We start from the raw sequence: 55,326 nt of genomic DNA, 5'->3' as shown, positions 1-55,326 counted from the left end.
AATAATGTCTCACCAACCCAGAACAACCAACAGTAAAACTTTATATGCAATCAATGTGATCAGTTATTAATCTCAGTGTTACTGAGCTCTGCTAAAGCCTGAGTAGACTGATAAATCAATGTGATGATCAGTTATTAATCTCAGTGTCACTGAGCTCTGCTAAAGCCTGAGTAGACTGATAAATCAATGTGATCAGTTATTAATCTCAGTGTTACTGAGCTCTGCTAAAGCCTGAGTAGACTGATAAATCAATGTGATCAGTTATTAATCTCAGTGTTACTGAGCTCTGCTAAAGCCTGAGTAGACTGATAAATCAATGTGGTGATCGGTTATTAATCTCAGTGTTACTGAGCTCTGCTAAAGCCTGAGTAGACTGATAAATCAATGTGGTGATCGGTTATTAATCTCAGTGTTACTGAGCTCTGCTAAAGCCTGAGTAGACTGATAAATCAATGTGGTGATTGGTTATTAATCTCAGTATTACTGAGCTCTGCTAAAGCCTGAGTAGACTGATAAATCAATGTGGTGATCAGTTATCAATCTCAGTGTTACTGAGCTCTGCTAAAGCCTGAGTAGACTGATCAATCAATGTGATGATCAGTTATTAATCTCAGTGTTACTGAGCTCTGCTAAAGCCTGAGTAGACTGATAAATCAATGTGGTGATCGGTTATTAATCTCAGTATTACTGAGCTCTGCTAAAGCCTGAGTAGACTGATAAATCAATGTGGTGATCGGTTATTAATCTCAGTGTTACTGAGCTCTGCTAAAGCCTGAGTAGACTGATAAATCAATGTGGTGATCAGTTATCAATCTCAGTGTTACTGAGCTCTGCTAAAGCCTGAGTAGACTGATAAATCAATGTACTGATCAGTTATTAATCTCAGTGTTACTGAGCTCTGCTAAAGCCTGAGTAGACTGATAAATCAATGTGGTGATCAGTTATTAATCTCAGTGTTACTGAGCTCTGCTAAAGCCTGAGTAGACTGATAAATCAATGTACTGATCAGTTATTAATCTCAGTGTTACTGAGCTCTGCTAAAGCCTGAGTAGACTGATAAATCAATGTGATGATCAGTTATTAATCTCAGTGTTACTGAGCTCTGCTAAAGCCTGAGTAGACTGATAAATCAATGTACTGATCAGTTATTAATCTCAGTGTTACTGAGCTCTGCTAAAGCCTGAGTAGACTGATAAATCAATGTACTGATCAGTTATTAATCTCAGTGTTACTGAGCTCTGCTAAAGCCTGAGTAGCCTGATAAATCAATGTACTGATCAGTTATTAATCTCAGTGTTACTGAGCTCTGCTAAAGCCTGAGTAGACTGATAAATCAATGTACTGATCAGTTATTAATCTCAGTGTTACTGAGCTCTGCTAAAGCCTGAGTAGACTGATAAATCAATGTACTGATCAGTTATTAATCTCAGTGTTACTGAGCTCTGCTAAAGCCTGAGTAGACTGATAAATCAATGTGGTGATCAGTTATTAATCTCAGTGTTACTGAGCTCTGCTAAAGCCTGAGTAGACTGATAAATCAATATGATGAGCCTCTTACTAATCACAGACCTAATAGCTGCCACCCCACCACGTTCTGCATCCTTGAAAATATGGTTCTTAATGGGTTCTTTATAAAGACAATGCTTCTATATAGAACCATGAACATTCATTTGCAGGTCTAAATGGCTCTTTGCATGGTGAAATGGTTCTTCAGGTTGTTGTGTTGTGCATGGTTCTGTATAGAACCTTTTTGAAATGGTTCCATATACCACCAAACAGGTTCTTCTATCATTGTAAGCTTTGTCATGCCAGTAGGAGGACCCTTTTTTGATTCTATATAGAACCTTTAATAAAACGGTTCCATATAGCATTAAAAATGGTTTGACACCGTCACAGTAGAACACTTTTTGGTGCTAAACAGAAACATTTTCAACAAAGGTGCTATGTAGAACCATGTACAACTTGTTATACATCAATCTGAAGGATATTTCATCATGCAGAGAACCATTTAAGCATGAAATGTTTTATATAGAATGCACTGTTCTGAAAAGAACCATTCCATTTACTAAAGAACCCATGAAGACCCATCTTTTTTAATAGTCGAGATCAGTGGATCATTCACATCTTACACTTTAAAGGAAAAAAATCAAATCATACAGTGTCGGAAAAACACGTAAGCAAATCTATTTGGGAAGTCCTTAAAGGGCAACTTCAGTGAAATCTCTAAATTAACTGCATAATTAACTGGTTAAGATGTAAACTGAGTCATTCAGAGCAGTTTGGTGTGAAACGTTCTGTTCTAGAGAAACTTATAGCATCAGAACTCTTCTCAATGGTGGCGATAGGAACCAGACGTCCCCCTCTAAAAGCTCCTCACAGAAAGTTCCTACATGAAATGGATATGAATTCACTGCCTAATGACTGAGGCACTGTTGTACAGTAGTTTGAGAAGATTTTTTCCATCATCAACATCACATATAAACTCATATAGACTCATGTGGGTTCTCTGGTGGTTCTGGATAGTAAATAAAATGTCTATATTTGTGTTGTAGTCATGGTGACGCCTGGTTCCTATCACCACCACTGTAAAGACATCTGAACCATTTCACACCAAACCGCTCTGAATCTCTCTGTTTACATTGCAAATACTGAGTTAAGGAGAAATTTTGGAAAACAGGCGGAGTTCCCCCTTATTAGTTCAACAGTTAGCCCAGTGCTAAAACTAAATAAGGAAACTTCAGACACCAAGCATGTCTTATATATTTGGGCAAGTTATCCCTTTAAAGCTGTATGTACGTGTGTGTGTGTGTGTGTGTGATCCTTCCATTGTACCAGACAAAAGAGTGACACCCAGATGAGGTCAGTGATGTGTGTCAGTGTGTGCTGCTGTGTGTTCTGACCCACATTTACTGAAATTAAAAAATCCTAATTGCACATATGAGCTGCTCTTCTCTCATTAACCCTAATCTCTAATTAGGCCTCTTCCCTCCCTAAAGCTCACACACCACACCATAGAAACACTGTGACCTTTACTGTCCCGTCAGATATCTGACTCTGATCTGCAGGAATCATCGCAGTTTACCTGCGTTCTCACATTAAATACAGGCAGGAATGACGCTTCCCACGTTTACCTGCATCTTCATCACTTTAGAGAGAAATAAACGAGCTCACATGATGAAACAGGTCCAGCACTGTCCTCTAGTGGACATTCCTGAACATGGTCAGGCCTTTGGATGACTGCTGCTATGGATATTAAAGAGCCCATATTGTGGGAAACTTGAGTTTTTGGATGACGTGATATGTATGTATGACGTCATATGTAAACACTGTTTAGTTTCTAATGTTACATCTAATGTTTACTGTCCAGTCCATGAAGGGAAAACAGCCCACTCTCTATTTCTGTGATGTCACACTTACACAGTTATTCAGCAGGAGAGAAACCCAAAAACAGGGAGAATACAGCGCAGCGCTGGCTCAGCAGGCCAGACATGGTGCTGGACGCTGAACTGACCTTAACCAAAATGCTTTACTTTTAGGCTGCAGTCTGAGCAGCCGGTGGAGGTATTTAACACTAGAGGTGAAGTACACAAACTTCAGCTAAAGTTAAAATAAAGGTAAAATATTGCTCCAGTAAAAGCAGAAGGTCACAGCACACAATCACAGGACATCTAGATAATCGCTCAGTACGTTCTTATGGTTGAGACGCAATGCCGCGCACCGAACCCGACTTTGGACCAGTCTTAAATAGCGCCCAAGTAGGTCAACCTGCACAGGTGCGTCTGATCAGTAATCAGGAGACTGTGAGCGCTGGTAGTGACGCGGGCGGCTGGTCCCGAGTCATGTGATCTCCCGATGCCGGCTGGGATATGGAGTCCGAGATAGAGTCCGAGTCCGCCTGAGGTGTGACAAAGTTCCTCCTTTTAGACCTCCACTTGAGTAAAAGTACTAAAGTATTTACCTTCAAATGTACTTAAGTATCAAAAGTAAAAGTACTAAAAGAGTAATTCTGGCTCTGATGTCCTGTTATCATTTTTATAACCAGACTGGCTTCATGAACTCATTTCAGGTGAAAGTCCTCCAGCGTCTCTCTTAGTAAACCAGTCTTTTAATAGAACGTCATTAATTAGTGACGCTGACGTCTATTAAAATGATCATAAGCACAAAACACTGAAGGTAAACAGTTTCCATCAGGGAGAACCGAGTGGCTCTGAAATCACTTTTACACACAAGCAAAGTTTCAGTTTAAGATTTATTTACAACTTAGTTCCAAGTTTAAGTTTAATAAAAACTGGCTATAAACTCAGGATCACAAATGAGCTTCCTACTAATGGAGGAAAAAGTCAGATATTAGACTCTGAAATGTAGTGGAATGAAAGTAAAAAGTCACCCAGAATGGAAAAACTTCAGTACAGATACACAAAAAAACTACTTAAGTACAGAAACTAATTACATTTACTTTGTTACTGTCCAACACTAGCATTTAACAGTGCTGAAGGTTAATAGTCGACTCATTTTGCGTCGTTATTTCAGCACGCAGGAGTGTAGCGATGTAAAGTAAAGCCAGGCTCATTTATAAACAGGGCCGGCTCGAGCCTTTCAAGGACCCTGAGCTTGACTGTTTGCAGCTGATGTGCTGTAAAATTATGAGCTAACTAATAGCAAAAGACTACCACAAGCTGTTTAAATTATTTACATTGATAAGTGGTAAATGTATGTATTACTGATGAGTGGATGCCCAGGCAGTATTCCTCACTCATCCAGCTACCTTTAAACATGATCCAACCCTGGTAGCAGTGGAGACGGCGGTACGTTTCCCTCACTCAAGCATCTTAGGCAACTATAAAAAGACTGTGATAAAACAGAACTTGTTTTAGGGAGCCCCCTGGTGGCCATGTGGCCCTAAACAGCTGCTTATGCTGCTTATTAGGTAGAGCTGGCACTGTTTATAAAAATGTTAGAACTCCCAATTTTGCTGAATGAGCAGATAGAACTCATCTCATCTAGAGTTCTGCCCACTCAATCAATTGAAACAGCTACAGACATGTGCATGCTTTAAGGGTTCTTCACAGAAACATGAACACTTTGCTTGATCGAAGGGTTCTTTGCTCACTTTCACAATGCAGAGAACTCCTTTAATCATGTGAAAGGTTCTCTGAGTGTTCATGGCTCTATTTAGTTTCCAAAGAACCACCGAAGAACCATATTTTTAAGTGTATACTGCAAAAGCTTTCAAACGTATTTTTTATTAATGTTCTCATTTACTGGTTTCACTGTGAATATGACAAAGATTTTTTACATGCAGAAGAAAAGCTTTAGAAGTTCAGTAGTGATGGGAGTCGACTCTAAAAGAGTGTATTCTTCGACTCCGACGTATGTGGGAGTCACGATTTCACACCATCACGGCTCAAAAGCCACGAAGCGTCTAGACCTCTGCACTTCACCTCATGCATCTACATACGCTACAGAAATCCATCCTCTTCATAAACACTCCTCATATTTAAGCTGCTGTAAACAGCGTGAAGACTCTGGTCTGGTTTGTCTGGTTTGTTTTGCCCTGAGTTTGTTGCAGGTGAATTTGGGAGGCGGCGCATGGACCTGACTGGCTAGTGAGACACACTGGCATGCGATTGTTTGGCTTCATATAAAAGGCTTTCCTATGCGGACAGCTAGAGCCCTTTATTTTCTTTATCTATGTTGTGTTAAGTGCCGTCAGGCATCCAGTGAGTTGCCTTGCATCAGTAGTGCTGTATTTTGGTCTGCAAAGCAGTTTTAAAAAGCTTAATGTGAAAATAAAAAGAAGTTTTTGTTACAACTTCCACTCACCCTCTCCCTCGCTGCAAAAAGTGGTGTCTTAGTGACTGTAAACATCTTAAATGTAGTCTGTATATCTAATATTTCTCATTATGAGACTGTTGTAAGAATATTGTGAGATTATTGAACTTATTTCTAGACATTTTTACTAGTTTTTAAGCAGTTTTATCTTATAAAAGTGTCTGATTTCATTGGCAGATCATGTGACTTGTTTTAATCATTATTTCTTGAAATGAGCAAAATTATCTTCATTATTTCTCCAAACAAGTGAACTAATCTGCCAATGGAATCAGACACTTTCACCAGATAAAATCACTTAAAACTAGTAAAAATGTACAGAAACAGGTGGAATAATCTTATAATGTTCTTACAGCAGCCTCATAATAAGAGTTGATAAGATGTTAAGATATTGTTAAGATATTATTTTTAGCAGTTCTCAGTTGTTTAGTATGAATTGGCTGAAAACTCGTTCATAATAAGAGGATTATAAATCTTTTTTATAAAATATAAAATATTTTTTCTGACATTGTCAACTTTTCTGGGAGTAAAAATCTTATTTTTAGACATAGTTAACTATAAATAATGTTATTGTTCCTGGTTAATATTCATAAAGCTATGATTACATGAGTGAGGGTTTTTTTGGTACATTGTCGCTCTCCACTGCTTCCTCTGTAAGCTTCTGTGTGAAGAATCAGAATCAGAATCAGAATCAGGCTTTATACTACGCATACAAGGAATTTGGTTTGGGTTACAGGAGCTCACAGAGCACAGTATCAGACAGACGTTCACATGTAGAGAATAAAATAAGATAAACATAAAATAACAAAATAAAATAAAATAAAACATGCATTCCTACCATCACTCACTCAGACACACACACACACATACATACACACACAGTCATACCTGTAAACCTTACAATGTGCAAAGTATGAGTCTAAAGTTGGCCTCAAAAGGTAATTGTTTTCGTCCAATCGTTAGTCACCTATTACTTTTCATGAGTGTGTGTTTAATGATTTAGCCTGGCATCCACCAGGTGCAAATAGAAGTGGATTAAGTTCATATAAATGCACAGTTAAGTTAGTGTGTCACCCAGCCAATAAATTTTTCCACTAGTTTTTCAACATTTTTGCATAATTCAGTGTGTGAGATGTAAACAGAGTGATTTCTGAGAGGTTTGTATAGACATTTCATTTTCTATCCAGAACCACCAGTGAACCTACTTGTGTCTTCTGAGCTTATATGGAATGATGATGACGTTGAAAATCTGAAAAAATACCTTTTCTTTGGGGTCTATTTTGCCTCGCAACAGCCTGCATGATGTTTCAGACCAAAACCTTAATTCATACAGAGTTATGATATTCATAACTATTTCATGTAGGAACTTTCTGTGAGGAGCTTTTAGAGGGGGACGTCTGGTTCCTATCACCACCACTGTGAACTGTTTCGACTCGGTAAATTTATCTAGAACAGAGCGTTTCACACCAAACCGCTCTTAACGGCTCTGTTTACACCTTAACCAGTTAATTATGCAGAAATTTAGAAAAAGTTGGTGGAGTTCCACTTCAACTCAAAGTAATCATATTATGTTGATCTGTAGCGGCTCTAAAAAGTGAGCAAACCACATTAAGAATGCTTTAACTTTCCACGTATCTGTGGCTCTGGCACTGCTTTGGTTAAATTGGTTAAATTAAGTGGAGTCAGAATCAACTTTAGAAAACCGGGAATCGGGGAATCGTTCACCTGAGATGGGCAATATGACAATATTTATTAATATTGTGATAAATTTCATAACTTATTACTGTACAACTGTACATTCAAAATAGTGTAATACTAGTGTACATTGTGTATGTGTGCATATATTTATTTTTCTCTCCTATATATATATATAGATGTATATATATACATCGGATATACATACATATATGTATGTATGTATGTATGTATGTATATTGTATTTAAATTGAGGGGGCTACACACCTAAGATTTTCACTCACCTTCCACCTGTGTAAATGTGATGTGACAATAAATGTGATTTGATTTGATCTGAATAAGTTCACAGTGAGCCACAGTAAGCTTTTCTGAGCATATTGTGAATATTGTCAGCACCTAAACACATTTCCTAATGCATATTTGGTCATAAAATTGGTATAATCAGTCCTGTTTAATTGGACTTAGTGCAACACAGTGCGAAATGTTGAATATTGTAGCTTTGGCACAGAAGAAGAGACCCGGAGTCTGCCATTTTCTGTAGAAAAATGCTCTTAATTGAAACAGAGAGAATTATATACAGGGGGTCAATGACGGGAAACCCATCAATGGACAAACACAGCACTAAATAAAGGCTGTGGAGAAGCAAATTAGCCCAAACCTTAAGTCCAGTGCTTGTGCCATTATTTAAATCATTGTATTCACAGTTTTTGATGTATTTTTTAAACATGAGACTATTTTGTCTATTTTGGCTTTCCACTTTATCAGTGTCAAAAAATACACGCATTATGATGTACTGTGTACTGTAAAAACTACAACCCCAATTCCGATGAAGTTGGGATGTTGTGTAAAACATAAATAAAAACAGAATATGATGATTTGCAAATCCTTTTCAACCCTTATTCAGTTGAATACACTACAAAGACAAGATATTTAATGTTCAAACGGATAAGCTTTATTGTTTTTCACTAATTTTGAATTTGATGCCTGCAACACGTTCCAAAGAAGTTGGGACAGGGGCAACAAATGACTGGGAAAGTTGACGAATGCTCAAAAAACACCTGTTGGAACATTCCACAGGTGAACAGGTTAATTGGAAACAGGTGAGTGTCATGATTGGGTATAAAGGGAGCATCCCTGAAAAGTTCAGTCGTTCACAAGCAAGGATGGGGCGAGGTTCACCACTTTGTAAACGATTGCGTGAGCAAATAGTCCAACAGTTTAAGAACAATGTTTCTCAACGTGCAATTGCAAGGAATTTAGGGATTTCATCATCTACAGTCCATAATATCATCAAAAGATTCAGAGAATCTGGAGAAATCTCTGCAAGTAAGCGGCAAGGCAGAAAACCAACACTGAATGCCCGTGACCTTCGATCCCTCAGGCAGCACTGCGTTAAAAACCGACATCATTCTGTAACGGATATTCCCACATGGGTTCAGGACCACTTCAGAAAACCACTGTCAGTGAACACAGTTCGTCGCTCCATCTACAAGTGCAAGTTAAAACTCTGCCATGCAAAGCGAAAGCCATATATCAACAACACCCAGAAACACCGCCGGCTTCTCTGGGCCCGAGCTCATCTGAGATGGATTGACGCAAAGTGGTAAAGTGTCCTGTGGTCTGACGAGTCCACATTTCAAATTGTTTTTGGAAATCATGGACGTAGTGTCCTCCAGGCCAAAGAGGAAAAGGACTGTCCGGATTGTTATCAGCACAAAGTTCAAAAGCCAGCATCAGCTCTGATGGTATGGGGGTGTGTTAGTGCCCATGGCATGGGTAACTTGCACATCTGTGAAGGCCCCATTAATGCTGAAAGGTACATACAGGTTTTGGAGCAACATATGCTGCCATCCAAGCAACGTCTTTTTCAGGGACATCCTGCTTATTTCAGCAAGACAATGCCAAGCCACATTCTGCACGTGTTACAACAGCGTGGCTTCATAGTAAAAGAGTGCGGGTACTAGACTGACCTGCCTGCAGTCCAGACCTGTCTCCCATTGAAAATGTGTGGCACATTATGAAGCGCAAAATACGACAACGGAGACCCCGGACTGTTGAGCAACTGAAGTTGTACATCAAGCAAGAATGGGAAAGAATTCCACCTACAAAGCTTCAACAATTAGTGTCCTCAGTTCCCAAACGCTTACTGAGTGCTGTTAAAAGGAAAGGTGATGTAACACAGTGGTAAACATGCCCCTGTCCCAACTTCTTTGGAACGTGTTGCAGGCATCAAATTCAAAATGAGTGAATATTTGCTATAAAACAATAAAGTTTATCCGTTTGAACATTAAATATTTTGTCTTTGTAGTGTATTCAATTGAATATAGGTTGAAACGGATTTGCAAATCATCGTATTCTGTTTTTATTTATGTTTTACACAACGTCCCAACTTCAGTGGAATTGGGGTTGTACTTTGTGTGTGTTGTAATGTTACATTTTCTTCGCCCACCTCTGTGTTCACCATTAAAGTACCAACAAACAACGTTAAGCTTCAACGTTTCAAATGATGATCCTGAAATTAATCTCTTTGTTAAGCAATCATTACTGCCCAGCAAACTGCAAGCTAAGGAGACACTGATACGTAACTATGACAACTGCATCAATGTACACTCACCTAGGACTTAAATAGGAACCCCTTCTTGTTTCTACGCTTATTGTCCATTTTATCAGCTCCACTTACTGTATAGCTGCACTTTGTAGTTCTACAGTTACAGACTGTAGTCCATCTGTTTCTCTGATACTTTGTTACCCTGTTCTTCAGTGGTCAGGACCCCCATTGACCCCCACAGAGCAGGTACTATTTGGGTGGTGGTGGGCCATTCTGCAGTGACACTGACATAGTGGTGGTGGTGTCTTAGTGTGTGTTGTGCTGGTGTGAGTGGATCAGACAGAACAGTGCTGCAACGTATGCAGAGAAACAGATGGACTACAGTCTGCAGTGGTGGACGAAGTACACAAACCCTGTACTTGAGCTAAAGTAGAGAGGTAAAATATTACTCCAGTAAAAGTAGAAGTTAAGAAGTAAGAAGTAAGTTTTATTTACAACTTAGTTACAAGTTTAAGTTTAATAAAAACTGGCTTTAAACTGAGAGAAGACATAATAAAGACCTCTCAGTACTTGTTATCTAAAGGGTTTTCTGCTGATAGAGAATGGACTCTTCAGGAATGTGAAACAGCTTTGGGTTATGGTATTAAGCATGATTCAGTTAAGGAATGTCTTCTTGTAATAAAGCAGTACTGGAAGTATAAACTTAGATACATGGAGGATAAGCTAGAGGAACCTGAGGCAAAGATCCTAGAGCTAACCAGCGAATGTACAAAGTATAAAATAGTTGCCATGAATGCCCAGAGAACATATAAAATATCTAAGCAATCACTGACCAAGGCTGAACAGCAACAGGCCAATCGTAAATCTAAATCAAAGCGTCAGTGCCAATCTCGACCTGTAGGCCCCTCTCTGGGTCAGTCATGCTACACAAAGGATGAAGATCCTCCACTGTTGGTTGGGCTGTATCCAGAATTGGATGCAATCCACTCTGATGGATCAGAAACCTCCTCCTCTGATGAGGCTTGTGAACCTACTAACGATCAGGCAGTTGATGAGATGAGTAGATGAGACCAATCACTATTAGATCATCTGAGGTCCTTCATAAAGGAGGTGAAGTTAAGGAAAACAGTCATGTTCCTTTAGATGCAGCCACCTTGGACAAGCTGCCCAATGAATTTAAACCTCCTAGGGAAATGGGGTTTGACTTAATTGATCTCATGCAAAAGAAAAGGACCCTCTGTTGCCATAGCAAGCCAAGTACTCAACATAACAGATAGTAGGCAGCTTGCTAATAAGGTATCGGATGTGTTGGGTGACAAAGGCTGGGGCATTGACATTGAAAGGGACTGGAAAGCTTTCACTGACTGGATCAGCTGTAAATGTCGCAAACTACTGATTAGGGGCAAATCACTTGAGTATTGATAAATACAATAGTGATAACATTGATTCATTCTACAACTGAAGGTCCTCATTTTAGACCACTTGTTGAGCCAAACTGGCATAAAACTAAATGGGGGAACCTTAATGATGACTGTGATTTGGATTGCTGCAACATTTCTGCATCTATGCATTCACTCACAGAGAGTAGCCGTGGGTTCAATCCCCTCTGCTGACAGTTCATGACTGAAGTGCCCTTGAGCAAGGCACCTAACCCCCAATTGCTCCCTGGGTGCTGTGGATAGGGCTGCCCACTGCTCCAGGCAAGTGTGTTCACTAGTGTGCATGTATGTGGGTGTTTCACTGCACAGACAGGTTCAATGCAGAGGTCGAATTCCACAGTTGGCAAATGGTTCTAAATTCTAAAAGCTCCAGGCAGAACTTCACTTCCAACAGGAAGAATAAGTTATCTGAATGTCGCTACTGCCATAAGTTTGGTCATCAGGCCAGGCACTGTTGTGAAAAGCAGGCACAAAATAGGTGCAAGGGTGAACGCGACCCCAGCAAGAAATCCCTTTCAGGGAATTTCACAGGGAGGCCCAGCAGGAAATCATTTTCAGGGAATTTCAAAGGAGCAGTTATCTTTGATAATCAGAACCATGAAGGGCAGTCACAGAGCAGTTGTCTTTGGTAATGAAGGCAATAGGATTCATAGTTTTTCATCTGCTCCTGTTTTTAACTAATTATTCTGAGGCTCAAGCTTATCTGAGTGTTGAACTATCTTTCTGTTGTTATTTAAAACAGATGTAAAAGCTATTTTTGATTTGTTTGTAAGCAATGGACATTAGGGCAAAATAGTTGAATTGTTGTGCTGGTGTACAGCAATTAGGGAAATTGACTACTAAGTGGTTCAATTTTGCCTGATAGAAGCCTTCAGATTAATGCAGTTTTGTTGCCCACAACAACTTTGGGCCTTGTTTTTTTAGGTCTATGTAACTACAGTAGTTAATCGATTCTTATGCTACCATTTTAAAAACCACTATGCGATCTGCTGGTAACTCAGCTAAGGTCCAGACTGGGAACTGTACATGGCCGAGTTCAGATGCAAAAGGTGCTCCAGATGGTGTTTGGAACAAAGGGGGAAAACTTGCATTTCTTTGCCTCGTGACACAAACACATCCTTTGGGCCACGCAGGTGCATAAAAATGTAAATTAGTTTTTCATGGTGGAATTCTAATTTTGGGAAATAAGTAATAACAGTTTTTCCGAACAGTGCTGAAGGTATCTGTATGAAACTTTCAGGCCAGTGTGTCATGGTGAGGAAACATGGCAAGCAGTCTTTAGAATCTAGAGGAGAAGTTCCATATTAAGGTTCTGCCAATAGCTGACACAGGCATTAAGTGACACGTTTCCCATTGTAAGGCTGTGTCTGCACCCCAGAACTGAATACAGGGACAGCTGGAGAGGGGGTGGGTGAAGCACAGAGCCTCAGGGAAGAACCATGGTTTTTAGGCCATTGGGGGCCACCCCTGTAGGTGAAGATTTCAACACACTGTGTGGAACCACACCAGCCCCTTCTGAGGAACACATAGTGTAGATAGCAGAGAAAATAATTGTGAGTAGTGGTTGTTGTAATGCAGTGGGTAGTAGTTAGTATAGTGTAGTGTAGTGGGTAGTGGTTGGTAGTGGGTAGTGGTTGGTATAGTGTAGTGTAGTGGGTAGTGGTTGGTGTAGTGGGTAGTGGTTGGTATAGTGTAGTGTAGTGGGTAGTGGTTGGTGTAGTGGGTAGTGGTTGGTATAGTGTAGTGGGTGGTGGTTGGTACAGTGTAGCGGGTGGTGGTTGGTGTAGTGTAGTGGGTAGTGGTTGGTACTGTGTAGTGGGTAGTGGTTGGTATAGTGTAGTGGATGGTAGTTGGTATGGTGTAGTGGGTAGTGGTTGGTATAGTGTAGTGGGTAGTGGTTGGTATAGTGTAGTGGGTAGTGGTTGGTGTAGTGTAGCGGGTAGTGGTTGGTATAGTGTAGGGGGTAGTGGTTGGTATAGTGTAGCGGGTAGTGGTTGGTGTAGTGTAGTGGGTAGTGGTTGCTATAGTGTAGTGGGTAGTGGTTGGTATAGTGTAGTGGGTAGTGGTTGGTGTAGTGTAGCGGGTAGTGGTTGGTATAGTGTAGTGGGTGGTAGTTGGTATGGTGTAGTGGGTAGTGGTTGGTATAGTGTAGTGGGTGGTAGTTGGTATGGTGTAGTGGGTAGTGGTTGGTAGTGGGTAGTGGTTGGTATAGTGTAGCGGGTAGTGGTTGGTACAGTGTAGCGGGTAGTGGTTGGTACAGCGTAGTGGGTGGTGGTAGGTATAGTGTAGTGGTTGGTATAGTGTAGTGGTTGGTATAGTGTAGTGGGTAGTGGTTGGTGTAGTGGGTAGTGGTTGGTATAGTGTAGTGGGTGGTGGTTGGTACAGTGTAGCGAGTGGGGGTTGGTGTAGTGTAGTGGGTAGTGGTTGGTACTGTGTAGTGGGTAGTGGTTGGTATAGTGTAGTGGGTAGTGGTTGGTATAGTGTAGTGGGTAGTGGTTGGTGTAGTGTAGCGGGTAGTGGTTGGTATAGTGTGGTGGGTGGTAGTTGGTATGGTGTAGTGGGTAGTGGTTGGTATAGTGTAGTGGGTAGTGGTTGGTATAGTGTAGTGGGTAGTGGTTGGTGTAGTGTAGCGGGTAGTGGTTGGTATAGTGTAGTGGGTGGTAGTTGGTATGGTGTAGTGGGTAGTGGTTGGTATAGTGTAGCGGGTAGTGGTTGGTACAGTGTAGTGGGTAGTGGTTGGTATAATGTAGCAGTGGTTGGTATAGTGTAGTGGTTGGTATAGTGTAGCGGGTGGTGGTTGGTATAGTGTAGTGGTTGGTATAGTGTAGCGGGTAGTGGTTGGTATAGTGTAGTGGGTAGTGGTTGGTGTAGTGAAGCGGGTGGTGGTTGGTATAGTGTAGCGGGTGGTGGTTGGTATAGTGTAGCGGGTAGTGGTTGGTATAGTGTAGCGGGTAGTGGTTGGTATAGTGTAGTGGGTAGTGGTTGGTGTAGTGTAATGGGTGGTGGTTGGTGTAGTGTAGCGGGTGGTGGTTGGTGTAGTGTAGCGGGTGGTGGTTGGTATAGTGTAGCGGGTAGTGGTTGGTATAGTGTAGCGGGTAGTGGTTGGTATAGTGTAGCGGGTAGTGGTTGGTGTAGCGTAGTGGGTAGTGGTTGGTGTTGTGTAGCAGGTGGTGGTTGGTATAGTGTAGCGGGTAGTGGTTGGTATAGTGTAGTGGGTGGTAGTTGGTATGGTGTAGTGGGTAGTGGTTGGTAGTGGGTAGTGGTTGGTAGTGGGTAGTGGTTGGTATAGTGTAGCGGGTGGTGGTTGGTATAGTGTAGCGGGTGGTGGTTGGTATAATTGTAAGTCTCTACAAGCGTCTGCCAAACGTAAATAAATATCTTCCCAACATTGATGAACAGTTTACTGTACAAATATTTCTTTTTGTGTTACAGATCTATTGGAGCCCGTGTTCCTGCCCAGCATGGCACAAATGTCTTGATGCTGTACACCTAAGCTACGAAGAACTGAGTGCCTGCTGTTGTAAGTGGACTTCCAGAATGATCTGCCCAAGCAACCGCTGCTGTGGAATTCAGCTTGCAATGGCACATCACCATGTTGAAGGAACACACACCACCACATCAGTGTCACTACAGCGCTGAGAATGACCCACCACCCTCTGTGAGGGTCCATGGGGGTCCTGGCCACTGAAGAACAGGGTTAAAGGGGGTTAACAAAGTATCAGAGAAACAGATGGACTGCAGTCTGTAACTGTTATGGCTGACCGGTGTTTCTCCAAATCGTCCACCGCCGAAACCGAATCGCCCATCCCTGAAAATGGAATGCCGTGCGCGTGCGCGTGCGCGTCCACGTGCGCGCTCCCGCTCGCGTTAGTGCTCGTGCAGTTCCGGTTGCGTGGCGGAGGCGGTCTGTGTGACGCAGCAGCTGCTGGAGGCTCCGGGGTTGTCGGGCTGTTTTTATTGTTCCTTTAACGCATCGAAGAGAGAGAAAAACACAGACGAAGAGAGAGGAGAGAGAAGAGAGAGGAGAAAAGAGAAAGCAGAGAAACAGGCAGGGTTTTCCGAAGAAAGCTCTGCGTGTTCCCCGGAGCTGCGGCTGCTGATTAGTAGTTATAAAGCCGTGTACAGAGCCGCCGCTGCTGCCGCCGCTGCGCTTTAACGGAGGGCGATGGCGTACGCGTACCTGTTTAAGTACATCATCATCGGGGACACGGGTAAGACGCGGCCCGCTGAACCTCCACAGCCGGGCTGGAGGGCTTTAACCTTGCCTTGTTTCATCCTCTTATTTCCGCAGCGCTGAGGTTACTCTTATTCGAATTCCACGTTCCACCTTAAAAGCTGCAGTAGTTCCACTCCGGCACGGGAGGCTCTAGAATGCAACTGCTGCGGCGTTTAAGGTGGAACGGAAAATTCGGATGAGAAGCCGATACGCTAACGTTATAAGATAAAAAAATATTGGCTTAAATAGCGAGTTTTGACCCCAAAACATACGTTTGAGCGAACCCTGTGGTTGTCAAAGTGCCCTTTTATTAAAAAAACGATTAATCAACACTTTCATTTGCTTTGTATGCAGACTGGGTGGGGGAAGCTAACGATGGCTAACGCTAGCGTCTCCGCTAACCTAGTACCCCAATTCAGAGAAAACACCTACCTGTTAAAACGTTCAGACGCTTTAAAAACAACTTGAGTGCACGTTAAAGCCTGTAAATGTGTTTTTATATATTTAAACAGCGCACAGCCGGTTGTGAGTTCGCTTGTTAAGCTAAGCTAATGTTAGCGTCCTTTAATCGCGTAGGCCGGGAGCGTTAGCTTAGCATAGCTGAGCTGTCAGCAGATGTTGGTGAAAATGGCGTTCAGCGAGCTTTGGCTGTCGAGATGATGTCAGGAACGTCTTCCTGAGGTTGGTTTGGTGGTCGTAGGTGCCGTGAAGGCGCGGGACGGGCTCGGTTGGGCTGGGAAATGCCGACCTAGCAGGTTTGTTTTGTCCCAGATGCAAAGGATCCGAAGGGGGAATGCCAGGCAGGGCCCTGCCACCCTGGACTGGCGCTGGACTGCATGGCACCCACACTCCTGTACGAAGAGGGTTCTCCAGTGGTTCTTTTGTAAAGGCAATGGTTCTGTTTAGAACCATGACTTGTGTGTGTATATAGAACCATTTTGCCTGCCTAAATGCTTCTTTGCATGGTGAAATTTGAAGATGGTTCTGCGTAGAACCCTTTTGTGCCTAAACGTTTATTTGCATGGTAAAGCTGTCCTTCAGTTTGAAGAATTTGTTGTATGTGGTTCTGGTTCCGTACAGAACCTTCCTGAATCTTGTTCTGTGTAGCTCCCGAAAAGAGGATGCATGTAGAAATGGTTCTTTAGATTGATAGAGAATGTTTTGACACCTTATATAAAAAAAAGGTTCTTTGCAACACCAAGAAGGTTCTGCTGTTATTTATGATGTTAAGCTTGTAATAATAATGGAGTGCATTTCTGTGCTGTATAGGACCATTTTCATGTTCTCCGTCGATCCGTAGAACCATTCTTGCATACAACCCGTTTTTATAAAATGGATTCTTCAGTCTCCAGAACCATTCCACTGTGTAAAGAACCACTTGAGCATGCAAACTTCTGAGTGTTCATAGTTCTATATAGAACCACTAAAGAACCTTTAAAGAGCTGTCTTTAAGAGTGTAGTATAGCGATGTGTTGTTTTAAACTGTTTAAATGTATTTTTAATGTTAATTTAATACAGACTCATCTTAGTATTACTGCTTATGTGTTACTGATCAACCGTGAAGCGCTCTTGGGGCAGTGGGTTGGGGATCTGGCCCTGTGACCCGGAAGGTTGCCGGTTCGATCCCCAGGGCCGACAGTCCATGACTGAGGTGTCCTTGAGCAAGACACCTAACCCCCAACTGCTCCCCGGGCGCCGTGGATAGGGCTGCCCACCACTCCGGGCAGGTGTGCTCACTGCCCCCTAGTGTGTGTGTTCACTGGTGTGTATGTGGCATTTCACTTCACGGATGGGTTAAATGCGGAGGTGGAATTTCCCCGGTTGTGGGATCAAAAAAGTATCACTTACTTACTTAGAACATTTTGACACGATTCATCAGAATCCAGTTCACTTGTTGAGAACCAGCCAAAAAAAAACAGTTATAGTTAAAGATACTCAGCAACTTGGATTTGGAGGAAATTCCGGATTTGGGGAAATTCCACCTCTGCATTTAACCCATCCGTGAAGTGAAACACCACATACACACTAGTGAGCACACACACACTAGGGGGCAGTGACTAGGGGACACTTGCCCGGAGTGGTGGGCCGCCCTATCCACAGCGCCCGGGGAGCATTTGGGGGTTAGGTGTCTTGTTCAAGGACTCTTCAGTCATGAGCTGTCAACGCTGGTGATCGAACCGGCAGCCTTCTGGTCACAGGGCCGGTTCCCTAACCTCCAGCCCACAACTGCCCCTAACATGCTGTTAAAGCAGTAGGAATCAGGCCACAGAGGTGGGCAATATCACAATGCTTCAAGAAGTTTTCACGACACGTCACAATGTTTTTTTTTTTTTAATTGCATAATTTGGTAAAGTAGAAGTGTCACATTTTAAAAATACTAAAAAATACAAACGCAAAATAATATTTTAAATAACGCACTATCATAAACTATTTATGATTTCCAACATTTATGCAACACTGATGTGGCACAAATGCAGTATCACAAATCCTGAAGAGTTTTTTGACACATATGTCAACATATTTTTTAATAAATTGGATAAATAAATTAGATAAGTTGGAAAAATTGTAGTACTACGTTAAAAATGCTATCAAAACTATTAATACAATGTTTTATTTTCAATATTTCTCTCACTGAGCTGCACAAAATCCAGTCAAACGGCACTAATGATGCCCTCTTTTCAATCCAACACGCAGTTTGGGAGTGTTTTTAAGTACTGATCATTTCCATGATGCGCTCAGAAAAGCATATTGTGTTGTTATTCACCACAATAATGATAAATACTGTCGTCCTGTCCAGCCCTGAGGGGTCATGATGTGTGCAGCACACAGCTGTTTTGTAGGTGTTCTGAACAGTAAGGACGTATGAGTAATGATGCTGAAATGGCTATTAATCAATTCAAATCAGTTTCTTTGGGTTTCATCTGAACATCCTCCGTTTACTTTACCAAAGTAACCGGAGGACATTAGTTTATACCCAGAAATGCACTCTAGGCTGAAACTGTCTGGTTTATTATTAAAGGCATCAGGATTTGGATTTGTAATCATTTCTGTGAGTACACTTCAGACCCCGGGTTCCTATCACTGTCATTGTGCACAGTTTTAAGTTTCTCAGTGCATTTTTCATCAAAACAAAGTTGGTGGGGGTAAACGTCTCAGCCATGTTTTTGGCCTCTGTTAGCTTGAATATCTCAATGTTAGTGATGCAGTGCCAGCTCCTGTACCCGAGTCAACGCGTCAGATGATTTCTACACCGATTAAAGGCTTGTTTATCTACACTGATGCAGTAGCCATAGCGAAGTATCAGTGTCTCCTTAACTTAGTTTCCTGCACAGCGATGAGGCCGTGTTTGCTCATCATCTTAACCTTCGTTTCAGCATCTTCATTCGAAACTCTGAAGCTTATAATTCTTGGATTCTGATCACTGTGAATGAGGTTTGGTGACTAAGCAGGAAAGTGTTGAACTGGTTATATCCAAACAGTTATAACGGTCATTCTTACCGACTCGTCCGTGTTGAAACTCGACCCTCTCTGTGTGGCATTTTTCTGCTATCAGCAAATAGTCCAAGAGCATCAAATTAACCATAATGGGCTACTTGACACCCCCCCCCCCACCCCCACCCCCCCCACACACACACACACCAGAAAGCATCATAACGCACGCTTAAGAATATTTTTGTGCCCAAATTGGTTAATGAGAGGAATTAATATACTGTTACTGTTAAACAGATATGTGGAGTATTTTCTGTTTCTCATGTTTCTGAGATTTTAGCACATTGTTTTGGCATAAAATGTTCATTTTCCTAACAGGCTGAACTGTAGACACTATAGTCAGTTAATTTGCAGTATGTTTAAACATCTTGATCTTCCCATCTGCGGGAACACTAAAAATCAGTGCACCTGAGGCTCTTCTCACCTTTGACTTGTAGGCCTGAACGTGTTTGTCATTTACAAGACCACCACGGCATCCTGTCAGGGTCCTGTTCTCCACTTGAGGAGCCCTTTTAGCATCAGCACATGCATGAAATGTGTTGCGAAGGGTAAACAGGGCTGTAAACAGCAGTGAACAGTTACACGTTGCTCAACCGGCTTTGCTCCAGTGATGCTCACTGAAATCCAATCCGCTCACATGGCCTTTTGATATTGCCCCATCGGGCCTGTGTTAGCTTTCCCTTTCCGTGTTCAGACTTCACCCAGTATTGAAGTTAATGTGAAACCGTGCTTCTTAAAGGGCCCATATCATCAAAAACTGAGTAGTATGTAAATATGGATGTTTTTTTTAAGTATGCAGATTATGAATATGAAAATATAGGTGAAAACAGCCTGTTATGTGGTCATTACATTTGTGATGTCACAAACGGTTTATTTGCATGTGCCTTTTCAGCGTACCGCAGTACTCTTGCCACAGACAAAGACGGGAGTGCTTCAGTCTGGACTGAGGCGCAATACAGGGCAGCCAATTAGAACAGAACTCATTTACATGCCAGTCGTAAAGGCATCAGCCTGTTCAGTTCAAAGATCTGAATCTATATTATACTGTTTTTGGTACGTAACAACATACAAATGACAGTAAAACAATAATGTGGGGTATGGGCCCTTTAATGAAACATGGTGGGAAATATAAAATTTCTTCGTTTATCCTGATTGTGATCTGTCCCAGTGCTGTAACATGTAGGTTAATGAGAAATTACCTCAGCCATCTGTTCCCGGCCCTTTTTAAACGTATTCTAAATCTGCTGGATGTGGTGCAGTTTTACAGGCTGAGAAATGAGGTTTTAGTTATCTAATGTGATCAGGCATCACTGCAGGCCTGGTTTGTTTTGAGTAACAAGGCCCACATAATCCTCTCCACATTTGACACTGATTTTACTCGCTAGATGTGCTGGGTAAGATTCTGCTGTATTGACTTTAACGTCATCCAGGTCTGAAATGAGCACAGCATTGTTGTGATGTGCATATTAATATTGTTTTGTTTTGTTTTTAAGGAGGTTGGAAAGCAGTACAGCCAGTGAGTCAAATATGAACACGTTTTATATCTGAGATAGGAAACACACGGACATTTGTTTTCTGTTAAAAGCACTCCCTAATTTTCCCAAAGTAGAACCTCAAAAGAGAAAAACAAAATATTCACACTTTATTTGTATTTAAATGCAATCTTTGTCTGACAGAATCAGAAAATTAGACTTTTTTCTTAATTATGCTTTGACTTCGAGCAAAAAAATTCAAATCAAAATGAAATTTCTGCAGCATAAACATGTATTATGTTGTAATGCAAAACTATAGTATGCCTTATTGCGTTGTTTGTGCATCATTTGGCAAAGAAGCATATTTTAACCCACTATGTCCACCTAAATTTAGCATAATAAGAAAAAATTTGGCAAATTTGTTTTCATTGCTCTAGAGCTGTGACACTTTGCGTAGTTATGCCTTAGATTTATATCTAACAGTAATCATTAGAATTTATTATTATTTACATGTAATTTTCCTGCTTTTATTCAAATACAAAGGTGACGTTTGTGTTGTTTTGGTAACAGCAAAAACCTTAAGTAGAAGAAGAATTTAGCTTGTAATGTAAGGGCAGTTTAAGCCTTGTGTGGTGGTGGTGTTAGTAGTGGTCTACTGGACCCACCACATTATTGTTTGTTTAAATTAATACAGTCGTAACAATTTATGTAAAAATACCAGATATTTAAAAAAATCACAGGTGTCCAGCGTAGGGTTCTGCTTTAGCAGCTGTAGCCAGTCAGCAGCCTGTCCATGTTGTGTACACACACACACACTTAACAGCAGGCCATGTAGTAGGAGAACAGAGTGAAGGACACAGCACCTCCACACTTTTACTCCCCGTGGGTTCAGCCCAACACCACATGTGTAATATAAATGTGTGGGGGGTGAACAGAGTGAAGCACTGAAAATGGGTTATTTTATATGTTCTTCACAGAAAATGAGCAAAAGCCAAGAATCTGAGGCTGAAATAATAATAAATCACTTTTTTTTTTCTTTTGATAAACATTGAAAATGGCTATCACAGACCTGACCACCCACCTTAACACCTTAAAGGGTCAAAGAGATTCAGTTGGTCAGTTTGTCATGAAGTATTTACACAATGTAAAGTGTAGCTGGTTTCAAAGTTTTCTACATATGAGCTTTTTCTGGCAGCGAAGATACGATAAGAGATCGTAAAGGCATCAGCCTTTTTAGGTGCGCATTGTGATCGTTTTGCAAAAGTCTTCACGTTTGTGCTAAAAAAAAAAACCTACAGGCCAGATGTCAAATGTAAGTCATGGGCGTTAATAGTTTAAATCAGTGTGACTGTTTCTTTGCGTGAGACTTTTTTTTCCCTCTGCTGAGTAAACCTGACCACTGATACTGTGGATCGGTTTGAGTGTGTCATTGATAACATCGACTCCATACGTCTCCCCTGCGAGCGCTCCTTCAGCGTACCTCCCTCGCTTAGCAACCACTGTTGCTCTTGGAAACACGCACACTCCTATGGGCAAAACCTGTTTGTTTCGGCAGATCTTTCTCTCCCCCCTCCCTCGTTAGGAAGCGGACCCTGCTGATTGCATTAGCGGTGTTCATTGCTCTAATTTTGACCAAATGCTCAGCCGGGCTGAGACGTTTAATAAAGCGAGTGACCGTAGATCTCAGAGCCTCCATTTTATACGTGGCCTTTGTCTTCAGACCAAAGTACACAAAGGCGAAGCTCGGCAGTCGACGGCCGCAGGCACTAGAGATGAGCCAGGAGGAGTTTAGAGTGTAGGATTTTATTTATTATGGGTGGATATTGTTTTGTTAGAAATGAGGAGTCTCAGATTTAGCCAAAGTTAACAGAGGCAAATATCTTGGAAATAAGAAGCCAGAACTCCAGTGGTGCACCTGCTGGAGTGAGGCTGTAAATCAAATGGCACTGGATGAATTGCTTATTTTGTTTATCTAGTTGGTAACACTTTATTTGGCATGGCCCTTTGTAGATAATTAATAAACTTTTAACAGATTATCAATAACATCAGTGAAGCACCTTAATACACCGGAGAAAATATCTTGTAGGTGTTCTGTTGATACATTAAGTGATACTTTTTTTTTTGACTAACCTATAATAATCGTACTTACTAATCCTAAAGTTTACCTAGCCCGACAACCTTATCCTGACCCTCACCCTGGCCCTAATCCTAACTCTAACCTTAATCTCAACTCAAAACCTAATCCTGACCCTCACCCTGGCCCTAATCCTACCGCTAATCTTAACCTCAACCCAAAACCTAATCCTGACCCTCACCCTGGCCCTAATCCTACCCCTAATCTTAACCTCAACTCAAAACCTAATCCTGACCCTCACCCTGGCCCTAATCCTACCCCTAATCTTAACCTCAACCCAAAACCTAATCCTGACCCTCACCCTGGCCCTAATACTAACCCTAACCTTAACCTCAACTCAAAACCTAATCCTGACCCTCACCCTGGCCCTAATCCTACCCCTAATCTTAACCTCAACCCTAAACCTAATCCTGACCCTCACCCTGGCCCTAATCCTACCCCTAATCTTAACCTCAACTCAAAACCTAATCCTGACCCTCACCCTGGCCCTAATACTAACCCTAACCTCAACCTCAAAGCTGTTTATCTGGATAGTAAGCATTAACTATGAAATAACAAACAAATAAGCAAATAAATAACAAATAAATGTACAATCCATTGTAGTTTCAAGTGGATTGTATTCATTTAGAAGGGAGCTTGTTTTTCAAAATCTGTACATTCAGTGGTTAGGATGTAAACAAAGAGGTTGAGTGGGTTTGTTGTGAAATGGTTCAGATGTCTCTACAGTGGTGGTGATGGGAACCAGGGGTCGCCATGACTACAACACAGATATAGACATTTTATTTCCCATCCAGAATCACCAGAGAACCTCCATGAGGCTTCTGAGTGTTTGTATGTAGTGTTGATGATGGTAAAATAGAGCAAAATTTAGAAACAGTTTTATTTGCGACTACTTTGTCTTAAAACATCCTAACATCATGAGTAAACTGAAAGAAATGAATTAAAATACATTTTAGGCCGAAACATCACAAACTGTCCTAAAACTGTCATCAGGCAGTGAATTCATAGCCATTTCATGTAGGAACTTTCTGTGAGGAGTTTTTAGAGGGGGACGTCTGGTTCCTATCACCACCACTGTGAACAGTTCTGACTCTGTAAGTTTGCCTAGAACAGAGCATTTCACACCAAACCGCTCTGAACGACTCAGTTTACCTCACAATGCTTTAATTATGCAGAAATTTTTAAAAATTGGTGGTGTTCTCCCTGAAACTGCAGTGTTTATAGTTAGTACCTGCTTTACCTGCGTTCCTACGTTAAAGCAAATGAGCTGCTGCTGATGGAGTTCAATATAAAACCAGGCTGGAGATCAGAGAGACGTCCGGAACCAAAACAGAGATCTTCTAAACTACATATTCATAAGTTCATTAACAAGTGCATGTATTGATGATTATTTATGATATTCTAATGTTGTATGTTTCACAAGCAAAAAAGCCTCACTCCCCGATTTGTTGCCTAGACGTAACGCTGTAGGGAAGTGGAATGAATTTACATGGTTTTATATCATTTCTTCCCATTGAAACAATCAGGGCAACTATGACAAGCACCCCAGCGCACATTTATTATTTGAAAATATTTTGAATTTAATAATGAATAATAAAATCGAATATGTTTTTAATGTGTGCAGTAGAGGGTTAACCATTTTTTCCTCCTAACCTTCTTGTCACTCCCATCAGCTGCAGTCGTGAAGTGACCTTGAAAAAATGCTATGTACATAAAATGTTTGTTGTTTTTATTGTTATTAGTATTATTATTAGTAGTATTGCTACTTAAGCTATTATTACTGTATATTCACTTTTGGAGCATTTCTTTAAGTAGTGTTTCCATATGTCACTGTTGTCGGACTAAAACCTCGTATCTCCATTTTTGTGGTTTTCCAGTTTTTTTTACATAATTTGAAAATACGTTTTGTCCTTTATGTTGTGTCAAACTTTCATGATGAATTGGCCAAAAGAAACGGCCCAAAATTGTTCAGAAATATATCTGGTTCCATTGACTTCTATTAAAAGTAAAGCAGGTTTTTTCCTTCTCCTGTAAAGTTACCATTTTGGAGATACGAGGATCATGTGGAGGTAATAGGATATGGAGCCTGAGTGTGTGCATTCATCTCTCCTTTTCCTGTGTTTGCTTTGCAGGTGTGGGGAAATCATGCCTATTATTACAGTTCACAGACAAACGCTTCCAGCCAGTGCACGATCTCACTATCGGTAAGCTGCTTTCAGCCAAACTCACATCCTCTTAATTATCACAGATGGTAATAAGTCTGTTAGGTCAGGAGATGTAGCTTGGCACCACACAGATTACTGGGAGAGGTTTGTGGTTTTTGAAAAGAGGTATAAGTATTTGAAAGCAGTTTAAAAGAAAAGTTTCTCATACTGCTGATCTGGCCTGTTTAACATACACTGTTGATTTAATGTAGAATTATTCTGGCTGTGTTTGAAAACAAAAACAGGTAGTGCTCAATTAGCATAGACTTCCTTTTAGGCCTGCCGGTTGTTTCTAAAGTGAAGTCAGCAGGCAGGCAAATTTTCTGACATCAAAATCTCTGGCCAGTGCCTTGAAATAACCTTTAAAAGGCCCATGTCATGGAAAACTAGGCTTTTACTCTCCAGTCCTTACAGACTCAGCCTACAGCAGTTTATCCCCGCCCATTCATCCTACAACAGTTTAGCTCCACCCATTCAGCCTGTAGCAGGCAAGCTCCACCCATTCAGCCTACAGCAGATTAGCCTCACCCATTCAGCCTACAGCACATTAGCCCCACCCATTCAGCCTACAGCACATTAGCCCCACCCATTCAGCCTACAGCACATTAGCCCCACCCATTCAGGCTACAGCAGATTAGCCCCACCCATTCAGCCTACGGCAGTTTAGCCCCACCCGTTCAGCCTACGGCAGTTTAGCCCCACCCGTTCAGCCTACGGCAGTTTAGCCCCACCCGTTCAGCCTACGGCAGTTTAGCCCCACCCGTTCAGCCTACGGCAGTTTAGCCCCACCCGTTCAGCCTACGGCAGTTTAGCCCCACCCGTTCAGCCTACGGCAGATTAGCTCCACCCGTTCAGCCTGTGGCAGATTAGCTCCACCCGTTCAGCCTGTGGCAGATTAGGCCCACCCGTTCAGCCTGTGGCAGTTTAGGCCCACCCGTTCAGCCTGTGGCAGTTTAGGCCCACCCGTTCAGCCTGTGGCAGTTTAGGCCCACCCGTTCAGCCTGTGGCAGTTTAGGCCCACCCGTTCAGCCTGTGGCAGTTTAGGCCCACCCGTTCAGCCTGAGGCAGTTTAGGCCCACCCGTTCAGCCTGAGGCAGTTTAGGCCCACCCGTTCAGCCTGAGGCAGTTTAGGCCCACCCGTTCAGCCTTAAAAAGTTACATTTTTAAAACCTTGTGTTATTGACTCTGTGCCATTTATTATGACTAGAGAACCATAATACACTATGTCTGAAATTATCTGGACAGTCCTTCTAATTCAGCTACTTTAAGGTCAGGCATATCTGATTCAGAAGTTCACTGAGGTTGTGTAATCTCCATTAAAAAGCACTTTTCAATATTATTGGATGCTGTGAAGCAGACACACCTGAGCCATTCACCATGTTCACCATGCCCAAGGTCAGGCATGGGCTGGAGGGGTATAAAGCCCCCCAGCATTGGGCTGTGGAGTGATGGAGCTCCATCCAATACCTTTGGGATGAGCTGGAGTGATCTAGAACTGAGCATCCAATGTCAGTACCTGACCTCACTAATGCTCAATCAAATCCTCACAGCAATGTTCAGTATCTAGTGTAAAGCCAGGAGAGGCTGTTACTGCAGCACAAACTCACTATTAACACCTTCATTTCAGAAGAAACTCTGGTGGCCAAGTTTTATTAAGATTAATTTCTTAAGTACCTGTATGTACTCCTCCTAAGCCTCATTCAGTTAATATATTGAAAGTGCAAAGATGGTTATTGTTAAAGACTGACTGCACCAGCTAGTGAAGTCCATTTTTATTTGCACTACGCTGTTGATTGCAGTAACCGTACATTAAACAAGGGATTATAACTTTCCATGAGGTTCTGTTTACCTGCGAATTATATTCAGCAAGTATGTGGACACTGATCATCACACCTGTATGAGCTTGTTGGACATCCTCATGTTGCTCAGCCATGGAAACCTAGGTCATGACGCTCCCAACACAATTTTGTGCTGATTTTGTTTCTGGAGGCTGTTTGGAACTGGTACTGGATGATAGAAACAGGATTTTTTTCATGCTCTGCTGCTCGTGTACTGTGCATCAGCCGTTGTTGCTTGTGTATACTTCTATGTACCGGTAATAGCACTTACAGTTGACTGGGGCAGATCTAGCGGATCACAAACTGACTTGTAGCAAAGGTGGCGTCCTGTTACAGCCACATTCGAAGTCTCTGAGCTCTTCAGTGCGACCCATTCAGCTGACAGTGTTTGTCAGTAAAGATTAGACTAATTAACTTTATTAATCCCAGTTTATTAACTAACAACTTAAATATAATCTGATAATGTGAATATATTGTGATGTTGAAAATCTTGATGCTGAATTGTATCAGTGCAACACGGCGTCACTAAGTGTTTTATTTCTAGTTTAACTGTTCTCCACAGTTAATAGATTTGAGTGTTTTTTCCTCTGTCATGCTGACATTCTACTTTTCAGTCACCTAAACAGCCAAACATGGTCAGAGAAGTGGACTGTGACTGTGACCTGTTGTTTTTTAACACAAAACAGTGAATTAGCACATTTTTACTTCCGCATTTAAACCTGTATTTATTGGCAAAGTCGCAGTAAAAGTGCTGGTCTGGGATCATCTCTGCTCTGCCTGTTTAACTGTGTTGAATATAACATGAAGGGCAAAACTGATTCTAGATCAACACACTTTTTCTCAGGAGTTTGATAAATATGGGCCAGTGGTGTTTACGAGTATGAAGACTCTGGTATCAGGTTGGTTCTACAGCCACAGTTGTAGACGTTATCTTATAGAACGAAGATAAAAATCTGTACAAAAAACAAAGATTGGTTGGTTTTCTATGCTTCTGGACGATGAGCGGGACATGAGTTGGACCTCAATTATAAATTTTTGCTTTTGTTTTTTTTCCTTGACATTAGTCATTTCAAAATCATCATCATCTTTCACCGCTTAATCCAGGCAGGGTCGCGGTAGCACTTGAGAGAACAGAGAATCCCAGTCTCTGTCTGGGATTCAGTCTCGCAGCATCCTTCAGCTCATTCCCGAGAACCCCAAGCCACTCCCAGGCCAATTTGGAGATATAATCCCTCCAGCGGGTCCTAGGACAACCCTAGTCTTGTCCCGGTAGGCCGTGCTGGAAACGCACCCAACGGGAGGCGTCCAGGGGGCATCTGGATCAGATGCCCTAACCACCTCAGCTGGCCGGCTCAGTGCGGAGGAGTAGCGGCTCTACTCCGAGCTCCTACCAGATGACCGAGCTCCTCACCCTATTAAATAGAGTGTAGCCTGCCACCCTGAGAAGAGGTTCATTACCATCGCTTGTATTTGTGATATCATTCTTTCGGTCATTACCCACAGCTCATGACCATAGGTGAGGGTCGGGATGTAGACCGACAGGTAAACAGAGAGCTTCGTCTTGTGGCTCAGCTCCCTCTTAACCACTACAGTCCGGTACAGTGACCGCATCACTGCTGCCACCTGTCCCAGCCGATCTCACCATCTCTCTTCCCGTCACTCGTGAACAAGACCCTGAGATACTTAAACTCCTCCACCTGGGGAAGGTCCTTTCCCTTTACCTGGAGTGGGCATGCCATCCTTTTCCGGGCTAAGACCATGGACTCGGATTGGGAGGTGCTGATCTGCATACCAACTGCTTCACACTCAGCTGGTCAACCAGAATGATCAACCAAAATCGAATATTTATATATTTATTGATTGTTAGACCGACCTTTAACTAGGGATTCATCCATCATGAATATTTTTATGGCGGACTCCAGTTCCGTTTCAGCAAAGTTGGCCAATTACCTGAAGCTGACACTGTGTGGGATAAATGAACACATGAACCGTACTAGCACTTTCTAATAGCCAAAGCCATTTATTTACTCTTTAATTGGCTAGACTACCAGTTTAAATCAGTAAAAAAAAAAAAGTAATAAAATAACGTAAATCAAGTCAATTGTTAATATGCAACATTGATATCTGCAGTAGGGGTTGCGCAACTGTTAATTTTGTCCCAGTCAACTGGTTGTTCAAAAAAAGTAGTCGAGTAGTCATTATTACCACATTTTGTAAGAAAGCAAGTCTTCCGGATGTCTGTAGAAGTATTTTGTTAGCATGTTGGTAACAGAGGCTGGTCAGCAGATGTGGTCTGAGGTGTGACTGCAGAAGAGGATTTGTTGTGTTTCAGTAAGTTTCGGTCTCAGACATTCAGCACACAGAGTTACTCAGGCTGTCTGATGTGAACTGCACGCTAAAATCACCACAGCCCTCATAAACATGTCTCTCACAGGGAGCTCAAGCCCATTGAGATAAAGGCAAGCAGTTGCATCTCTACTCACCAGGAGGCCTTTCAAATACAGGCCTGTTCACTGAACCAGCTAACATTCATATCCCATTTTAAACACTATTAATGATTTATGTTTGAAGCCGTAGTAAACAAGATATCTTCGTGGGTTTACTGACTGCTACTCCCAAGTTTGTTTCTGCTACGTGTGCCATGCTGAACGGTCTGTGATTGGATGTTCTACATGCAGTCAAACGGCCCTTTCCTATGACAGCACTCTAAACCTACCCGGTCTGCCAGTTTGCAGTGCTCTTCTAAATTGTTTTCAGCACTAACATACTGGCATTTTAAAGTGGTCTTCAGTGGAAAGTTGGTCATGGCTGATACTTTTTTTTTTTTTTTTTTTTTTTGGTAGGTTTGTCTAGTTTTATAGTATGTCCTACTAGTATGTCCTACAGTAAGAGAAATCGCATAAGCAAGCCGTTACAGATTTCTCACCAATTCACTGTTGTTGTTTTTTTTCACTGGCAAGACAATCCAGCAAAATGCAATAACGCAAGTTCTCACAATACACAATGTCATTATATTTCTGACATGATACATTTTGAAAAATAAAGCAGCACCACATTTTAAAAATATCAAACTACGAATAATCTGGTTTTATATTTGAAATTTCACACACTGTGCTTCACTAAATCTAATTAATCAGGGTTAATTAGGCAGAAGTATTGACAATATGCATGAAATGCTCAGAAAAGCATATTGTGTAACTTATCACAGTGACAAATATAGTCATAAAGCCCAGCCCTAGTTACTGCCATGTTAAATGGTGTGGTATACACTTTAATTAAAGAGGTACATTAAGCATTACTGAGCATTTAAAGCTTGAGAAACTATCCCTCAAACCATCTAGTTGATTGAGATTTGATTTTGTTGTTGTTAGTACAAACCGGATTCCAAAAAAGTTGGGACACTAAACAAATTGTGAATAAAAACTGAATGCAATGATGTGGAGATGGCAAATGTCAATATTTTATTCAGAATAGAACATAGATGAAAGATCAAAAGTTTAATCTGAGTAAATGTAACATTTTAAAGGAAAAATATGTTGAATCAAAATTTCACAGTCGCAACAAATCCCAAAAAAGTTGGGACAAGTAGCAATAAGTGGCTGGAAAAAGGAAATTGAGCATATAACGAACAGCTGGAAGACCAATTAACACTAATTAGCTCAATTGACAAAATGATTGGGTATAAAAAAAGCTTCTCAGAGTGTCAGTGTCTCTCAGAAGCCAAGATGGTAAGAGGATCACCAATTCCACCATTGTTGCGCAGAAAGATAGTGCAGCAATACCAGAATGATGTTACCCAGTGTAAAATAGCAAAGACTTTTAAGTTATCATCATAAACCGTGCATAACATCATCAAAAGATTCAGAGAATCTGGAACAATCGCTGTGCGTAAGGGTCAAGGCCGTAAAACTCTACTGGATGCTCATGATCTCCGGGCCCTTAAACGTCACTGCACCTCAAACAGGAATGCCACTGTCAAGGAAATAACAGAATGGGCTCAGGAATACTTCCAGAAAGCATTGTCAGTGAACACAATCCACCGTGCCATCCGCCACTGCCAGCTGAAACTCTACAGTGCAAAGAGGAAGCCATTTCTAAGCAAGCTCCACAAGCTCAGACGTTTGCACTGGGCCAGGGGTCATTTAAAATGGAGTGTGGCAAAACAGAAGACTGTTCTGTGGTCAGATGAGTCACGATTTGAAGTTCTTTATGGAACACTGGGACGCCATGTCATCTGGACCAGAGAGGACAAGGATAACCCAAGTTGTTATCAACGCTCCGTTCAGAATCCTGCATCACTGATGGTATGGGGTTGCATGAGTGCTTGTGGCATGGGCAGCTTGCATGTCTGGAAAGGCACCATTAATGCAGAGAACTATATTCAGGTTCTAGAACAACATATGCTCCCATCTAGACGTCATCTCTTTCAGGGAAGACCCTGCATTTTTCAACAAGATAATGCCAGACCACATTCTGCAGCAATCACAACGTCATGGCTACGTAGGAGAAGGATCCGGGTACTGAAATGGCCAGCCTGCAGTCCAGATCTTTCACCTACAGAGAACATTTGGCGCATCATAAAGAGGAAGGTGCGACACAGAAGGCCCAAGACGATTGAACAGTTAGAGGCCTGTATTAGACTTGAATGGGAGAGCATTCCTATTTCTAAACTTGAGAAACTGGTCTCCTCTGTCCCCAGACGTCTGTTGAGTGTTGTAAGAAGAAGGGGGGATGCCACACAGTGGTGAAAATGGCCTTGTCCCAACTTTTTTGGGATTTGTTGACGCCATGAAATTTTGAAACAACATATTTTTCCCTTAAATTGATACATTCTCTCAGTTTAAACTTTTGATCTGTGATTTGTGTTTTATTCTGAATAAAATATTGACATTTGCCATCTCCACATCATTGCATTCAGTTTTTATTCACAATTTGTTTAGTGTCCCAACTTTTTTGGAATCCGGTTTGTATTAGTATTAGTGGTGGTGGTGGTGAAGCTACACTTATTAGTCCCACAATGAGCAAATTTCACCCCTGTGCAGTGAAACACACACAGTAGTGAATGCACATATACTAGGGGGCAGTGAGCACGGTAGCCCAGAGTGGTGGGCAGCTCTAACCATGGCACCCAGGGGAGCAGTTGGGGCTTGGGTGTCTCGCTCAAGGGCACTTCAGCCACTTACTGTCGGCTCAAGGGGTTGAGCCGGGCAGTGGTTCCATATAGAACCTTGAATACATAAATGCTTCTTCGCGTGGTTAAATGGTTCCTCAGTAGGAGGGAATATATGGCCCTGTAAAGAAGCTTTTAAAAAGTAGTTCTAAATTGCACCAAAAAGGTCTCCACTATCGTCATTTCTGTAAGTCAAAGAGCTTTTTTTGATAGTACATTGAAACTTTTTTCCCCTTTTCTAAGAGTGCTGTGCTACACACTCAGAAAGAGGCATAAAGCTGTCTCTGGGTCAGCCCCCCTCTAGTCACGGGTGGTTCCCTCAAGGCTCCATCACAGTACCTTTAGTCAGGGAACATAACCATAATCCACTGAAATAGCCTCCAGGCTTTTATTCTACTGCTCCGTTATAAAACATTTGGTTATGAAAAGGTACAAATACCAACTTTTTACCTGGAAAAACTGATTTAAGCTTCAGAATCAGACCTTAAAACCACTGTAGAACCTTGGAGGGAACACTTACGCTGTTTGTACCCTGATGAACGAGAAATGTACCTGCACAGAACCATCATTAATAACTGTAGTAAGAATATTATTTTCTTTTGTGCCATCTGTGATGTTCATGTTTGTTGGTTTAATTCACAAAGCATAATTAACATTTATATATTTATAAATGCACAGCAAAGAAGTAGAACTACATCCCAGTTCAGACTATGTGGCTTCACTTTGTACGGTGTTTCTGATCTTGTTCTGTTTTTCTTTTTGTTTTGCAGGTGTAGAATTCGGAGCGCGGATGATCACTATAGATGGCAAACAGATAAAGCTTCAGATCTGGGATACGGTAAGTGTAATGAGTAATGAGTGAACATTTACAGCTCCTGCATCTTCTGTCTTTACTCATACAGAGTGTGTGCAGCGCTGTGTGAGCCTTTCTGTTAAATTCAAAAGATTGAATCGTCGTTGTCTGTACTCAGTCTGAGCTACTGAAACACACAGGCTACGTTTACACAGCAGGCAAAAGTAGCCCGAATCTGATTTTCTCACCAAATCCAAATTGTTTGACTGTTCACATTACCTGTCTGTCTGTCTATCTATTCATTTATTTATTTATTTTTGGATTTTAACCCGATTTTTCTCCCCAGTTTAATCGTTTCCAATTCCACCCACTAGTTAGGACTTCCCCAATCACATAATGCCCTCAGCGTTAGGAGGGTGAAGCCAGCACAGGCTTCCTCTGAGACCTGTGAAACCAGCCACCGCTTCTTTTCAAACTGCCACTCACTCAACGACATGGGACAGCCGAATGAGCTCGGAGGAAAGCGCCAACCGCCAGATCTGTTACGTCAGCTAACAGACGCCTGTGCTGACTATCATTGTGTTGAGTGATGCGGGGAGAAGGGGGGGCCACCTTACCCACCCAAAGAGAGCGAGGCCAATTGCGCTGTCATGGACTCCCAGTTACGGACGGCTGCAGCATCACCAGGGATCGAGCGCTTAGATGATTGCGCCACTCAGGAGCCCCCACATTATCTTTTCAATGTTACCTGTATGCGACATCAGTCTGAACAGATTAGCTCCTAAACCAACCAGCATGCACAAAAGAACAGAGCTTCACAAGGTGGAGGTAAACAGTAATGACAGCCAGCGAGCTCCAGTCGCTCCCGGAGCTTTCGGTTTCGTCTTGGCCAGCATCGCAGGAGCGATTATGAAGTTTCAGTGTTTGACAACTGGACTCATCACCCAGAATGTGTTTGAGTTCACCGTAAAAAGGGCACGTTATTCGGCCACGGCCACTTCTTTGGTTTGTGTCCTCAGATTCTTTAAATGCTGCGGCCTCGGGCTCCTCCGGCCGCGTTCGGCCGTCTTGAAACCTCTTCGAACATGGAGCGGCTGCAGTGAGTCTCTTCTATTTTTTGATACAGAAACATCAGCCTAAATGTTTGAGTCCCAGCAGCACGAAATAATGACGGATGTCGAGTTGGATTGATGTAAAAGTCGCATGAATTTCGGTCCGGATGTTCAGAGTCGCTTTGCTGCAGATTGGATACAGATCAGATTTCAGTACCACATATCAAAGCGTCTCAATTCGAAAGTGAAAATGTCAGATTCCGTGTGTTTTTGCCATTCACGCTGACACACAAATGACACATCTATGACACATATGAGGAAAAAGGTCGAGTATAGGCCACTTTTACATTGTGTGCCATACACATTCAGTTTTAGGTGTAGAAAATTAGTGTCTCTCCTCATTTAACACACCTAATTAAGCTCATCAGCTAACTGGCCAGGCCTTTGTAAGTTTGCTGGCTAATTGAGAAGCGCTGGCATAAGAAACATACTGTAGACAACCTACCAAGTCTAGATTTTGAAAACATTGTGCCTTTTGGCTCCATGGCTGTGTTCACATGCAAAGATTTTGACAGTCCGATTGAATGAATTCCGATTACAGATTAAGACTTAGGTGTTTCTCACTCTGCTCACCAATCTGATGGAAAAGCTCTGTTTACATTCACACGACAAGTAATCCGATCCAAAATGACACGCATGACCAGAGAACCGCTTAGTGTGGACGTTACCATGGCAACCAGCAATACGCGAGTCCAGTCAGAGAGAGATGAGCAGCAGTGAGCAGTGCTTGTGTTTTTAACTGCTTTAAAGTGATGTCAGACTCAGGAAAACGTCCTTCACATGTCCTTATTAAAGAAGGCCAAAAGGAAGACGTTGTGTTCTGAGACACACAAGCTGGATGTCGGTCCCACTGCTGTCTTAAAGATCAGAGCATAAACTTCATCTTCTCTGCAGACCAGTTTCTGCTTCGCCGTGTTGAACAGTATAAACTCTCACTATGATGCGACGCACATGCAGCACGGACTTATTTACAGGATTACCCACCTCATTCAATCGGATAGAGACTGTATTCTGATTGACCTCAATCAGACTAGACTATTCCGACTGAGCTATTAGTCGGATTATTAACAGATTTTAAGGCTACAAAAATCTGAATAAACTATTAAAATCATGAATATTGTATATAAAATAGTATATAAATAACAAATAACAGCAAAAGAAAGGTATTTTGTAACAAAAGCAAAATTGACTCAGGAAAATTGGAATAGAAACGGCAAGCACATTGCAAAATGATGAAATATTGAAGTAACAAGCGTGACAGCTCTGATGAGGGACAGTAATTGTTGAAGTCAGCAGCTGCAGTGCTGTTATGAAGGGGAAGTGCAGAATAATAGAAACAGCAGATAAAGAGCAGTCTGCAGTTTCATGTGTGTAAATAAAAATAGCATCAATATTTTAAAGCTTTTGCATGTAGTATTTTTCTTGCATATCATTTGGAGCATGTGTAGTTTTGTGTAACCAAAACAAAGCGTTTTACATGGCCATTTTCAGATCCATCTGTGTTCTCTATATCCAAGCTAGTTCTGTACTGTGCCTTTAAAACAGATATGTAAATGAGGTTTGTTCACAGTGGCTGCCTTCAGTCTGGGCCGAAACACTCCATATAACTTCAGCCTGAATGGGACAGAACATCTGTAGGTCTACTAGGCACATATATACATATTCACACACCAATCAGACATAACATTATGACCACCTCCTTGTTTCTTCAGTGGTCAGGACCCCCATGGACCCTCACGGAGCAGATAGTGGATCATAGTCAGCACTACAGTAACACTGACGTGGTGGTGGTATGTTAGTGTGTGTTGTGCTGGTATGAGTGGATCAGACACAGCAATGCTGGAGTTTTTAAACACTGTGTCCACTCACTGTCCACTTTATTAGACACTCCTACCTTGTCAGTCCACCTTGTAGATGTAAAGTCAGAGACAACAGCTCATCTGCTGCTGCACAGTTTGTGTTGGTCATCCTCTAGTCCTTCATCAGTGGTCACAGGACGCTGCCCACAGGACGCTGTTGGCTGGATATTTTTGGTTGGTGGACTTTTCTCAGTCCAGCAGTGACACTGAAGTGTTTAAAAACTCCAGCAGCACTGCTGTGTCTGATCCACTCATACCAGCACAACACACACTAACACACCACCACCACATCAGTGTTACTGCAGTGCTGAGAATAACCCACCACCCAAATAGTACCTGCTCTGTGAGGGTCCATGGGGGTACTGACCACTGAAGAACAGGGTAAAAGGGGGTAACAAAGTATCAGAGAAACAGATGGACTACAGTCTGTAACTGTAGAACTACAAAGTGCAGCTATACAGTAAGTGGAGCAGATAAAAAGGACAATGAGTGTAGAAACAAGGAGGTGGTCAGAATGTTACGCCTGATCCGTGTGAAAGCAGTGAGTTCAAAACATGCTGTTTTAATGTTCTATGGACTGTATGGTACATTTTGAAACCTTATTGTTTATGTGCTGCATTAAACTCTTGTCCTCACTTTATTTTAAAAAAAAACCTCACTCTGTCATGATACAGGTTCTTTAAATAGTCTAACAACGCTGCTTATTTCTTTCTCTTGTGAAAGAGAACTCAGTCATACTTTAAAAAGTGCCTTTGGTTTTTACGTGTCTAATCCAGCGTTGATTATCTCACTGCTCAAATAAATAGCCGAGTCTCCAAATTGCAGGTGTGTCAGTCACAGGCATAAATTTGCATGTGTCAGTAGAGACAGTTAACAAGGGAAAACTGGATAACTTAAGTGAAACGGCAGGTGAAAGGTGGGATAGATGCCAAAAACGGCAACAAATGGCTTCCTCTGACTGCAGGTCTCAGTTTAAACCTCCTAAATCCAGCCCACGGTATTATTACCTTCACAAAGCTGACATTTTATTATGGATCTGCTATTTAAGAGCCACCTGTAGTCAGTGGTGAACACAGATTTGATGTAATGAGCACTAAATTATCTCCGACTTTGCTTTTATTTTGCCCTCCCTGCGTCAGCCGTCAACCCTCTTCCAGCTGCTGAGGCCGTCCTTCTTGACAAATGGTTCATTTCCTGAATGCTCATAGCTCAGGACTTGTGTAGCAGCATTCCAAGCAGGGGTAGAACTGCAATGAAGACGAAAGGCAGAAAAAACTCATTATGAATGATGTAAATCACATCAGCTTTCCTTTGTTTTGTCTACCTCCTGTATGCACCACCCTTCAGGCTTAAAGAACGAGCTGAGGTGTCAGAATTAAAGTTGTGGGACACGGATTCAGCGTTTCAGAAGGAATATTAGGATGTGCCTGTCCTTGTGGATGTCTTTGCTCAGTGGGTGGGGCTGTTTGAGTTGGCTGTTTTTCCTGCTCTACCACACCCAATTCAGCTCATCAGATAATTACAGAGCACTGGAGTTCAATCAGATCGCAATTAGTCGTTACAGCAGGGTAAACATGAAGCAGCTCGGTCTCACGGGTCTCCTGGGCCACAATTGTGTGCCATTAGTGAGGCATTATAGGGGAATTCCACGGATATTTCAAAATTTCTGCATGATTAAAAGATGTAAACATAGTTGTTCAGAGAAACGAGTCAGAATTATTCAGTGGTGGTGATGTGAACACCATCAAAAAGATGGTTAAAAAGATGGTTCTGTGTAGGAACGTGTTCTAAATAGATCCATTTCGTACTTTTAACCGTTCAGATGGTGAAATGGTTATTCAGATTGATTTAGAACATGTATATGGGTCTATAAAGGGCTGCTTCCATATAGCATCAAAAAGGGCTCTGCTGTTGTGACCTGTGTTAAGCTTGTAACAGTAGAACCCTTTTAGGTGTGATCTAGAACCATACACAGCACATTCATCATCACTCTGAAGAACCATATCACCATGCAAGGAACTCTTTAAATAGCACCATTCCTTTCCCTAAAGACCCTCATACAACCATCTTTTTTAAGAGTGAGGTTTTTGCAGGACAGAGAGAACATTTTTCCCAGCTTAATGACTTTTCCCATCATCAACATTCCATATAAACTCAGAAGACTCGTGCAGGTTCACTGGTGGTTTTGGATAGTAAATAAAATGTCTATATTAGAGTTGTAGTCATGGCGACCCCTGGTTCCCATCACCATGACTATAGACAAGGTCTAAGATGGTTACATTTCTTGACAATGTGGCATTTTATATTTAAACCCTGTAAATTACTTGCTTCTCAACCACTAAACTGATGTGGAAATTTGGGGACAAATTATGGAATTCCCCTTTAAGAACTCTGTAAACGGAGTGACTGTTTACTGTAACAGTTTGGGCAGAAATGTAAACTGACGCACTGTTATCTATAAATATGGGCTAAAGTACAGACAGAATTCAGACTTTAAGGTGCTACTGTGTAAAGCTACTGTACTTTGGTCCATGTTTATAGATGGTGAGTCAGACGTCTATTAGAGGTCACTCAGAGGGCCCATATAATGGACAACATGATGTAAATATTTGTTAAAGTTTAAATTGTACCATTCACTCACCTGTCCATACAGCCCATATGTGATTATTCAGCTAAAACATTTTTGTTTAAACCTTTTTGGTTTAATTGTTTCTAACACACTTGCATATATCTGACTTTTCAGCCTGTAGCAGTTAAACCCCGTTCAAATTAATGCACAGATACTGTTTATTTGCAGAATGTTAACATACTGGGGGAAAACCGTAGTGTGACCTGCTGAACGGGTGTATTTAGGCCCGATCCCGTTTCACCCCTCACCCCTACCCCTTAGCCCTATTGCTCCGTTTTGAGTGTTCATGTCTAGGTGTAGGGTGTCCAGATTCTTGTTGAGATAGAGGGCCAGGGTGAAGTGTTGGGGTTACATGACCCTCCAAAAAGAGGTTTTTCAGCGACTCCAAACAGAGATATGAGAAAAGGGGGGGAAAAAAGGCAAGATGCTGAACAAGTGTGAATGTGAGAATTTTCTCTGATAAAAATGACAATAGCCATCATATTATCTTCGTTTAATGTTGTTTTGTTATGGTTCTTCTCTTTATGACAGGCATTAAAATGTAGTACTATGCTGACGTCTCAGTAGCTAGCTAGCTAACTTTCCCGTTCCACCTTAAATAGTCCAGCTGTTCTGACGCCTGAAGTGCCAAAATGTAACTGCTACTCCACTTAAGGTCGATGGTAAAAATTGGAGAAGAATCTGAGAGAATATCTGACTTCAGCTTCATATCACTGAAGAATTAGGGGTGGTGATAGTAAATAATTGCCCCCTCTTTGAAGGCTATGATCCCTAAATGTAACTAAAGCCCAGCAGTGAGGAGCTGAACTTTCCCCTCCTCTGCTGTCACTGCAGACGGGCAGGGTCGCCTACAGAGCAGCGCTAGTAGCTGTTAATGAAGTGATGCTCTTTATATCTGAGGCTCCCATTTCAAAGGGAAGATCTCGACCACTGCCCTGTAACTCAGTTCCAAGGAGCAACACTTGAAAACAAGGGGTAGGGGTAAAAATAAATGAGATTATTGGTCCTTTATCTTTTAATTCCAATATGTCAAACAAAAGTAGGCTTTACACTGGCTGTTGGTTCATTACTGTGAGGATTTGTTGGATGGTCAGTTCTGGATCAAAGGTATTGGCTGGAGCTCCATCACTCCATAGAACATAGTTCCACTGCTCCGCAGCCCAGTGCTGGGTGGCTTTACACCCCTCTAGCCCACGCTGGGCATTGGGCATGGTGATCTGGTGTAGCTGCTCCAGAGTGTCCCATTCTATTGGTCATAGCTTTTCTTTGGAGATTTTATGAGCTGTTTCAGCCGTGAGTGGCTGAATTCACTCATTAGAAGGACTGTCTGGATACTTTTGGATATGTCGTGTCTGTGCTGGTTGTGAGGCTGATGGTTTGTCTTGTTTTCGTAGCCTCTGCTGTTTGCCTCTGCTGTTCATCTCTGCTGACATTGTACAGTCATCTAGACATTTTCAGATAGGCTGTGCTCTGGGAGTTGAGCTGAATTGAGAGATCAGTCATGCACTACTGCTGCCGTGAGCTGCTAAAAAGGCCTGAAGAGCCAAACAAGGCTTCTGCACGGAGGCTTGTTGGCCAGCAGGGGGAGCCAGAACACTTGAAATATGTTTGACTATCATGAGTTTTAATTTAAGGCTTTTAGTGACATATCAAACAGTTAAGGTCTTTTTTTTGTTTTTTTGGGGTTTTTTGTATTAAAAAATTGGAATAAATTTCTTATGTATGTGTTTATTTATTTTTACACTTTTTGCTGTTTTTTTGTTTGTTTTTAGCTGTGTCTAGGGTTAATTTAATACTTTGTGCACCTCTTACATGGTGGTGAGACTTGGCCCTGACTCAGCGCTTTGTTTTTTTGTTGTTGGGGGTTTTTTTTTTTTTTTTTTCTGGCTTTGTCACATGAGCAGCAGCATTTCCTTGTATGTGATGTAAATATTTCCTGTCATTTGAGGTCACTTTTTTCCCCTTTTTTTTATTTTATTTTTTTTAAATCAGGATTTTGCGATTAAACCCAAGGCTTTTCAGCACATTGTGTGTGTGGTTGTGATGTAACGGGAGAAATCAGCATTTCTGGCCTTCCTGTAACCTTTCACTTCGGCAGATGGCAGGCATAAAAGTGCCATTCATCATTTATTCACAATGGGCTCCATTAACTCTAATGTTAACAGCTGCCCCCGGGGGGGAGTTGGCTTATTGAATTCGAATGTGCGCCCCTGGCTTACTCGCCTTCTGCCAGAGGGGGCCACTTGACCACAGCACTGCTGGGGAGGCCATTTTACGCCGTGACAAAGATGCTGTTGAATGGTGGCTGCTGAAGGCTCGGCTGATTGGTCAGCCACCTTTTGCTGGAGAGAGATGCATTGTGGGATGCAGGGCAGACAGAGGGCCCTTGTGTGCGTGTGGTGACGGCGTCTGCTGCTCGGTGTCTGTCTGAGTGAGTGCGAGACATAACGTCGTGATATTTGTTGACATTTTCATGACATTTGAACTGACTTGAGCTTTAGACTAAAATCTCAACCTTAATTATGATTATTTTATTAAAATATAAACAGTTTATATACATAACTGTGGGACCACAGTGTGGTTTCCATTACTGATTTTAAAGTAAAAATGAGTTATGATTGTTTTTGGTACATAACGGTGGATTTCAGGGAGAAAAATAAAACACAAGAAAAAAGGTAAGATATTGGTTCTTAAGGTAGGAAAGGAAAGGAAATCTAACAGTTGGTTAAAACTAACTAAACATAATAAGGAAATGTCTGATCGCCCAGTCAGCTGCTTGGAATAATAAAAATAATGATATTGATAGTAATAATAATACTGTTATTTATATGGCACTTTTCATGCCGGTGGCTCAAAGCTCGAAGTGCTTTACAGACAGGTGATAAAACATAGTTATGCAAAAAATCATTAGTATTCAATTTGAATCAAAATAAAAATGAATCCACGAGATGTAGAGTTTGAGATGTCAGAGAGATGTTTTTAGGTGCCTCTTAAAAATGAGCACTGAGCTCGACTGTCTAATAAAAGGTGAGCTGAGCTCCACAGTTTAGAAGCAGAATAACTGAACGAGTCTGTCCATGTTTCCTGTATTTTACAGAGGGTGTCTGTAAAAGGCCGCTATCTGCAGATCTTAGATTACGTGCTGGAACATAAACAGACTGACACTCCTCGATGTAAACAAGTGCTTTGAGGTCATTTTGTTGCCATGCAGTTGGTACAGTTTTGGTACACTAGTTATTGTTTATAGGTTCTCTATAATTGGTCTAAATCTGAATTTTTATGGCCCATGCAGTTGCTCGGTGTACTAGAAGTACTTACTACACGCATCATGTACTTAGAAAACCATATTGTTGCCAACATTTCTCACAATTAATATTGTCACATCACCCGCCCCCCAGCCTGTCTGTGGAGGCAGGTTTTTAGCTCAACACTGATCTCCTGCCATGAAGTGAAGCTGGGAGTCCAATTAAAGCCTTTAAGCAGCAATGCAGCAGAGATTTATATCAGTTGGAGAGACACTGTGAGTGAGACTGTCTTTTCTGTGTGTATTTATGCATCCAGGCTGGCCAGGAGTCCTTCCGCTCCATCACCAGGTCTTACTACAGAGGAGCTGCCGGAGCCCTCCTCGTGTATGATATCACAAGGTGAGTCTAACGTCCTGTTCTAGTCCTGTTCTCCCACTCTTTTTAACCTTCTGTGTTCATGCTGTACTGTGGCCACTTTATCAGAAACCCCTCTCTTGGAGTTCTACCTAGCTGGTGGACTGTAGCTCATCCGTTGTTCTGGGTGGTGGATCCATACTCAGCCCAGCAGGTACTGCAACATCAGACATACTTTGCACAGCAGACTTTGAGGGTCTGATGAACGCACACCAGCACCACATGACATGGTCTGTGTCTGTCACTGCTGTGCTGAGAATGGACCACCACCCACATAATGTCTGGACAGTAGTGTTCCTGTGGAAATTGACCAATGGTGAAGTGCAAGAGGGGGTCTGGGGAACTGTGGAGGAACAGATGGACTGTAACTGTATACCTACATGGTGGAAGCACAAGGTGGGTGTTTCTAATAAAGTGGCCAGTAAGTAGAAGCACAAGGTGGGTGTTTCTAATAAAGTGCCCAGCAAGTGGAAGCACAAGGTGGTAAACCACAATTTCAGATATTCGCTTGTTGCAGGTTTATATATAGTTAGTGGTAAAAACACTGTGTTTAGTATTTGTTGTTAATTGCGTGTGTTCTTCTTGTGGTTGACAGAAGGGACACCTTTAACCATTTGACAACCTGGTTAGAAGATGCTCGTCAACATTCCAACTCCAACATGGTCATCATGCTCATCGGAAATAAAAGGTAGTCCTCCTCCCGTCCAGTATAATTTTTCAGTTGTTATTTTTTCCCCCCGATATTTCTCGTGTTCCCAGATGAGGCTGAGCAGTATGTTTTTGTGTGCAGTGATTTGGAGTCGCGGAGAGAGGTGAAGAAGGAGGAGGGCGAGGCTTTTGCCAGGGAACATGGCCTTATCTTCATGGAGACTTCAGCTAAGACGGCGTCGAACGTAGAAGAGGTACAGCGTGCCCCGTGTGGCCCAGGGGTCCGGAGTGTTTGGGTTGTGATATGTGGTTGATATGCAAACACACACACACACATATGCGCTCATGCATAGAGACGGTACTCAGGGGAAGCTCCTCTAACTGCAGGGAAAACAGCCTCATTGTGCACAGTGGGAGGCAGCTGAAGCCGAGCCGAGAGACGGCTTTAAGAAAGCGGAGGCGTTAATTTGTGGATGCCCCTCCCCCTCCCTCCGCCCACCCCCAGCTTACCCTGTATGATTAATTTGTCTCATTAGTGTCGTGTGAATTCTCCTGACCCCTCCCCCCGCCCTTTTATGACTTTTCAGTCTCCTATTTAAGGCTCATGCATATTCATAGAATTCCTACCACGCATTGCACACGCATATAAGCTCTGTCATAAGAGAGCTTCGCTTATGACTCCATCATTTCAGGTCTTTTTGAGAGTTTTTTTAAACCATTACAACAAGCAAAACAGGCTCATTTTTAAAGAGCAGCAATACCTTGTGGTATATCTTTTTTTAATTTGTGTGATTTTTAAGGTTTTGCATTTTACATCAAACATTTTTAGTAATAATTAGCAAAAACTACCAGGTACCTGCCCTGAACAGTAATAGTTTTAAGTTTCCTCTAATTCACATTAATAGATAATAAGACAGATGCAGAGCGCATGCATCTGCCGTCTTCTTGCACAGTCATTCCTTCCTTCTGTATCTCAAGGTAACTGAGGCGCAAAGAGAAGCATTTCGCCTCTGTTGATTAACCTGTGAAGCACTACAGCCAGTTCTACACTGTTATATACATGATGAATCTCCAGTTACCTTCATTTTCACTGTGTAACACCAGAAATAACAGCAGTGGTCCCTACAACCATTGGGGGGCGCCAGACCTCAGCCATAAACACTGCTCCGGCTTAATTCTTGAACATCTGTCAGGATAATCTGTATTATCTGACTAATTTATTAATAGTTGATGATACTGTGATGGTGGCATTTGTGGAGTTGTCTGCGTGGTATGTTTTGTGCCTGTTGCAATAACAAAAGTATCTTCCCTAGAAGCAACTTTTACAAAAAAAAAATATCAGCTCAGAAAACTACATATAATGGCTTGCAGAGCTGGAGGGGAACCATCCAAAGTCCAAAAACCATCCAGCATCTGTCAGTATAGGAAATTAATTTTGTTGCAGCTCTTCTTCTGAATTTCTTCTCATTTTGGTCTAAAATAAAATGCTAAAGCTTCAAAGTGAGAGGAGTGATCAACAGTAAAGCAGAACAGGAGTTGAACCTACCCTTTATGACATTAAACCCAAAAAAGATAAATATGAACACAGTATTAATGACTACAATGTAGAAGAGGTGAGTATCTTCACATATAATTGACTGAGTAGATGTGCAAGTATAAAAACGTATGAAATACTCAAGAGAGGCCCATCAGAATTTGGCTTTTGTGTGTAAAACATCTTGCCCACATATAAACAGGACCTAGAAATGCTGCCACCTTCTCTGGGCCTGAGTTTAAGTTCTCTGAATTTGGAATCACTTTGCATAATGACATTTTTCATTTCATATACATTTCAAATATGAAAAATAAAATATAGCTAATTATTCACCAAAAATGTGTTTTTAGATGTTTATTTAGCATCTGAAAAGGTTTGTGAACCTGACGTTATTAATGGATAAATAATACACTGTTATTCAATTCTATTTAGATTATTTTTGTCAAGTTTGGGATTCTGGAGTAAGAGCTGTGATGAGTAAACAGTGCAGCTGCTGTCACAAATAAAACACAAACTCACAATCATTCAGAATTAAGTTCTGAATATTATTAGATAAAACGGAAGTGTATAGAACGTAATTACTGTGCCTGCTGGTGTTTAAGCAAGTGTGTCTGTTGTAAACACTTGAGACCTAAATCTATTGATTAATAGGTCAGTAAACCGTTTACCTGCTTAAGCTAATGGTGAGATTGAGCTTAAATAGGCCGTTGCCTGTTTTAACACATGCACTCTTTTCTGTGTTTCAGGCATTTATCAACACAGCCAAGGAAATTTATGAAAAGATCCAGGAGGGCGTCTTCGATATCAACAACGAGGTAACAAAGCACAGAAAGAAAGAGCATATGCTGGACTTTTCTATGAGTTTATATTGGTTTAAGTACAGAATTGGGTCAAGGGGACTTCCTAGAGCAATCTGTTTAAATTTGTCCAGTGCACGTCTTCGTGAGCAGGATTTAAATCAAGCAGCCAGACGTTCTTCTATTACAGTTAGAGGTAATCACTGTTCCGGATAGAGTAGAAGTGCACGTTTTCTTATTGAGCAGCAGGTTTCTCTGAGCATCCCTCATTAGGGCTGCATTCACTTATTTACAGTAGTGCGCTCATATTCTATTGTTTCTAAGACTTTTTGTGTTCCATAGTGTGTTTATATTCTTTAGCAAGATCATTCATATTCTATAGTGTTTATATTCTATAGCAAGATCTTTCATATTCTATAGTGTTTATATTCTATAGCAAGATCTTTCATATTCTATAGTGTTTATATTCTATAGCAAGATCTTTCATATTCTATAGTAAAATCTTTCATATTCTAGTCTTTATATTCTATAGTAAAATATTTCATATTCTATAGTGTTTATATTCTATAGCAAGATCTTTCATATTCTATAGTGTTTATATTCTATAGTAAAATCTTTCATATTCTATAGAAAAATCTTTCATATAGTGTTTATATTCTATAGTAAAATATTTCATATTCTATAGTGTTTATATTCTATAGCAAGATCTTTCATATTCTATAGTGTTTATATTCTATAGTAAAATCTTTCATATTCTATAGAAAAATCTTTCATATAGTGTTTATATTCTATAGTAAAATATTTCATATTCTATAGTGTTTATATTCTATTTATATTCTATAGTACGATCTTTCATATTCTATAGTGTTTATATTCTATAGTACGATCTTTCATATTCTATAGTGTTTATGTTCTATAGTAAAATCTTTCATATTCTATAGAAAAATCTTTCATATAGTGTTTATATTCTATAGTACGATTTTTCATATTCTATAGTGTTTATATTCTGTAGTAAAATATTTCATATTCTATAGTGTTTATATTCTATAGTAAGATTTTTCACATTCTCTAGTGTGTTTATATTCTCTAGTGTGTTTATATTCTATAGTAAAATCTTTCATATTCTGTAGTGTTTATATTCTAGTGTTTATATTCTGTAGTAAAATCTTTCTATAGTGTGTTTATATTCTGTAGTGTTTATATTCTATAGTATAATCTTTCATTTTCTGTAGTGTTTATATTCTAGTGTTTATATTCTGTAGTAAAATCTTTCATATTCTATAGTGTGTTTATATTCTATAGTGTATGTGTCTTCTGTAGTAAGATCTTTATATTATATAGAGTGAATATATTCTATAGTGCAACTGTTTATAAAATATAGTATATTTACATTCTCTATTCTCTAATCTGTTGCAATCAGGCTTATGCTTGTGCTGTTTCCCAGCCACAGTTGTATCATAACGTTTGCTCTCTCTTCTTTAGTCCCAAAGCCAGATCCAGCAGAGCATGTTAAATATTGTTTTATGGGTTAGTGTTTAAAATTGGGGGAGAAATTGTAATCACTGTAAAAAGGCATCAGAATTTAACGGCGCTCAGTGCTGGATGCCTGTGCAGTGATATAAACACGTTTAGGAGTGAGGACCGAAGGGGGAAAAAGCGGCAAAGGTCTGTTCCAGTAGGGCTTACACATTGGGCCTCCAGCCCCTCTGCTGGCGGCCCGCCAACACATAAATTCCTCACATCCCATAAGGTTACAGCCACTCAGATGGAGCTGGGCCCACTGCAGCGCTCGCTCTTTCCTTCTTTTTTATGGGAGTAGTAGGAAAAAAATTAAGGCACCAGGTCCAAACCGCATCAGCTGATGGAGATCTTGGCCAGGAAGCCCTCAAGCCCGGCCAGGAGAACCCCCCCCCCCCAGACACCATAAATCAGAATGAGGATGATGTGGAGTTTCCTTAAGAACGGCACAGCAGTGCGACCAACAGACAGAGAGCTGCTTTACTACTTACAGGAGTAGTTTGGTGAGATGGATGAGTGAAAGTGCCACCTTTGGCAGATTTCCTGCCTCTCTTGTTACTACTGTAGAAACACACAGGCTTCTCCAGCTTCTCCAGTGCTGTGCAGAAGTCAGAGACCCTCCTTTTCCATTCTTTTCAGGAGACTTACTTCCAACTCCTCAAAGAACCTGCAGACACACCTCAAGTTCAGTCTTCAGCCCATCGTTCAGCTTCTTTGTTTGATGTGCCCGTCTCCTTTTCTCAGTGAGGTTCTTCATGATCAGCTACATGTCCTTTCAGACCCACAGCGCTGAGTGGTTTTCTCACAGTGGAAGGATGGACAGAAACACCTGTGGATGTTTTCACATCTGAAGCAGCTTGATTTTCTCCTCTCAATGATCAAAGCTTTAAGTGCTGTGTATCTGATGGGGGCACTTTGGGGTCGACCAGCTCTTCCAGGTGGTTGTTAGGAGTCACACTTTTTCTGTAGCTCTTAATAGTTTTTTTAAACTCACTAATTTTACTTTGACTTTCTCCTTCCTCATGCAAGTGGATTACCTTCTGTTTATATCGAAAAGACTGTTTAGACTGGAAACAAAATAAATGAAGGGTGGATTCTGACTTGCACAGTATTGACAATCACAGTGGTAACAGGATTTTTTTTATTAGTTGGAAGAGCATAAAACTAGTTAACCCTTTACTGCACACATTATGAGAGCAATTAAAAAAACATTCTGTTCACTTTTTTTGCGTAAAATGGTCCTGGTTATTCAATTAAAAAAACAACAATAATAATAATAATGTGTGCAGGAGTCCTTTGGGAGTATGCGTCAAAGGAAATAAATTATATAGAGCTGTGTTCCCTTAAGTAGCGAGATGTGGCCTGTGCTTGGCTAAATCCTTTCCACTGTCGCACAATGTTGCTTCTAGGCAACAAACATATTTCTGCAAAATCTCATGACAAAAAAATTGAGAATGTTTAAAAAGAGGTTTAAAGAGAGAGTATGACCAAACACATGCTTTTTATTGACTTACTCCTATACTTTATTGTTAACCATATCATTGTCTTTAAATGTTTATAATGCTATTGTAAAGTGAGGGAAATGAGTTTGTTGCCCTGAGGCAACATCATGCAACAGAGGGTTAAAAGACGTGGTTTAAAAGCTCTGAGATGGCCTGATATACCCGGGACAATTATTGCGTTCCTCTTATCAGCAGCTTTCTTGGATTTCTTGGAAATCGAGGGAAAAACTGAAATGATGATAATTGTTGATCTTATATTGAAGTAATGAGTCTCCTGGTTCATCCAGCAAGTTTTCTGACATGTTATTTTGCAAGAAAATGACCTTAAATCTGCTGTACATCATGCAAGAATGGGTTAACTGATTTCTTCCAACTCTTCTTGTCCAAAGATAGCAGTTCAGACAGCATCTCTGTTTAATTTCAGTGCCGCACACCCTGATTTGTGCAACTGTATGTCTTCGCAGGCGAATGGGATCAAAATCGGACCCCAGCATGCTGCCACTAACTCGACGCTGACCGGCGGACAGGGAGGACAGCAGGCTGGAGGAGGCTGTTGCTGAGCTTTTGTCCTTTTATCCTCCTCCTCCTCCCTCTTCCTCCACCACCCTCCCCGACTCCTTATGTTTCTACTGGACTGGTCGCGCTCACTAACATTTTCTTAACCCTCCCACAGCCCAGCCCTCCAATTCAAATCGTGTACTAGATGGCTGTCCAAAAAAAGAAAAAAAAACACAAAAACAAAAAAATAATGACAAAAAAAAAATGCTAAAGACCAGGTCCTTAAGTCCTGAGAAACTCCTGAAGCCTGCCGGGGGCTCCAGCAGACGTGATTATGGTTACTAGTTAGGCAGAAACCACCAGAGCTTTGGAACCCGTATTCGTAAATATATCCATGTTTGTATTTTGATTATTTTTGGTTTTGTTTTGTTTTTGTTTTTTTTTTCTCAGACAGTTGTGGATTTTTGTGCCCTTTTGACTTCAAAGCTGAACTGTATTAAACACTACAAAGTCATCTCTAGTATTTTAATCGGTTAACGTGAGCGAGTTCTGTGCAAGACCGCGGTGAACTCCGAAGTCAAAAATAAAGGCTGTGATGAAAGGAGCGGCCGTTATCAAAGTAAAGAAGAAGAAGAAGAAGAAGAAAAAAGCAGGACTGTTTTAAATCTGTATTTATCATTCACATTCTGTATATATAGTTATCATTTCTTGCTTTGATGTATGTTGAGCGAGCTAGAACCCTGTATTGAATTTGCTTAAATTCTATACTGTACGAATAGAGCTTGAAAATGCAACAGTATTGCTACGTTTCCCAAAAAAACCCTGCTTCGACACCGTTTTAAGGATTTTTACTTTGTTTCGTTTTAGTTTGGTCCTGCCATCTGCCTTTGCCCTTCATCTGTGTGCCCCCCTCACCCCTTCGTCCGTTCAGCTCTCGTGTATAGAAACTTTGGCTCAATATTCTCTGTTTTAATAATGCCAAATTTGTGTTTACCTGTGTTGTCACGACTTGAGGAAAAACAGATCACCTGTCCTCCACCAAACTACGTCTGCTGCGTTTGCCTTAAAGAGTTTGGAACGGCAAAAGGGGTAACCGTCACATTTACGTGGGATTCGGTTAAAGGTTAAAAGAAAAAACATGCAATTTGTGTCATTGAGACGTGCATACATATTAAAAAAGGACCTTAGGTTCACTTACAGTAGCTATATAGCCCTCAAACGCATACGCACACACACACACTCACACGTACATAGCTAAACCTATATATTCATTGAAGCCGGAATATATGTACGCATAAACATCTGTTTTTGTTTTCTCTTCAGAATGATGATGATTTTTTTCCTCCGACGCAGTCTGCTATGTACTGTCAGTGCAGATCCACATTCATTTTAGGTGTCTGAGTGGTTGTGTAAAGGCTTGCTTTCTCTGGCAGTGTGTTCTGTTATGATAGATATACGGTGAACATCTTGTCCGTTGTGAAAGGGGTGTGGTAAAAGCCAAACTGAAGTAACTTTGTGACCCTCAACTTTATTTGCTGTGTTCTCAAAATGAAATGCTATCACAATAAAAAAAATATAATAAACTCATCAGCTCTGCTCGTCTGCTTGTATCATGCTTTATGCCTTCCTGGGTGTTTTGAGCTGCAGTGTTAAGACATATAGGCCCCGATATGGTGTGCATGTCCAGTAGCGCTCAAATATGTTGTAGAAACCAAGTGAAATACTTTATTATTCAAAATAGACCATTCATTAGTAGGCTTTCAGTTTTGGTTGCTCTCTCTTTTGTCCACTGCGCAAGAAGCAGTAAGTGAAATATCTTCACGCTAATATTTCATTCAGCCTTTCCAGCTTAAGCCAGATCAAGAGTGTAAAACTCAACAAGTAAAAGGGCCAATTAAAAATTCATTTAATTTAGAAAGACCTCAGCAAATCCGTGGGCCAGCTGTGTTATTTTACTTTTGCTTAACATTTTGCCACGACCCGAACGGCCCATTTGTTTATTCAGAATATGGCAAAAAATAGGCACTGAATACTTGAACAGTTCATTTGATCAGCTCCACTTACTGTATAGGAGCACTCTGTAGTTCTACAGTTACAGACTGTAGTCCATCTATTTGGGTGGCGGATCACTCAGCACTGCAGTAACACTAACGTCACCCAAATAGTACCTGCTCTGTGAGGGTCCATGGGGGTCCTGACCATTGAAGAACAGGGTAAAAGGGGGTAACAAAGTACCAGAGAAACAGATGGACTACAGTCTGTAACTGTAGAACTACAAAGTGCAGCTATACAGTAAGTGGAGCTGATAAAATGGACAATGAGCAGAGAAACAAGGAGGTGGTCAGAATGTTCTGCCTGATCGGTGTACAATAGACTACATCAGCTGCAGATCACTGTTAGAGCTCTTTAAGGTCCCCAATGTAGAGTAGGTGTTTTTTTTTGTTTGTTTGTTTTGTTTTTTAAACTGAACTGGACACCTCACATCTTTATTTTTTTTTTTTTTTAATGCTGTCCCTTAGATCGTTGTTGGGGGTGGGAGCACACATGTTGCAGTGTGTGTTGGAGACTGTAGTGCAGCTTGTGATGAAATGGGCTAATAATAATAATAGAATATTAAAATAATTTTGCAGGCCCAATAGGATTGTGCCACAGGCCTTGTGTTTGACACGTGGGTGCTAGAGCATGACCGTTACTCAGGAGAACTTTAGAACGTCTTATATTCCATAGGACTATCTCCACTGGACATCACACACACTCAGAAATAAAGGTGCTAGACTGTCACTAGGTCAGTTCCCCTCTGGTGTCTGGGGTGGGACCCTCAAGGCTCCATCTCAGTACCTTGAGTCAGGGAACATAACTGAACTATAATCCACTGAAATGATGTGTTCTAAGCTGCACTGACTCCACACACCCCGCCTCGCCTCCAGGCTTTTATTCTACTGTTCTGTTTTAAAACATTCGGTTATGAAAAGGTACAAATACCAACTTTTCACCTGGAGAAACTGACTTAAGCTTCACAATCAGACCTTAAAACCACTGCAGAACCTTTGAGGGAACATTTACACTGTTTGTACCTTGATGAACAAGAAATGTTCCTGAACAGAACCTTCATTACTAACAGTGTAGTGTGACAATGGTTCTAGTAGAGGAATTTTGACTATTCGTCCTGTTTTCTTTTTGTTTTATAATAAACGAAACATTTCTGTTTAGTTTGTATGTCATTTTTAAGGGGGCAGTCGTGGGCTGGAGGTTAGGGATCTGGCCCTGTGACCGGAAGGTTGCCGGTTCGATCCCCAGGGCCGACAGTCCATGACTGAGGTGTCCTTGAGCAAGACACCTAACCCCCAACTGCTCCCCGTGCGCTGTGGATAGGGCTGCCCACCGCTCTGGGCAAGTATGCTCACTGCCCCCTAGTGTGTGTGTTCACTAGTGTGTATGTGGTGTTTCACTTCACGGATGGGTTAAATGTGGAGGTGGAATTTCCCCGGGTGTGGCATCAAAAAAGTATCACTTAATAACTTAATTTTAATAGTTTTTCCCACTGTTTTGAATCTTCACAGTCGGGGGTCCTGTTAAAGCTGCAGTAATGCTGGAAACACTGGATGGTGGTGGAAACTTAATGTGTTTATTACTCTTTTTAAAGGATCTGCATTGTATAAAAACATCCAAACGTACCCTTTACTCTCGCAGTCCATACAGCCTCTGAATGAGGAAAGAAAACTATTGTTTTTGTGATGTCACAAAGACCAATGCGTGCAACATAGTATATTTCCGCATTCTATTCACACACAAGCTCACAGGGCTGTTTGTGCCTGGACCTCGTTTTTGAACGAGGCAGCGAGTCAGACCAGATGTCATTTACATGTAGTCGTGTTCAAAAGTTTTGGCGCCCCCCCAGTCAAGCTTCATGCATTGTTTATTGGAAATAAACAATCCAGGTTAATGCACAGTTATTGTTGATTTACTTAACGTCAAAAAAATAAAACATGGCGTGTGCAAAAGTTCCAAAATGTTAAACTCAGCAATAGAAATGATAGAAATTCTGTGCTAAAGATTACAGTAAAAATGTTTTTAAACTGTGTTTAAAATGTGTTCTTTGTAGAGGAACTTGTTTTATTTAGAAGAAATTTGGAAAGCGACAGAATGGAGGGATCTGTGGGAGTGCACCAGTTCACAGAAATGGAGAGATTGTGTGTGAAAAACCTGATAGTGACAGCTCTTTAATGCACCCTCTCAGAAACCCCACTGTGACAGCAGCCCCACTGCTGGAGAAACTGGAAACCAGAACACAAAGCTTTACCGTATTTTTAGGGAAAAGCCCTGTACACCTCAAATATGACTGGAAACGGATGAATATGGTTCGTCAAGGGTTCTTTAGTAAAGAAAGTGGTTCTATATTGAACCATGAACGCTCAAAGAATACTTTGCATGGTCAATTTTTAGTATGTGCTGTGTTTGGTTCTATATAGCACCAAAAAGGGTTCCACTATTGTTATGATGTCAAGTAGGTAACAGTAGAAAAACCCCTACATACAACCATTTATAACACATTCCTGATCAATCTGAAGAACCATTTAATGGTTCATGAAATGGTTCTATATAGAACTCATGGTTATAAATAAACCCTGTGTCTTCTTTAAGAACCCTTGAAGAACCATCTTTTTTTTTTAAGATTGTAGTTTGTTGAAAATACATGTGTATGGTTCCATATAGAACCTTTTTCAAAGGGGTTCTATATAGAACCAATATGGGTTCTGCTATTGTTAGGATGTCAAGCTTGAATACAGTAGAAGAACCCTTTTTGCTGCTACGTAGAACCATATACATCACATTCTACATCAATCTAAAGGAAGTATCTCACCACGCAAAGAACCATTTAAGCATGAAACGGTTCCCAATAGAATTCATGGTTCTAAACAGAATCGTTGTCTTTACTACAGAACCTTGGGGAACCATCTTTTTTAAGAGCATAGTAATTTTATCCCTGCTGTAGAAATCATGTTGTGTATGGATCCATCTAGATCCTTTTTGAAAGGGGTTTTATATAGAACCAAAAGGAACATACATATATATATATATATATATATATATATATATATATATATATATATATATATATATATACACAACACTTTCTCCATCAATCTGAAGCATTTAAGCATGAAATGGTTCTAAGTATATAAGAATAGTTGTCTTTGCTAAAGAACCCTTGAAGAACCATTTTTTTCAAGAATGTAGTAAGTCTATCCCTGCTGAAAGGAAAGATTTGGCTGTGTTTGGTTCCATATAGAACCAAAAGGGGATCTGGTTTTTTTACAAGGTCAAGCTTGTATAGCAAATACAATGGAACCATTTTCAAAAAGGTTCTACATGGAACCATATATAGCACGTTCTCCATCAATCTGAAGTACCGTTTCACCATTCAGAGAACCATTTACGCATGAAATAAATAAATAAATGAGCTAATAACAGAAAAACACAACCAAATAAAAAAGAATATATTATGGCAAATTAAAGGGGACCTATAAAACAAACAAATAAACAAACAAACTAAAAACAGAAAATCAACAAACCTATAACATAAAACAAAACTAAAAAACAAACAAAAATAAAACAGAATATGCTGCAGCCAAGTAAAAGTCACAGAGGCGGTTTTTAATAATAAAAGTGCAAAAAAGTAAATTAACCTATAATACGGGGGGGGAATAAATCAATAAATCAATAAATAAAAGTGCAAAAAAAACTGATAATAAGGAGAAAATAAATAAATAAATAACAAACTGAACAAAACAAAAACAAACAGAATTTTAGCCAATTAAAAGTCACTGAAAGGCGATTGCGTCACACGGTCCCCCTCCCCCACCCCATGCTCTTTCACTGACGCGCACGCGTGTTTATCTGCGAGGCGCTGCGCGTGAACGCGCCCCCTGCGGGAGAGAGAGCGAGCTAGAGAGAAGGTAAGAGAGAGAAAGAGAGAGAGCGAGCGAGCTCTCGTGAACGCGAGCGCCTGGATCGATTCGGATTTAAAAAAAAAAAAACTCGAAGCGAGTTGGATTTTTTTAACCACAGAGAGAGCGAGAGAGAGAGAGAGCGAGAGCGAGAGAGAGCCGGCGAGGAGCAGCAGGAGCAGGAGCAGCCGCCAGCAGGGCGAGAAGTTTAGAAGATCGACCTTTATAATCACTGTTTAAAGGGATTTTGTATCCAGGACGAGCCGGTTGGAGTTTTTAATTTAGCGAGGAAGCTCCGCGAACTGAGCCGCGCTGCGTTGGAGGTGAGTGAGAGAAACTGCCGCCAGTCCAACGCTGGAATCGAACTTTGGCTCCGTTTAAATGTTTTTAAACGAAAACTTGTTCGTTAAGTCCGTTGACGCCGTTTTTCTGCTCAGCGTCGCTCCCGTTCGCTTCTGCCTAACTTAACCTACATCGCGAAAAGTGCTCGCCGAGTTGGGCTGAACTTTGCGTTATTCAATGAAATGTGCTCGTATTTTGGCCAAATCGAAATCCATTTAATTCGTGTGTCTGTTAGAAACTCGGATGATCTAAACCAATTCGCCTTTTTACTTTATTTTTTTTACACAGTTAAGTCTTCGAAAGTAGCTTTGCTCGGATGCTAACGTTACGTTAGCTTGTTTAGCTCGCCACCCTTTTTTCTCTCCTTCATTGTAAACGAGGCTTCTTAATTCGCCAGGTTCTCGACGGAGTTTTCCCGTTCCACCTTAAATGGGGCAGTATATACGTTGTGGT

The 55,326-nt window shown here is 41.2% G+C and overlaps 2 protein-coding genes across 4 annotated transcripts in view; both read left to right on the top strand.

Moving 5' to 3' along the window:
* Positions 1-15,391: 15,391 nt before the first annotated feature.
* rab2a (RAB2A, member RAS oncogene family) lies at positions 15,392-50,173 on the top strand. The gene is made up of 8 exons (XM_017706333.2): positions 15,392-15,722; positions 24,955-25,026; positions 32,805-32,872; positions 41,989-42,071; positions 42,682-42,774; positions 42,877-42,988; positions 45,015-45,083; positions 48,550-50,173. The coding sequence occupies exons 1-8, from the start codon at positions 15,677-15,679 to the stop codon at positions 48,643-48,645; spliced, it is 639 nt and encodes a 212-aa protein (XP_017561822.1). The 5' UTR covers positions 15,392-15,676; the 3' UTR covers positions 48,646-50,173.
* A 4,381-nt stretch (positions 50,174-54,554) lies between these two features.
* The window catches only part of chd7 (chromodomain helicase DNA binding protein 7), a 66,342-nt gene continuing 65,570 nt past the window's right edge, over positions 54,555-55,326 (top strand). For all 3 annotated transcript variants that reach the window (XM_037546426.1, XM_037546427.1, XM_037546425.1), the window contains exon 1: positions 54,555-54,854. The gene's annotated coding sequence lies outside the window, so the exon portion shown is untranslated. The remainder of the gene's footprint in view (positions 54,855-55,326) is intronic.

Source organism: Pygocentrus nattereri, chromosome 17 (assembly GCF_015220715.1).
Source record: "Pygocentrus nattereri isolate fPygNat1 chromosome 17, fPygNat1.pri, whole genome shotgun sequence".
NCBI lineage: Eukaryota > Metazoa > Chordata > Actinopteri > Characiformes > Serrasalmidae > Pygocentrus > Pygocentrus nattereri.
Note: the sequence above shows the minus strand (reverse complement) of the source record. Positions and strands in the feature narration are given on the sequence as shown.

Bases quoted from the DNA above. Each gene is read 5' to 3' on its own strand.
- rab2a (XM_017706333.2), top strand. From the start codon at position 15,677: ATGGCGTACGCGTACCTGTTTAAGTACATCATCATCGGGGACACGG. The intron at 15,723-24,954 runs GTAAGACGCGGC...TTTGCTTTGCAG, and splicing joins CATCATCATCGGGGACACGG to GTGTGGGGAAATCATGCCTA. The intron at 42,072-42,681 runs GTGAGTCTAACG...TGTGGTTGACAG, and splicing joins CTCGTGTATGATATCACAAG to AAGGGACACCTTTAACCATT.